The 72,089-nt window shown below is 39.8% G+C and overlaps 2 protein-coding genes across 3 annotated transcripts; one reads left to right on the top strand and one right to left on the bottom strand.

The window, feature by feature from the left end:
* Nucleotides 1–32,220: 32,220 nt before the first annotated feature.
* Nucleotides 32,221–33,225, bottom strand: LOC128785350 (bcl-2-binding component 3, isoforms 3/4-like). Of its 2 annotated transcripts, none has more exons than XR_008429852.1 (2): nt 33,146–33,225; nt 32,221–32,431 (listed from the first exon to the last, which is right to left on the bottom strand). XR_008429852.1 is itself a non-coding variant. In XM_053937796.1 (2 exons), the coding sequence occupies exons 1-2, from the start codon at nt 32,770–32,772 to the stop codon at nt 32,336–32,338; spliced, it is 348 nt and encodes a 115-aa protein (XP_053793771.1). In that variant the 5' UTR covers nt 32,773–33,070; the 3' UTR covers nt 32,221–32,335. The 2 variants fall into 2 exon arrangements, 1 of the variants encoding a protein (XP_053793771.1); XM_053937796.1 differs by lacking the exon at nt 33,146–33,225 and adding an exon at nt 32,521–33,070.
* KCNK5 (potassium two pore domain channel subfamily K member 5) lies at nt 33,089–68,018 on the top strand. Its single transcript, XM_053937795.1, has 5 exons — nt 33,089–33,305; nt 59,075–59,186; nt 60,611–60,777; nt 61,880–62,048; nt 62,872–68,018. The coding sequence occupies exons 1-5, from the start codon at nt 33,120–33,122 to the stop codon at nt 63,684–63,686; spliced, it is 1,449 nt and encodes a 482-aa protein (XP_053793770.1). The 5' UTR covers nt 33,089–33,119; the 3' UTR covers nt 63,687–68,018.
* Nucleotides 68,019–72,089: the final 4,071 nt, after the last annotated feature.

Below are 72,089 nucleotides of genomic sequence, written 5' to 3'. Positions count from 1 at the left end.
TTGTCTTAAATTGTTCTTCATGTGGTTAAATGCTGTTATGGATTGCACTGTCAGGTGCTGTAATTAAGAAATTAATTTAGTGAGAGTTAGAAAATCTGGTTTCTATTTTTTGTTTTGTCACGGATTTCCAGCATGACCTTGGCAATCAAATCAATTCAGGTCAAGTAACAGTGAACTCATTTTTTTAGGCATTGGCTAATACAAGAAACTGGAATGTATCTGCACCTAATTTGTGGAGTCCAGCATTTATCCATTCCTTATACAATCAATCACATAACTTTACTTATTTTCTTGTATTTTGTGAACATGCTGACTGAACAGGCTGGTTTATCCAGGAGTTAAATTGAGATTATGATATATCTGTACATTATAGGTAGTGAAATAATGTTTGCAAAGCAGTCTGAAACTCTCGTGTGCATCAAATTGTGTATAGATGCATATACTCAATGCCCTTACCTTAGTTAATAATTTTTAATCTTCTGAAGCTTCACAAAATATGTCAATCTTTGGTATGGATGCTACCTTAGGCAAGAAGTTTACAATACTATGTCAATCTGTTTCTGAATCTGTTCCAGGAGGATCTAGGGCAACCATAAATGTTTTGGTTATGGTAATGTCTTAATCTAACCTCTGTGACAAGACAGACTCATAGACAGTGACACAACTTAAGACATAGTAATGTATCAACAATGTAATTAATAATTAATGCACTATTTATATTATGGTTTATGTTTACAAACGCAGTCAGCAAGACCCAAGTCTGCTGTACAAATACACACAAACATGCTTTCTGCCCCAAAGAGCTTAAAATCTAAATCATGGGGGGGAAAGCCATTTTCAGGCTCTGGAAAAAGGAAAAATATCAAACCAGTGGCAATAAAAGACTCTGCAAAGCAGCTCATCTACACTGTAACAGGGAACTCATGGTTTCTCTGCAAGGGAAAGCTACTCTAATGTAACTTGAAGAGATTTTAAACAGTGTAAGAGGTTATGTAGATACTCCTATTTCAGAATATTAGCAGCTAATTTAAGTGTAGATAATGATTTGCCTAAGTGTTTTTCTATACGGCATATATTACTATCATAATGTAATTAGCTAATGAAAAAATAGGTGCCATTTCCTTATCTAGGCATCCAGAGGGAATGCAGAGGTTGGCAGTTATGCATGTGATGCAGGGAAGGAATATTGGCACACTCAGTTATTCTCTGGAGACTTGCTAACACAGTATAGCACTTAACATGGATACCTACCTTTTAGGAATTCTGTGGGCTATAGAATCCCATACTTCCATGTCTTTCCAGATGTGTTCTCTCCTTCTGCTCAGAGATTGTGTCCAGGTGCCCAGTAGCCCAGTTATTACAGTAGTACAGCCCTGCCTGGACTGTCTGACAAGAAAGCCCAAAGAAACTTCCAGCAGTTTTGTGCAGATCAAAGTTACAGAGTTTGTGCAGTTTGTCCTGTGAGCTTCACTGTACTGGATGTTCATGCACTTCATGAATAATATACGTCTCTTAGGGAACTTATACAAAGAAGAAAGGGAGCCCTCCCCAGACAAGAAAACCAGAATATATACTGCTCATACTACTTTTTTTTTAATAGTAGAAAAGTGTCTCTTCAGTTTACAGTGTTGAATTATTAAAGTCACACAAAGTTAACTGGAGAGAAAAAATTATACATGAAGTATCTGAATGGTGATTATATTCCTCTTCAGATAGGGAAGGAGGGGGATTAAATAAATCCCCATCACAGTTTTCTTCTTATTGGACAAGTCAATTGAGAGCAAAGGGAATAATTTGAGCTGTAGTCTTGAACTACAGCAGTGATTTTTCCTGGTGCTTCATCTGTCAAAGCTGCAATGGCAATGTCCACATCAGTTGAATCATACTGAAATAAATTCACTTCTCAAGTTAAATTAAAATTAGTTTTTCAGGCTATAATTATGCTGTCACATAAAACCCATTGCTATTTAGCAGATGAAACTGGGGGAATCTCATAGTGCATATGATTCACCTAGGTCTTTTCAAACTGACACAAATTGATGTGGCCTCAGCTCACCCTCAAATGAAGATTGCAAATCCAGATGGATCAAGAGGATGGGAAGACCAGAGTACTGGCAACTGTTGAGATAGGATATCACATCAGAGCCCAGAGCCAAGGGCAGCTCCAGCACAGCAGTAACTGCCCCAACATTGGCATGCCACTAAATGCTTCGGATTCCTTGTAGGTAAGCAGCCTGTACCCTGGACATTCCTGAGTGCAGAAGGGCTGCAGACAAATAAAAAACATGTGCTGGCAATAGAACAGAAGGGATTAAACTTTGCCTCAGGTGTCTGCATTTAAGACCACTGTTCTTAGTGCAGTTACCCTGGGTTGGTGTCTGTGTCACAGGGCAGGGAGGAGTAGGAGCTGTTGTTGCTTGGGGCCATTGCTTGAGGGCATTTAGCCAAGACACATCTGGACACATGCATAGAGGGAATTATTCCTGCTTTGACTGTGTTTTCCCCAGGACGCACTTCTGAGCCCCTAGCAACCTCTTCCACCATGTCACCCCACATCTCTGATATGCCCATGGTTTCTCCCCTTCTACAGTCAGGCTCCATCTCCTCCACATTCCCACCTTCACCCCCCAGCCCAGACCCCTGGCCTGCCAGCCTGGCTTTGTCCTGCCTTGTTCCTGCATCTGCAGTGAGATGTTGGGAATGGCTACCTTGCTCTGCACATTGCTTAGCAGTGTGGGATAGCTGACTTGTGGCATCTTGCTTCATCCAGGTCTGGGCCCAGGTCTCAGGGATGTCATTTACAAACATGTAATTGTTCACAAGGAATCTCGGATGCACTCTAGACCAGGAGATTAAATTCCAAATGGTTGCAATTAGATTTATGGAGTGGCAGAGTTTACCAGTCTGTATGTTATTCACCTATATTGCTTGTGGACCTCAACAAGTGTCTTGAACATTTACTCTCCACACAGAGTTGTCTGGAGATGCTAAATGAGGAATCTCTGTACTGCTTCACTGTACACGTGCCCTAGGATAAGTGAAATTAAAATTTGTGTTGCAGAACCAAAAGCCCAAACACAGTCATTCTGAGGAGACAAACATATTTATAGGTGTCTGAGAATGTCTTTGTTCAGTTTTACTGTATACTTTGGCTAGAAGAAATCCAGTCTTTATGAAGTGCAAAGCACCAAGGAATGAAAAAACAGGGAGCAGAAAATCTGGAGGTATTCTGCACAGTTCCAGATTTGTGTAAAGGTTGTTTATAGTTTGAGCTCCTGATTGCATGTTAGAAATGGCAGGGTCCTGACCAGTACTGTCTATACTGCTTAAGTCCATGAAAAGCCCTGCAACCTTGCCTTGCAAGACAGAAACAATATATATCTTGTCCCCACCACCCACTGGACAGCTAGGGACCTTCAGCCAACACACTGAATTAATGCTTCAATGGCCTTCCACAAAAAGAACTCAAACATCAAGCCTGAAGCCCTCTCTGTGAGGTAACAAAATACTTTTGCTATATGCATAACCCAGGGTCATGATTAACTAACACAGTTAACTGACTGCTACTTGCCCCTTTGGACATTAAGAATGGTGAGGCTGGAGTAGCATTAACTAATTACACACCCTCATTGCCAGCTGCACTGAGTATTCTATCCTGGAGTTCATCTTCCAAAATGCATTTATACTTTTCTTGGCTTTTAAGCCCGTTTCAGACTGATAGCACAGAAGGACTACATCTGTACTTGTAACAGGGTTGAAATCAGGCATATATATTGTCTTTGTCAGTGTCTGGAAATATTTCCATGTTATGACTATGAACTTCAAACATACTTTTAGGGGAGATACTTCACAATTTTAAATCAAAAGCACCTGATGTACTCATTAATAAGAATGAGCCAGATAATGACTATTTAGGAAATATTTTCCTTAAAGATAAACAGTGATAAGGAAAGGTAGAAAATCATAAAGTACTCCATAAAGTGAAGCACCAGGAGAAAAATACATTCTTATTTTTCCCCTGTTGCTTTCCTCTGCCCAGGAACTGTGTCATTAGTGTATGTGATGCTCTGCAAGGCAGAAAGAGATGGCTCTGTGCCTGTTAAGCTGATGCTGACCTGCCTTCCTGACCTCACTGTTCCAAAGATGGGCTATTTTACCTGCCTGAGGTCTGCTACATACACAGGTGCTGTCTGTTGAGAGACATTGCTGAGGGAGAATTGCCTTTCAGAAAGCTCCCCCTGGCAAAGGGTAATTGAGGCATCCTAGGCTTTGAGTAAATTAGAGACACTGATTTGGACTTGCTTTGACTCCAGGTTTTGTCTTGCTTTAGGTTTGCTTGAGAGCTTGTGGCAGTGTAAACAGGAAGAAAACAGGGATCAGTGGCAGATTAGGAAATTAAAAGACTGAAGGACAGGCTTTGAGACCTGTAATCTAAATCCCAGTTAGAAATTCTTCATGCAGTGTAATGTGGTAGCCAGCCTGAGTCTGGCTCCATGGAAAAACTGTATCATGACTGCTGGTTATTGCCTCCCTTGGGAGAGCTGTGCTGGGAGGCTTTCACCCTGCCTTGTCCCCGGAGATGGTTTGGGCCTGGTTGTGGCAAAGGTTAAATGACTGCTTTTATGAGCTAGAGAGGAGAGGAATGGGGAAACAAGTCTCCAATAGCTGTGGAAAAGAACTGAGGACAAAACTGAGAGCAATGGGGAGTGTCTGTGGCCAGAGCAATGGTTATAGTTTGAAAATCTGCAGAATGAACTGAGGGGTCTAGGGTAGCCTAAAGCAGAACTCTGTCTTGGAAACAGACTAAAAAATAGAGTGATGGTGGTGGTCACTTGCTGTAAAAACATGAAGAACAAGGCAGGAAGAGTCACGATCAGAGAAAATGTTAGGATCAGAGTGATTTCCAAAAAGCAAAAGGACAAGGAATCAGTGGCCATATACAATTTCACTCTTACCCAGTACAACTAATAAACAGTAGTACAGCTAGAGAGCAAGTATTTATAGATGGAAGTCAAGCACCTAACTGCAGACAACTTGCTTTCTTTGTCCTAGAAGCTTTGAATTAGTGAATTTGGCCTGAACAGCTCTCAGGGTGGACTTTGTGTGCAGCCACACATGTATGGCACATCAGTGCACCCACCAATCGCAACACCTGAATCTCACACATTAAGAATTACAATCAATTGGGGTATCTACTGACAATTTTTCCATCAGGGATAACATCAGAAAAAACAGATGGATTTTTACAAGAAATACAGTGTAATTTTAATGTCAAAAAGTTTATTCAGATAGGAAAGTAAAGAAACTGTTAATATAAAAAAGCAGTTTCTGTAGAATAAGACCTTCAAGCAGGAGTGAATTGTCTTCATAGTGTATTTTAATACCGGTAGGGCTTTTTCTCTCCCTCAGATCTCAGTAAAGAGCTACAGCTGATGAGAGTGGACTCATTCTGCAGGTAGTGTCCACATGGTTTGAAGTTATGGCAGAACAGATTATTAGCTTGGCAAGTAGGAAAAACAGTTAAAAAAAAAAAAAAGTAAGCCGCTAAATAGTGGCAATCAGACAGTTTTGCTAGTATTGTCATGGGTTTTCCCATGACAACCTCTGTGGTGATGTCTACAAGAGCACAAGAACACTCCACGTGTAGTAAGATGGTCTTTTTATTCACAGTATCTTGGTTTAAGGTAGGAAGTTTTAAATCCTTGCGCTTTTTTCTTTTTTAAACCAGACACAGTTGTGGTTCTAGAGAAAGCCAGTAGGAGTTTTGAGAACTGTTCCTTAGGTGTGACTTTAAGAAACAACAGGAGCTGAAAAGCAATAGCAATCTGCCCAAAGGAGCTACACACTGGGGGCTGGATCTGAAATTTTATTCAAGTCAGTGGATTCATGTAGGTAATGTCTCCCTGTGTGCAAGGAGGAGCAAAACAAGGCAGACTCCAACATTAACACTGTCAAACATGTTCTGAAAGAAAGGACAGTGCTCAGAACCACAGAATTACTGAAGGGGCAGGTAGGGAGATATGTTCAAGGTTATACCCACTTTTGTTTATCTCCACTGAAATGCTCGTTTGCACGTGTGCCTCGCGTGAAGGAATACATCAAGATCACTGTAACAAGTGAAGTCTTTGGTGCATGTAGAATTTGAGTGTCACAAAAGATCAGTTATGTTCCTACCTCTTTTCAAACAGAAGTGCTTGGTGTGACTGGCCTAGACATGATATAAGAATATCAGGTGGTGTAAATTGGAAATGAGATAGTGGCATTGGGCAGGGAGAAAAAGGTGAGTGCTGCAGGATGCTCTGTTGATATTCTGTTTCTACCTGTTAATATTGGGCTCCTATGTTCAAACCCACATAATGTCAGGTCTAATTCATGCATATATTTTGGAAACTTTGACAAATATTTAGTAATAAAACCAGCCTTCCTTAAAATGGTATGTCAAATAAACATATAGATACCAGTGAAGCAAAAGCAGTTTATTTTTCTTTTCACAATACCTTTTTCTTTTCTATGATACTTTCACATTCAGCCACTAAGAAGTGCCTATTAAGAAAAGGGATTTTTTTTTTTTTTTAAATGCACGGATACAACTAGAGCCCTTAATTCTTATTTAGTTACTAAGTTTCTGAAACTAGTGAAATCTCATACCTGAAGATGTCCTGGACATTTTTTGTACTTGGTGTCTAGCTGTGAACCCATGAGTTTAGGCATCCATTTTAAAAAGCAGGTGAAGGTTTCCTTTGTATTTGTGTCCAGTTTGAATGTCTATGGCACAGTAAGCAGGTGAAAAGGCAATGATAGTGAGGTGAAGGCACTGTCTCAGGTAGCAGGATATCTGGATATCTGGATTCTGTGCTTGGGTCTGCCAAGCCTTCTTTAAATAAGTTGCATCATTTTTGAGCTTCATTCTTTCCTATCTACTGAACAAGGAAAACAAATCCCAATTTACATTGGCATTGCTTGCATTGCAAGCATTAATTCATTGCTGTCTGTAAAGGAGATCAATCTCTGATAAAAGGTGCTAGAAGAATGCAAAATATGTCTATAATATAAATATGAAAATGGGGATACTGTCAAGGTTTGCCTTGGCTAAATTAAAGGTTCCAATACCAGCTGCAGTCCCTCTGATAGCTGAAACTGTCTGGTCTTTGGATATGTGGCAGGATATGTGAATTCTGATGAGGGCAGGAATAATGTTTAGCACTAGTGAAGATTTTCTTTAAAGGTAAAGTTGCTGTTTCTTAGTAACACAGAGCGTTTTACTGTCCAGCTTGTCATGGTTGTGTGATTTGTGTTGCAAAGAATGTGCTTCATCTCTTCTCTGTATTCCTGCTGGCTTCTGTCAGCGAGGGTACATCCAGGTACTCAAGGACCTGTAAGTGGTCCATTAGAGTTCAATGGCCCCTTTTATTTCTTACTATCAAGTCCCATAAGGTTCTAGTGACAGCCATTAAGTCTTTCTGAAATGTTATGGAAGCAACATAAATGGAACATTTAGGAAGAGACTGAATGAAGCAACCAAATGAGAAGAGAAAATTTCTATTCAAACTTCACCTCAAATGAGGGTCAACGTAGGACATACAAGTGCACAAGCCAAATGTAAGTAATAATAAAGGGACTGTTTTACAGAAATAGAACATCCAGCTTCTGAACAGTGGCTGGAGTCAGCTATACCTCAGACATACGTGATTCTTGGTGTGTTAAACTAACCTACTAAACATACGCTGTACGGGTTTGTAAATATTAGCAAACGCTCTTCTTAACTGCCAGAATGCAAATTTAGAGGCAAAGTTTCTCAAATGGTCTGGTCCCATGGGTGAAATAACTAGTAATGAGAATATGAAGAACAGTAGTTCCTTATTCAGTGGAGTGCTGTTAGCAGGGGCAGGATAAGCATTCTGAGCATGGTCTTGGCTAGACTTTTGAGGCCTTCTACTGTTAACCTCACCACTTAGTCCTTCATCATCACTCACCGTATTTCCAGTGTGTACCTCCCTTTTGGCATCAGCAATACTTTGTAATGATTCCAGACCTCAGGCAATGGAGACTGTTTAAGCACCACAAACAGAATTGCTTCTTAACTTGGTTAAACTTTTTCCACCAAAACACATTTTCCAGAAAATAACACTTTTTCACTGGCAACTCTATAACTACTCTTTTTTTATTATTTAGCCTCTGGAGACACACTGGTACTTTGAAAGCTCTTGGCAGAAATCTGTCAAGTTGGCTGCCTGGCTAAAGGTGTGACTGCCTGACAGACTCAGAATCTGGCTGAGCTTCTTGCAGAATCAGCCAAGTCCCTTGGCTTCCCTGCTTATAGATGAGTAGGTCAGGTATTTTGGCTGGCCAGTGGACCGAGTTGTTTCCATTTACTGGAAATTTGGCTGCTGGCATTTTGTCATAAGTATAATGTTAGCATAAGTACAATGTAGCAATGTTCTACACAAAGCAGAAGCTGGTGTGGTTGGGTTTTTCCTTCCTGCCACTACTAGTCAACGGTGGTGAATATACAGCACTAAGTGATGCCCTTTTATAAGCTATTGCATCCAAGTAGAAAGGTCTTGATATCACTTCTGATCCAAGTTTGTGTTTCAGCCCCTGCCTAGCATTGGTGGCAAAAGACTGCAGTGATTTCTGGTGTGGTCTAAAATATTACTTGTTTTCATTAGTGGATTCATTTTTTCCAAGACTAGCAAAGAAGATAAAAGCTGTTGTGTGCCCTCCTTTTTTCTACTCATCTTGTGATGTCAACATGTTTCAAAACGTCTCATGACTTAGATCCTTGACCTAAAGAAAGTATTAGAATTTTTTCCTCATTCCTGCTACATGTGAGTGCATGTGATGGTCTTGTCTATTTTTGTTTATGTAATGAAACATCAGTGCCCCAAAGGCACTGGTCATTCATCTACTTATGCCAGCATTCTTGGCACCGTCTTGGCTTTTTCCAGGCAGTTGTTTTGTGCATCAGCATCAACACATGAGACAGCATGCCTTCTTACATCTTTTTCAAGGGACCTCTTAAAAGCTTTCCTTATTTGTCTTCTCTACACTTTTTTTTTTAATCTGAATGTAGCTAACAGACGACTAATCTGATAAAGAATACAGATGTCATGTTTTTAGAGGCTAGAATCGCTATGTTTTCAATGGATTTGTATGAATATTTTTTCAGGAGCTGTAACTTTGTATGTATAAAGTGTAAAAATGTTTAATGGCAGTCAGTTTAATACATATTTTACATTCAATTTGTCTCATCCAGCCCAGGAAAGTCTTTGATATCTCATTAATGTAACTTTCATATATTCATGCAGACTACTGCATACTGCACATATTCAGTGCAATTGCAATGAAACCTTTGGACCATAATCCATCTTCTCGGATCTTCTGAGTTTTCCCGTGTCACACAAACTATATAAAACAGGCACTTCTTTCTCAAGAGTTTACAAAGAAATTATTGGAGCTAGACAAATTTTGAGCAAAGTATGTTTTGATTATTTGCCCCAGTGCTATTTATAAATCCAGTTTGAATTCAGTAGATACCTTTGTCTAGATCCTGGTCTTTCTTTTCTTTTACCACAAAGATAGAGGATGTGAGATACTGGATTTATGTGACAGTCTGAGAGTCAGGTGCTTTCTTGGGCTCTGAGAAAGCTTGGGTTAGCACCACAACTCTATGGTATTACAAAAGAAAGACCACAGAAAAGTGTCCAGGAATGAGGCTCCACCTGTTGTGTGAGAAACTCCCTGCAAGGTTGAGGCTACAAATGTTTGTCCAAAGTGAAAGTGCATCAGCAAATAACTGGAGAGTGGCTCTTTGACCACACATGCTGATTATGTCAATTTTCTGAAAGGTGAGCAATGGAGATAGAGAGAATAGAGAATAGAGTTGAGTGTGGATAGTTCATGTCCTTTGCAAGGGCCAGAGCTCTTGAGGTACTGAATAAAGGGGCAACTGTCTCCCCCAGAGCAGTCCTGAGAACTACTACTGCTCTACATGTTTATATTTATGTTCTGTGAAATTACTTGAAATTAAATATTTTGTATTAGCCAGAATATGACATGTCAAACTAAATAAATTTTTAATAATTTGTTTGGGAAGAAGATTCAGATTCTGAATTTCCACTTTTTATTTGGCTTCCAAGGTACAAAATCAATTATTTGACAGCCATCTGGTATATGTGTCTGATGAAATTGCTCAGAACAAATTTTACTGAATATTTTCTGTGTTTACATAAACATAATTTTCTATGTTTACGATAACCTCATTGCTAAGCAAATACTTTAACCATTTACCTTCCCTTTGGCTCTCCCATTTCTGTAAGGTTTTCAAGAACAACCAAAACATCCAAACACAGCTTGTTCTTTTCTGTGAGGATTTTCATGCTCAATATGTGGTACCCTTGAAAGACCTGTGAGGAGAACAATCCATGTTTTTATGTATGTTTTCTAAAAATGTATGTATTTTCTTTTTGTGTTGCACACTGAGGAGCAAGATATGTGCTATCCCTTTCTTTTATAAGTACAGAAAATGAGACACAGGTAGGCTGGTTGTTGGCTTGACTTTACCCTGGCAAGGCACCCAGAAGGGTTTCGAGTCAGAGGCTCTCTTATCTTTAATGAATTGAAGGAGTTAGCAGATAAGGTACAGTAACTGATCACAGTCATGGTCACAGCACTGTAAACTAAGGAGAAAGGTCTAAATGTTCAAGGTGTCTAAAGCTGTCCACACTCAAATAATTGTACTTACCCAGCTGAATGGGCAGCAGCTGCTGTTTGTAGGGTGGTAGTTGGAAACTGAGCAGTGAAACTATTGTACAAATGCATGCACCCTAATGTTAGGTCTCAGATTCTATACTGTACGAACAGCAGGAATTAATATGGGCACCTTACCAGGAGCACTGGCTGGGAACTGATGCAACAGCTTTATCAATGCAACAACTGCAAGAAAAGTGGGTAATTCAAGCTTCTATTGGAATGATATTTGCTTCCTCAAACCTATGGTGCTCCACCCACATTGTAAAGCTGACCATCTGTCCAATGTCCTTGTTTGAAAGACTGACCTCAGGAATTGTTTCAGATAGTTACACAGATTAGCTGAGCAGATGGTTTCAAGTAAACATCCACCCAAGTGGTTAACATGTGCTTATCACCCCAGCAGAGCTAACAGTCATGTGCCTGCATTCAGAGTGATCAGAAGTCGGTTCCTCTGAGTGGTGCAACTCCTGCAGTGCCAAAAAAAGGTACCAACATAAACTCTGATTCCGCGAAGTATATAAACCTCTGTTTAAATAGCACTGCAGCAATCAGACTTGAACCTTGAATTAAGAATCTTGTTCAATTGGAGGAATACAGGAGTTTACATGAGAAATCAGACGGAACATCCAGCTAGTCCAAGCCCAGCTGAGATTGTGACCAGACAGATGGAAAAATCTGTCCATCAAAAATGGAAATCTCCATTCTTGATTCCCACTGGTAAGCAGAGGGGTCAGGAAGAGACATGGAATTTCTCAGCTCCTTTTTGTCACTGCATGTCATCTTGTGGCTACAAGCTTTGAACCTGAAAACTGTTTCTAGTTAAATATGTAATGGGTTTTTGAGTAAAGTGTGCATGGATCACTAATTTGAGTAAAGTGCACATTGAAGGGTGCTGGGACCCAGGGAAATGAATGAGGTTTGACTGATACAGTTACTGGAATTGCAGATAAATCAGCTCAACAAGCATGTACAATTTCAGTTCATTTTCCATTGATCTCAAAGCATATACATATGTCTTGAAAGGCATATGCTGAAATTCTAGGTAGGGTTCCCAGTACCTTGAGCTGATTTAAATTTGGGCAGTCTTAATCTTAACTTCTCCTTTTTCTCCTTCCCAGCCTCATATTCCTTCCTTCTTCCTTGTGCTAAATCTAATATTTATATGTCTGCAATATGATCTGATTTGTGAGATCACAGAATGGTTTGGGTTGGTAGGGACCTTTAAAGGGCATCTAGTCCAAAACCCCTGCCATTGCAATGGGTTTGCAATGGCAGGGGTTTTGGACTAGATGGGACATTTTCAGTGAGATCAGGTTGCTCAGAGCTCCAGCTCTTGAATGTTTCCAGGAATGGGGTATCTGCCACATTTCCAGGCAACCTGTTCCAATATTTCATCACCATCATTGTAAATAACTTCTTCCACATATCTAATCTAAATTGACCGTCCTTCAGTTTGAAACCAAGACCCCTTTTCCTATTACGACTGGCCCTGGTAGAATGTTTGTTCCCATCTGTCTTACAGGCTCCCTTCAAGATGATCTGGTTTATAAAGGATGACTTTTTGAAGGTTTTGGGGGGTTTTTAATTGCCAAGGCCACTTGCAAGCCTGTGGACCATTTATACCCTTTCCCCCTGATAAATGGAATGTAAAAGCTTCATAGACTTTGAATTCACCAGCCACAGACAGACACGTGCCTCTCATCTCTTTCACTCAGCTGTGGGAAGATTTAACCTTCTAAAATTCCCTTAGTGGTATATCTAATTAATTTTCTCTTATGGTTTGGAGCTGCACTGCATATGGGAGCACTGTATCTGCAGAGCCAACTCTTATAGCCAGGATCAGACCATACTTCTGGCGAGAGGCCACCAGAGCAGGAGAAGCAGCAAACTTATTTATAATAGGCATTTTGTCCATCAGAAGAATGTCAACAGCCAAATTACTATAACCTGCCTGAACCAGCTCAGCCCTCCTGCAAATGAAAGCCCAGATTGTATTGGGAATGTTTGTTTTGCCATTTTTCAAATACATGAAGAAATCAATGGCGTATTCATGGCAGTCAGTAGAGCAAGTAGTTATTTTAGATGGACAGTCCCCAAACCCTTACTGCTGGCACTAAGGGACTGTACTTCTGGCTGGTATCAGCATTAATCCTATCTGGGTAAACCCAGATTTGCCTGAGTCACAAATTTAAGCTGTATCAGCTGCCATGCTTTCATCTATTAGTTTCAGGAATGTGGTTTCTGCACCAGATCCATCTGGAAATTACCCCCTCAAGACAGATTGCATGTCAGTATCTCCTTAGGGCTTGTCTTCAGTGCTGAACTCTGCTTTTTCTTTTTTTTTTTTTTTTTTTTTAACCTTGGGGTAGCTGATGTACATCAACTTTCAGAAGATAAAAGGAAAGGTAAAGAATACCTGCAACCACAAGAACAGTTGCAGTGGGACAGGAGACAGATGCTGGCTGTGCGTTAGAACCTTAGTACAGTAGGAGTTCATAATCTTAGGTTCTTAGGTACACCTAGGAGTTGTCTACCCTGTCATCTCATTCCTGCTGGCAGATCTGCTGGACAAGTGAGTTTGGTGATAAGACTGTGCAGTCTGCACAAGAAACACTGATTTTTTATTTTTTTTTTTAATAATGATTTTGGAGGCCCAGCTGTTCCATTTTGATTTATTAAAAAATTCAGTTCTCTGCTTTTCACACCGTTTCACGCATGGGTTGGTCTTTGTTTTCAACTACATTAAGATCCTTCTGTACCTTCACCTTGATCATTTTATTGCATCATAGCACTTTTTTATTGACAGGGATGTAGCTTGTTGTTGTTAATATTTTCAAGGTGGTGCACTGGAGAGGAATATTGACTGGAGAAGCATCGTACAGCTGTCCCAGAACCTGGAACAGAGTCCCAAAATTTCACAGGCAGGTATATAGGGCTGGTGTGGTCAGGCCTCTAGGTCCATCTGCAAGCCCTGAAACATTTGGCTGATTCCACTAACAAGACACAGAACGAGGCTATTCTATGAGATTCGTATGTCAATATTTAGATGTTTTTCTGTTCAAATCATCTTCCCTCCTCATGGAAAATACTTGCCTCTTGAAAGCTAGGATTAATGCTAAACCTTTTGTTATTCACATTACAAGGCGAGGTCTGCAAGTTTAGCCAAGAATATGTGATGATGATGATATACCTTTGTGTCTCAGAATTGGAAATGATGCCACCGTGTCCAATGGAGGTAGAAGATTAAAGTATTCCATCTCCTTGGTTATATTAAATTATCAGATGGATGAAAGAGGCAGGGAAGGAAAATTAAGATCATCAAGCTGTCTTAAGCCATGCTAACATTTTGCTTACTCGGTGTATTGACACTGCCAGAAGCTACATCCTCATTCCTAACTTTTTATGAGTCCACATATTATAGGATAGTTTAACAGCTGGGGTTTTCAGCCTGCATGTTTGCAGTTCTCTCTCTGACTTCAGTTTCACTTTGCATGCCGTCTTTCTCCCTTCCACGCCCTGCTCTTTCCCCTCAGTAAGAGATGCAAATACCAGATAACCGACAGTTCAAGAGCTTGTGATCACCACTGGCTTTCGTGATTGGAGATCATTATTAAATGAGACATGTGAAATCCTCAGGCATGGAAAATCGTAGCTAGTTTAGAGTTCAGGGTTCTCCAGAGAACTTAGGCCTGGAGACCTGAGATGGCTTAAATGCTGAAGTTCCTGTAATTTCTAAGTGTGAAGGTGACCTCAAAGTGATCATGGCTCCTAACCTGCAGCTGGGCAAGTTTAAACAGTCCTGGTCAGAAGTGTGAGTTCTCTCTTTCATCTCTCTGAACTGTTAATTGTTTATCTTCAATTAAATATTTACTTTGGACTTGTTTTCTAATCTAGGGCTATATGCTGCATGATGCAGGTGGAGACTCTTGCCATTTTAAGATCACTGATATAATTTTCAAGATAAGCTTAAGTTTTAGTGTCTTTCAAAAAGTCTGGGGTTCCTGAACATGCAAGTAATTTCTAAAAGGAGTCTTGTAAGTCACTTTACAGAAAAGAAAACTATGATTAGACAGAATGCACCCTGATATATAGGAAGTTATGAGTAGATTTAAGGATTTAGCTTAAGTCAGTAGGCAATTAACTAAAGCTAAATCAACATAGAAAATGCTATGGCTACTCACATTATATCAGGTTAACATCAGTTTCTATACAAATATAAGACTTCCTTTCCTAATACCTTTATAGCTGTGTGAATGCAGCTTTACACAAGCAACTGCTCTGAGAAGCATGAACGTGTCTTTCAGTGACCTCATAGCTATAATGCCATACTGCACCCTAAATTAAATAATTATTTGGTGTCATGCATTTAGATGAGAATACTGATGTGGTACAAGATAATCACCCATCACTTCTGGGTATCCTGAAGTTTTTCCCAGCAGAGAGTCCTCATCACACGCAGATTGCCACATTCCCAGCAATGGCACTCACAAGGAAACATTTGGACCACTGGTTTGGAAACAACCCACATGGCAAGGCAGGGCTGATAGCAGAGGATCTGGGTGCCTTGGAGGATAAATGTGAGACACTAAGTCAGCAGTGTGGCACTGACACAGAACTATGGACGTGGAAGTTCAAGCTCTTGGCTATGTTCCAGCCCTAATGGCTGGACTCAGAACAAGCTGCACATCTGCAGTGGATCCAGCCTGCATTTCAACAGAAGCGCACTGAAAATATTCTGGTGGAACATTTTCGGGTTTATGAGTATATATTTTTTAATAAAACTCTTTTACATTTCAAGTTTCTCACTACTCTCAACTGCTCAATTTTTACAATCACCTTTTGTTATATTCATATAGTTTTTCCCAACATATTTGATTCATTTGATTCTGACAATGTTTGGAGACCATCTAAAAATTCATTTGCAAGGAAAAATGGTAAGAAAAAAAATAGAAGTAACCTTCACAAATATTCTTCTTTTGAGGCCTGAGTAGATAAAATGATGTATGTTAATGACACTCTTTGCTTCAGCATCACATCACCTCACAATGATTTTATGATTAAAATATACTACTTCTCTCCTCATATTTCTTGTTTGCTTTCTGTCTTTAGACAATTGCTTTTCCAGAACAAGCATACTCTTTTTATTAATTCTGTTGATGTAGCATATGGGGGGGGAGACACTGTAATAATAGCATAATATATTATTAATATAGTAAGCATTTTAAAACAGCTTCTATTTTATATTTGTGTGGTAACATTTAACATATCTTCTGGTAAAAAAAAAAAACTTAGTATAATAATCATTGTACTGAAATATCAGTTGTTCTTGAGCTTGAGAATGTGTAATCTAAATAAAAGATTTCTTAAAACCTTGTACCTATTCATTTACTCACTGGGTTCTGATTCAGCACTTACCTAAATTCTTGTGCAGTAAAGCATTTAATCTTAGATTAACTTAATGTTTAAATACTTTTTTTTTCTACAAAAACACTTAAATTAAATGTATCCCATATCAAACTGAATTATAACTCCACATTAATCAGGACAGCCAACAGGGTTTAAAAAGAACCATGAAAGTCCTTTGGGCCATGTCTCCACCTAGAAATTGTACTGTTCCAACTCTGTTCTAAATTGAAGATGAAGATATATTGACAGTGAAGTGTTTATAGGAGACCAGTTCATTACCTTAAGAGAAGCAGAACACTGTACCTGCTCTTTTCAGCTGCATTTTCCCTACAGGTTTTAGCTATATAGTAATGCTAACAAAAGTCATACCTCAGACCAAAATGCTAAACAGTCCACACTGAAAATGACAAAGAAATTAAAACCTTATCTGTCAAAGACATCTTGAGTTTGTGAAGATAAGAGTTGGATGGAAAAATACTTGCTGTGCCTGAAAAAGTGATCCTACTACTTAGTTAACCAAAGGGTTCCCAATTGATTAGGCTTTTTTGGGAGGTAAAGACAAATCCAGCATATCACTGTAACAAGATAAAATACATATGATGATAGTAAAGTCTGAAGTAGGACACTAAAAGAGGTTACAGATTTATAACTTAATCTATATTGTCAATTTCTTTCATGCCTTGGTTTCTGTTTTCATTCACATATTGCAAATGGCATGAACAGTAGACAGTAATTAAAGAAATGAGCCAGAAATACACTGGCAGGAAGCAGCACTGCAACACAGCAGCCTCATATGATAAAGCTGTATTCCAGCAGCAGGTAAAAACAAAGGCATCAGCTAAAACCCAGCAAAGCACAGAGAATGCCTCTAACAGCACGTCTGCTGCAAAAGTTAGTGGACTGGATTATTATTATTCTTGAGAATTTCTTTTTTAGGGTTGAAATTTTCAAGTAACATACCCTAATGTTAAAGTGATTTTCAAAGAGAAAGTAATAATTTTTCTAATACTTATGAGGCTCTGGAACTGAGAGGAATTCTCAGTGCTATTTTTTAGCAGCAGTTTACTTAAAGGACTCTCTGGATGTTTTATAGTAAACTTTATATTTCTATTTGAATTACTGTAATCAGTGGCTGATTAAATAATATGAGAGAATAGGAAAGAAGGAAACATGAAGTCTTTAGCAAAGAATTTTTTCACCTAGTAAGTCTTTATGGAGCATTAGAATTGTAAATTTGCATAGTAGGAACTGAGTTTTAAGTAGGCAGAAAAGAGTCCCCATCACTTCAGATGATCAGCTTCATTTTTCTAATTTGTTTATGTCCTATACCAGTGTCTGCTTACAGGTACGATACTTTTTTGTATATTTTTTATAATTCTTAAATTTCTATTAGTATTTTATTCCTAAAAATTAAACCAACAAGGTAGAGAATCCAGGTATTCAGAGGTATCCTTTTGCTCTTTTTTTTCCAAGAGGAAGAAGTGCTGAAATATTTTTGTGTTTTGGCTTAAGAAGAATATTGCAGGTTTTGGTTTGTTTGTTTGCTTTTTTTTTTTCTTGGCTTCCCCAGATTTCCTGGGAATCTTTGAAATTAAGACTTTAAATGTGTTATGGAATAGAATTTAAGGTAAACATGTTTCATTTAATCCAAAAGCAGATCAGTATGATGGAGATGTGCCCAGAGGATTAGTCAAGAGATTTATCAGTTCCTAACTGATTAATGTTCTTTTATCTGACAGGGAATATTCAAATATATAAACCTATAATACTATAACATAAATCTATGCCTACAGGCATATAGACAAAGTCAAATTCATGGCTCTTAGTAGCTCTGTGGTTCCTATGAGGAATTTGATAAGTCTAAATGTGCCATTTCTGTTATCCAAACTTTAATCTAATCCCTAAAGGTGAAGTGTAGGATAACTTTTAAAATGACCTATCTTGGAATTCTCACCCATTTAGAAAAGAAAAAAAATCATATTGGGAAACAGTTTTGTAAATATGTGAGTGAGAGATGTTGTATTTTTAACATATGAATATCTGAAAGATGTTTCTGTTTTCCTTAGAAACTGATGAAAATTGAATTCTCTAAAGTTAGGTGAAGTATTGATCATTTCAACCCCTCAATTCTTCCCTGGACTGATCATGCAAAAATACTTTCATTTTGTATTATACTACAGAAACTGATAATACAGACAGTCTTAAACCTTAAGCCACCTTATTTTTCTACATTCATTTGCGTAGGTCAGAACTGTGTTTGTCTGTCTCTAAAGAAAAAAAAGATATTAAAAAAGGTCAGTGCCAGAAACTGAGCACTCATACAACGCTTTGCTAGCAACTTGGTGCCAGCAAGTAGCCAGTGGGACTGGTGACACACTTCCGTTCTGAGTACTGACAATAAAGAACGTGAATAGTACATTGCATAATCTGAAGATTTGCATTCCAAAAAACAGAGCAAGAGTTGAAATGATAAACTGAAATCCAAACACCCAGAGCACATTAAATCAGCTGTTCTCAGAGACCACTACAGTTTGAAAAAAATTCCAAGTCTTGCAGTCCTGCTCACTTTCCCAAAATGTGACAAGCAAAGACAGCTTTGTATGGAGCTCTACCATCACATTCTCAATTGGCTAAGCACTGTTACAGAAGTGAGCACAGGCAGAGAAGTTCTGTGCATCTTTATATATAAATCTATCTCAACATAAGATTTATAATTTGATGTGATAAAATCCCATTAGGGGAAATAAATACTATAGAAAAGTTTTCAGATTCCACTCTTAACTATCCATAATACATATAGGAATCCATCTGTGAATTTACATTCACTTATATATGCAAATTGCATAACTGGTTGAACAGTTACCAGACTTATGTGCTCAGGTGGGGGATTATTTTAACATCTACCTCAAATTGTGTGGATGCAGTGTAGGCATTCTGCTGAGTTTATGACTAATATCCCTCAGGGGAGACCTACGAAAGAGGGAACATAATCTGTCAAGAATATACTTAATTTGATTAGTTTGAGCTTAAACATTTGAGCAGCCTTTGAACCTGAGCCGAGATGGTTCCAGGAAGCTTCTTTAAGAAAAGCACCTCTGACTGCAGGTTCAGGATTGCAACCACTTCCTTACTAAAGGAACATATCGTACATAAAAGGATTTTATGCTGGATCTGGAAAATATTTTGCAGGTTTACACTAAGACTGTATTTAGGTACTTAAATACAACATGCACTACTTTCAGACAGTATTGTGTGTTTAGGGCATGACCCTGATTCAGGAGGTTACATATGGCAGGGTTTGTTTGGTTTTCAGTTTCATTGCATTTTGTGTTTTTGCTCACCACTGTCTTATCTAATTGTTCCTCTTGCTTTACACATCCACTGATTGTGGGCTTCTTCTAAGGGAGTGTAGACAGTCCATCTCTGTGCAAAGAAGTACTAGTTGGTTTATTGGGTTTTCAGGGTTTTTTGCTTCTCCCCATATGTTCCTTCTTTCTGTTTTAAAGTTGTTTCTCCCCATATGCTGGACCTTGAGATAGGAACATACCTTTGGAAGTAACCAGTGCCCTTCAAATTCTTATCTAAAGGAATCCTACAGGAAACCTTGGAGCTCTTACAAAAATTTGGACTGTCTGTTATTTATCAGATTTACAAGGACACTATTCTTTGACTATCAAGCCCTCCTGAAGAAGAACTTCTCTTCCCTTCTCCTTGCTTTTAACAATAGAGGTAAATATTGACTTAAGTTTGCTTTGTGCCATTTATCTGTAATAAAAAGGTTAACTATAAATGCTGACAAGATCTTAGCTCAGTATTAGTCCTGAAGCCCTGACATCAGTGCCAGTTATGTCAAGTTACAGGCTCTCTAGCAACTGACAACAAACATTTAGACCCAGCCTTTACTGGGTAGGGAAACTGCAAAAGCATCTTTCTCACAGTAACCAGTGATCTGCCATCATTTCCCTGGTTTGTTAGTCAGAGACTTTAATGGGTGCACATCTCCCAACATCTTCTTAGTTACAAAGTTCCTAGTATTAATTTTCTCTCATGTGAAAAGGCCCATACATTTCCTATATGGCTGGTTCAAGCCAGAAACTGAAGCAACCTTGCTTGAGTAACAACACAGAGACATATTATAAAGCTATCTTTTTAAGTGTATTTCAATTGTGTCATTGCAATTACATGCACATAAAGCACTGGACAAATATCCAATGCTTGGGAAAATTAAAAGGGATGGCCTGACAGATACAGCCCATTCTAATGTTTGAGGAGCAGCTGGGTTTAGAAACTGTTCCGGGAGTGTAATAATACAGTTTGGGCTTCTCTGAGGGTAGACTTTATTATCCCTCTCTGAGGAAACCTGGTAAGTGGTCAAAAAGGAAGTAAATAAAAAAATGTCAAAAATAACATTGCATAGAATCATGACAGTGCATAACTTGACGTCTTGTAGGTCAGATAAATTAGTGACAATAATTGTGACAGAGAATATTGTCCAGCAAGAATAGGAGCAAAACTTCCAGTCCAATCTGGATTGATTCCCTGGCCCTCTTCTTGCTTCCCTGTCCCTGCCTCCCTTTACTTACTCTTTGTTTTTTGTTGTTTTTAAATTTTGTGAATCAGGGTAAATCACATGATCATATCACAGCTGCCTGTGAAAACACATTCCTACAACTGAGACCTGTAGCTAGTGCTAAATAATACTTAAAAATTATTTGGAGACTATTAGATAAAAGAAATAAAAGCACCATATTCTATTATTACATTAATTCAAAGAGTTTCTGATCGTGTATTTTTGAGTCAAATCCGCTCTGCACCTCAGAATGGGGCAAAAGCCTTTTCAGACCATGATTAGTTTGTACTTCTTCCAACTTCCTGAAATATATTCTGTCCACAGCTGAAGAGTTCCTGATGAATCCAGCTAGTTTGAATCTAAGAGTGCTTGAGTTTATGATGTGGTTATCTGTACAAATGTGCAGACCTACAAGGTTTAAGCAGTATATCTTCACACATACTTGTCTTCAGCTTTCTTAAGCATATTATTTAAGGAATTTTAAACAAAAAATATTACAACCACTGCACTCGGAACTAATTTTTCTACATTTTCAGCTAGAGTGATAAATTGTGCACACTATTTTGTGATAAACAATCCACAACAACAGAGAATAAGTGAGTTGACAACAGAGATGAGTCTGCTCCAAAACTCCAGTTCTGAATGTATCTGAACTTCAGCAAGTTCAAATAGAAGTGAGTGCAATGAAACTCAGCCCATTTTAAAATGTTTTTTCCCTGATTCCACGGGTTCCATTCATTTTCTGCGATACAAATTAGTTCTCACCTGGGGCATTTGCATTTACTTCTCTGACAGATAATTTTAAATTAAAGCAGGGGCTGGGAGGAGCATCCTGCTAGCACAGAAAAGAGACCTGGTGGATTAGTGACAGAGCTGGTGGTTCCTCTTTTCTTTGCTGGTTGAAGCAAAGAAAAGAGCACTCTTCATGCCACTGCTCCTCCTTCCTTCAGCTGGCGCCATGAGACTTCCTCTCCTCTTCTACACTTCTGCAATTGCTGACACCCTTCTGAGAGTACAGAGAGCCACAGTTTCTGTCCTTGAACAGAAGTGCTTTTCAGAACTTCGACTGCAAAACACAGGAACCCAAAGAACTTTTATATTCTCTGACCTTCTTGTTATAATTATTTTTTTTAGTTCCTCAACATATGCCAATCCCTTGATAATTTCAATGTTTTTCTAGAGGAAAGGACACATTTGCTGTGTGAGGAAACTACAAGGAGCTTAGTAACCTCTATGTAACAGATTCTCCTAACAGAACCTCTCTAATCAAGCATGCACAAACCAATCTTTCAGCAATAAGATACAAGACACAGCACTTTCAGGCCCTGGGCTGATCTGGTAGGAAGAAACTGAAGGCTGACAGGTTACAACCATTTGGCAAGCCAAATAACACTCAAGAAATACACAGTTCACTGGATGAAATTTCTGTTTCTAAATGGAAAAGTCAGCCTTGGTCAGTATTTCTGCAGTTATAAAGGCAATGGCATGATCCTTTGGTAATGCCAAGAGAAGTCTTGCTGAGCCTAAAGCAGTTTGAGTGAGATTCCCTCTGCTGCCACTCTTCCAGTAGCATCCTCCTGCGTCCATCCCTGCAGTAGCACCATTCTCCTGCATCCATCCCTGCAGTAGCACCATCCCTCCTGTGCCCATCCCTGCAGCAGCTCCATTCTCCTGTGCCCATCCCTGCAGAAGCACCATTCTTCTGTGCCCATCCCTGCCAGTAGCAATCCCCAAGGTAGGAGCTGTTGCCAGCACTGCGGCTGTGGAGAGGAAGCTCTTCAGCCCGGGGCTGGAGCAGGTGGAGAAGAACCTGCAGGGGCCAGCATTCAAAGCAACTTTGTTAGACAGCACACACCTGCCAGCAGTGGCATGCCCTGTGCATCTCTTCCATGCGTGATCCAACATGCCCAGTGTCAGACCAGGATTAGGAGTTGATATGTGGGCATGCATTCTCAAGCGATGATTCCCTCTGACCTCCTCCCCTCTCACGTGATGCAATCGCTCCAGAGTCTCGCTGTTCCAGGCTTTTGACAGTTCAGAGTGTTGAGCCAGACTTGTTTTGTATTGCAGCTGAAATATATCTGGGACAATGGTTAAAAGGAGACCTGTCTGTCTGCAAGAGTTGGAGGATTTTAGAGGTATGGAGGGCTTCTATCAATCTCCTACATAAATGGAATGTCTGAAAGAATAATTGGGCTGTCTGTTTTCCAATCAGAGGCTTGTTGCTTTTTACTTGTCTTATTCCAAGACACTATTTTTTAAGCAACGTATTTGGTTCAGCAAGTCCACTTGGGAGCCTTCACCCATGTCCTCACAGCCCCTGTGCTCAGCCTTCATAGCACAGCAATGCCCTGTGCCAGGCACCATCTATGACACAACACTCTATTAACTATCACTGCATGAGGTAGATGCTCAAACAGGAATATTTCTCAATAGAAACTGCACTGTCCAAACATGAACAACATATGGACATGGACCACTCAAACAGGACAGAGTGGTGGTGTAAAACCTTTCCCTTTTCCCCATATTAGTTGCAGCCTTTGTTCTTTATCTTTATAGTTCAGTAGGCAGAAGGGCTTTGGTGGTCCTTTCCAGAATGAGAAGAAGAAAAAAATACCCCCACTCTTCTCAAATAAGGGAATATTGTCTTTAATAAAAATTTGCCTATGTGCAGAAGTGTAACAAGAGTTATTTCCCACTTAGAGCCAACCTGAGCATTAAGTAGAAGTCAGGTGTTGTAGAAACCATGTGCTGGCTCTGTACACAGGGTTGAAATTCACTTAGTATTGTGCTGTGCACAGTCCTTCAGGGAGAAAGTCAGTACAAGGAATAAAGAATATTCCTATTCTAGTAATTCTATACTGTTATTATAGTAACAGTATTACTATTGTTATCCTATGTATGTATCTGATTCCACTGTCTTCCCTGTTGGTCCTGGTAGTGTTGGTATTACAGCAGAGGCAGCTTATTCAGCTGGAAAACAAGCTGGCTGCAGGACTAGCCATAGAGAAGATACCATGAGAAGAACCAGGGTATGAGACCAGAGCTCAATGGGAATAAGTTATGTGCCTAAAACTGGCCCCACAAGAACAATAAATCTTTCTAGTTTAGAGGACTTCATAGCTCAGCTTTGTGAATGTGACTGTTTCAGCTGAGGGCTTTGCATGTCACAGGTGGCCCATGTTGGTTTCAGTGTTTTTTTACAGGTGTCTAAAAGAGGATTTGTGAGTTCTGATATATTGTCTCTCATATGTGAGACAATACTCAGTGTTACAGAAATATACGACTTTTTGTGTTGTGCATTCCAGTTCATGTGTAACCTCCTACAATCAGTTTTACCTACCTTACCAACATGTAATTTGCATAGTTTTAAGAAATAAAAATGTACTGGGAGCTATGGCTGTGCAATATCTGCCTTTCTGCGGAGCTGAGTTTAAAAGTCGGATCAGGTGTGCTGGAATCTCTTCTTCTACCCAGTCTGTTTAAAAGCAGGCATAAATGGTGTAAAGAGACTGACCAAAAAAGGCAGAGAACTGGATATGCAGCTTTGAAATTAGTTCAGGAGAATATCAGAGTCATTCTTTCCATTGTTATTTGAACACACTCATTACTGCACAGTACAGTGTATTCTTTGGAAAATGAGTGCATATGGGGGAACAGATTGGACAGTGTTACAGTCTGAAGTTATTTGCTATTCACTCTGCAAGGCACAAGTAAAAACATAATTCACTGCAGGGACTAACAGAAAGGTGCGTAGTGCTTGTGTGTGCATTGGCAAGCTGTCAAGGTGCTGCTGTGAGCTCTTCCCTACCCCTGCTCCCTGGTCCTGAAGGGTACTCAATTGTCTGAAAAGCCTATGCTGAACTGCAAAAGTCACATATGAAAAGACCACAAGATTGTTTTTAGCAGTGCTAGATCCCATATTTTATATTATTCAAGGCGTTTTTACTTTTTCCTTTCTTTCTCTCTCTGCACCACTGTTTGACGATATTCAGTCCTTTTATCCACATAGGACCAAATTCAAGCTTTATGTCTAAACCGCAATCAGTATAAACTACATTAGATTTCTAACATGGAAAACTGCCAGACTCAGAGGAATTCTCCACACAGTGGGGACCATAAGGAAAAGTTCAGATTTGAATTGCGTCTTAAAACTTGTTATTTCTGTTCAAAAACAGATGAGTTTGCATCAAGGTTAAATGGAGAAAAACACTTTAGTTTAGTCACCCCAGACAGGAAAGCCAACTTTTTTCTGGAAAATAAAAATGATAGCTGGAGTATGTGTTGCTGGAGTATCAGTGTGGCCCTGCTGCCCACAATACGGCCAGCAAAGGCCTCCCATGGCAGCCAGCCTGCACAACGCTTCCTGTAGGCTCCATCCCACCCTTTCTTCCAGTGTCCAGCTTATGGCAGGAGCAGCCTCCCCACTGTGTCTTGCCAGTGAGGCACCACAGCAGCTTCTCCCACTGTTCTGTGCTAATGGCAGATATCAAAATCCCCTCTCTTCTTCACCTATGAACCCCAGCAATGTCCTTACCACACTGCTCTGCTAACAGCTGTCAGATTTCCACAATATTATCATGATAATAGATATTCAAATTGTAATCTTCCCATGTTTTCCAAGCAGCATGCCCTACAAGCAGCCCAGGTATAGAGAGGGGCAAAGGAATTTAATGTCTCTAAATGTCATGCAAGTCATTTGTACACTCTGATAGCTGCAAAAAAACTCACTTCCCACTGCTGAGAATAGATATGTGTTAGTTAAGGTATAATTGTGTAACTAGGTCTTTTCTCAACATTAGAAGGAAATTTGGGAAGCATGTCTTCAGTTGATACATGCAGGATTAATGATCTTGTCCAAAGTGCTTGTAAAAGACTAGTGTTGAGACAAGCCCAGAACTAAATGAGGCCTCCTTTATTAAGCAAGGCTGCTGTATGTGCACTAGGCAGCACAGCAGAAGAAAGACTTCTCCAACAGCTCATTTATTTATCTGGCTTAGACATTACTTATTTGTCATGTTTTAATAGCTCTGTGTTGATTATCAGTTCCTTTAGTCAAAATGGAAGTTGCATTGTCATTTGTTTATAATAGACACATTGAAATAACATACAACACAGTTAATGTCAACTGGCCACTTCTCTCTAGTAAAAGCAGCAGTTTTTTCAACCCAGCTATGGAAAATGATGTTTTTGGTAGGGCAGAGGCAGATCTGTGATCCGTTGTAGACCTAGTGCAATAATTTCAGCAAGGCAGCCCAAGCTTGTCCATGTGTATGTGACACAGCAGCAGTAATGCAAGACTGTAAGCTTCAGACTACTTTTAGACTTATCTTGGAAAAGGGGGAGTGAAGGGGTGGGGGAGTATAGTTTCTGCAGGACACATTTCTGCACTCAGATATGGGCTGCGGTAATCAAATCTCTCTTAGGAAAATTAAGGGCTTCAGGCTTCTTGGTATATTGCCAGGGCAACCTTTACTTGGACAAAATGCTGCTGCTCCTCCTTCCCCTGTGAAAATTTCATCACAGAAGATGATGATGCAAATTGCTTTATAGGATCACAGACACACCTTTATTAACTCTGATTGCCACTGCATTGCAAAAGATTGGGGGTGAGAGTAGAGAATAGTGAAGCAAGGGTAGAATATGAAGCAGGCTCCCCAGCCTGGAGTCTTTATTGTTACAAGTACACACAGTCAGTGAGAGTTCATGGCTGCTGAGCTGAATGAGCATTTGCAGATTGGTCTCATTATTTGCATACACTTCCTTGTTCCAAAGGAATCTTGCAAAAAAACACATGCAGGGAAAGCAGTGAATTTTCTGTCTTGACTGAAGCAATGCCATCTGCAGAGTTCACCCATCTGCTTCTTGACTTGATCTTATAAAATAAATGAACTATCCCATTTAGTTTTTATTTCCTCCTCCTCCTCCCCCTTTTCTCCTCTCTTTGACAAAAGAAATAACTAATATTCAAAGGAAATGAGTTGTGAAACCTCTATCAGGCTGCTAACCATTAGTTTCTATAACCCATGTTGGCAATGCAGTATTCTCTGCGGATGTTCAGCCTCAGATGGTCCTCTTGAATGAACAAAAAAGTTTGGGATGTTCACCTCTGTTTGGATGCCCTTAGAGAGCATCACAACCCTTTATCTTGATGGGGTCAGTGTTCCCTCCCCCATATTCTCTCTCTCTCTCCCAAGTGCTTCAGGGATTTTTGCAGATACAGGTATAGTTAGGAGTTGTCTATTCTTATACTCTGTGCCTTCCCTCAACTCTGCTTCTTGCCAGGCCTCCCCCAAACCTCATTGTTGGAACAATTGTGAGTCTGACCTGAGTTACCAGGACTTCCCCATGAGCGGGAGCAAAGAGAAAGGAGAGCAGCAACATGGGCAATTTGAGTCTGCTTCCATTCACTCACTGCTTCTTCAGCTTCCCTGGACTGTGTTCCAGTTGTGAGACAGAATGATGAACAGAGTACTGCTGAGGTGCTACACAACAGGAGGAAAACATCCAGCATCCAACTTGCTTTTCCATCTCAATCGTGGGTTATCTTGCAATTGACTGTGACCATGCATATACACATCCCTAAAAAGTCACTGAGAGCCAAGAGCATGGTGTTCACCATGAAACCTGGAAGTTAGGACTTGAAGGGAACTTCTATGCTTAGAGCAATGACAACAGTCCTGCTGTTGACAGAAGCAGCAGACCAGGTGGACTTTTTTCTGATGCTCTAACCCAGTCACTTTTGCGCCAAGCTACCTCCCAAGAGTCATATCTGTGAGTCACCTGGATTTACTCGCTACTTTTACACTGAATTTTTGGCATATGGGAGGCACCACTTGAAGGCATTAACACTGAAATCCAAGTTTTTCCAAACTCTCTTAACACCTCTCCTGATGATGGTCTAGGAGAGTACAAAGCTTAAGTTAAAAGCCACTAACAGCTTTGCAAGCCCTTCACTTGCAGGACAGCTGTGGGAGTTAGTGCTCCGTCTTTGCTGTCTTCTTTCCCAATACCACATGTGATGGAGGAGGGATCACAAAGAACCCTGTGACAGGCTAAGGGGCTGTGGAGATTGACTATGCCAGGAACACTTGTCTTCTTCCAAAACCCCGTTAAACACGTAAGGCAGAGGCACATGCAGGAACAACAGAGACTGCATGGGCCATGACCCTTCTTTCATTCCAGGACACCAAGCACAAAAGCAACTCGTGTCCATAGAAAACAAAAATCTTAAAAATCCATACTCCTTTAACTGCATGTAGCCAACTCTTTCACTTACTTACTCAATCTTTTCTTTCCCTAGATAAGACCCAATCTAACCTCACAAGCTGTTGCTGCAGGGTTTGGAACTGGAGAACAGATGATAAAAATATGATCCTTTTCAATGTTTTTTTGGTGTATAGCTGTCTTCATTTGTTATCCACGAGGCTCTATTCACCCAAGAGGCAAAAAAAAAAACCATCAACCTTCCCTCTGCTTTCCTGCTGCCAAAATTAATGAGCAGACTTTTTTTCTATAAAGGGAAGAGTTAGGTGGGAACAGCTCTTCCAGCATGTTGACTAACAAAACATGAGTGCTACACACCGTGTGCGGAAGGGAGCCCAGTTTGGATTTGGGAGCTGCTCAGTCACATACAAGGCCCTTCATTGCACAACCTGGCACACAAACACACAGCTCTACAACCCAGCTGGGAGATGGGGGCTAACAGCTCCTTGAATTCCCCCCTGTAATCCAGCACTGCCACATTCAGGCAATAACACTGGGGAAGGTATGCACTGCATGACACCAGATTGATAAAAGTTAAATTAAGCTGGTTTGGGAAACAAGTCTCAGGACGATGGGCAAACATCCATCCATATTACTATACATAAATAAAATTTAATTCCTTCTTAATGACCCAAAAATAAGACTTGACAGTGATGTTTTATCTAACAAAATAACAGATTGTTGCATATTCACTGACTCTGTTACCATGGTGCTCAGCTATCCTTGAGCATATTATCTAGAAGAGTAATGTCCTCCGGGTATCATGGTGGTAAAAGCCAGTCCAGGACTGACATTGTACAAGTCGGTCTTTTTTTGTAGAGCTGTATTCTGAAATGCTTAGATCACTGACATGAATGTCAGCATGAAGGACTGCCATAAAGCTTCTGGCACTACCAGTGAGGTCATGGTGGAACAGAAAGAGAAGGCCAGAGTATTTATTTTAAAAATATTTTGAAGGAAAAATGTTTAATCATCCAGTGACTGCTATGGATGGCTGAGGAACAAGGCAGTCAAGGAAACAGATGCAGAAAAACTGTTGGAATACCTAGGCTTCTTCCTGATACCTAGGCTTCTTCCTGATGAAGACATTTCTCTAGAGCACTGCAGGTACCTCAGTGAAAAACAAATGATCCAAATGCATATTTTTCCTTGAACATATTACAGCCATTCCACACAGGTATTGTACTCATCACCAGTTATTCATTAAGCAGCATGACTAACAAATGTCATGTGGTGTTTGTTCACTCATTATCTGTCCATGGGTAAAGAAGTCTGTTGCAGTGGTATGCAGGTTGTTTTGGTAAAGGTTTTATTATTTTTATTATGATTTATTATGTGTTACTGTACATTCAGAGCATAAAATATGCTTTTGTAAATACTTAAGCCAAAAGGTATGAACAATCCCATGGAGAATTTTTGAACTTTACACAAATGCTTCATATAAAATTCTGCATCATCTGCAGACCACCCTTACCCTTTCTGTGTGCACTGGACTGCATCAAAGAAGCAAAACTGCTCATGATAGTCACAACAGGGCATCCTTCAACTTAGTTAAACCATCCATGGCTGGATGCATAACACTTGAAGGCAACGCTGGAGGTGTGTAAATTTCAACAGTTAAAAAATAAATGAAAGATGCAGAGTTGACAGGCATTGAGAACAGTCATCAACAAGCCAAAAATAGGCTTCTAAGTGAAAAATGGCAGAGGCTTGAAGAGAGGCCCATAGTTCATACTCGGTATAACATGCAGTCTTTGCTACTACATGACAGGTTTCTTTGGCCCAAATAATGTCTTTTACTTGCTCCATCTCAAACATTTTCTGACATTTATTCATTCATTCCAGGCTGTCCTAGGAAACATCTGTACAGCAAATGTGTCTTAGACATACAGCTTGGATGAGAGAGATTTCCTTTTGGGCTGGACAGCCTGAAATAATGTCCTATGCAAATAATACAAATGATTGATACTTGTGGTATTGCTCACCACAGTGCCTTCTGCTGTTTCTCCCTTGATTTTTAATGAGATTTAAAAGCCTGTGAGTGAATAACCCCAGCCTTTTGATTAACTTAGCTACCATGAAAAGCTGTGGGGCCTATGTGGCAGGTGCTGTGGGTTGACAATAGGGGTACTGTTTAATCCAAGGGAAACAAAGAGGAGAAAAGGGCCATGAATAAAAGGATATAGGATCTTTTCTGAGGTCAGGAGAAGCATTTTAGATCAGGAGGTGCAAAGAGAAGCCAGCTACACAAAACATTCCTTCTTGCCACACTACTTGGCCAGCAATGTGAAAGTATAGCTTGTAATTTGTTCTGCAAAAGACAATGGAATCAAAGTGAAATATCTAAGTGCCTGAAGATTGTTGATACTCAGTGGATCACCTCTACTTGCAGGAGTAGTGGTTATGGTTCCTTGGGGAATAAACTATTCTTCTGGATGTTGCTCCTTACCAGGCTCACCTCTTTTAAACCCAGAGAAACACAAGGAGACAGTCTAACAAGTGCAATAGCATTTCAACACAGGGAAAAATGGTATGTGATTTACAGGCTTGTTTGTTTTTAAATATGGACTGACTCAGTTACTGAGAGTACTAATTATGCAATCAGTGATTGGGAGTTTTGACTGGAAAGTAGAAGTGTTGAATCAAAATCATAAACTTTTTGTAAAATGCCTGAAAGTGTTTTTGCTCTTGTCTGGGCTCTGTAACTGCAGTGGGTTCAGGGTCATTCGTGTCATTCCTTGTGCCTTTAAGATACTGTTTCAATAAATAAATGGGCCTTTAGAGACTTAAAGAAATGTGGAGAAGAGTACCGTTTCAAAGTTTAATCAAATACCTTCCAGTTACAAAGCGCAGACGTTCGGGGTCAGGAACACATAAGTGCAGCATTGCTGTAATGTGTCAGGCTACTGCTGCTGCTGTTGGAATAACCTAACCACTTGCAGGTGACTCAGAAGAAGGTGCAAGAGCAGCAAAAGGAAAATTATATCATAATTTGCCTACTGAAAGGTCTTCAATTCTTTCAGTCACTTGCCAGAAGTACTTACATACAATTTTTAACTTTACTTTTAAATCAGCGAGACAATGACAGATGCTCACATTATTAATTTGTGGGCAATGGCTTTTCAAGTTTCACAAAGGTCTTGGGCCAACTGATAACACCTGGGAATAATTTTCATGTGGTAATTGTGCATCGTGAAATTCTTATTTTCCTTTTAATTAAAAGGAAATGACAGCCTTTCAACTTCATTAAGCATCCCCCATTTTTCCCTTAATAAAAAAATTAGCATAGTTTATGACACTTTAAAAAATGCTTATTATGATGCTTTTTTCTTCTAGTATATATATATTTCCTCTAGTATATATATATATATTTTTAAACTACTATAGTTTGAAAATATTTATTTCTTTTTAATGCTTCCTTTAAATAACTGGAAAATCCCATGCAAAGATTGATCGCTTATTGTGCTTGTGGATTTTGTGGTTTCTTCAGTCTTGCTTTTAGGCTGCTAGGAACCTCTTGCAGATGTATTTTTATTGAGTACCATATCCATTAGTAGGAAGGACTGCTTAAGGACCATGTGATTTCCTGGGGGAAATCACAAGAGCATCCATTCGGCCTGATTCAGTTTTATATAGGTATCTCCATATACCTTCTAACCAATGCATGTTTCTCTGCCCTATATGTGTTCTCCTTTTTGTTTTCTCATACTCTCTTGCATATTTTCTGCCTCTCTCCTTTGTCTTTCCCATTCTCCTCCATTCCCTCTCTTCTCTCATTTCAACTAGGTCTGCATAGGCTTATCTCAGCCTTTAGTTTGTGTACTCCAACTGAGTACCTATACACCCCAAATCTCTTAGTGTTGATGCAGTTGATATGAACTACTCTACTTTTTGAGTATTTACTTCCTGTTGTGGGGGCTGAAAGAGAAAGAAAACAAGTTACCCTTACAAAAACAATGCTTGTAAGATGAACCGTGTCCACACTAGAAGCACTTTGCCAGTGTGCATAACACACCACTGTATCTCTCCCTGACCCATTTAACCCCATTTCCAGCCCCATTCCAACACGGAGGGACAAGGGCTTGTGCGTGGCTGTAAGCGGCTCCTGGGGAAGGCTTCACAAACAGGATGAGCTTCAAGGGAGCTTCAGCCTGGAAGATGTTTTGAGCATCTTATGGAAAATCACTACCCGGTGTTTCCCCCTCCCTCCCAAATACACAGACAGGGACACAGCAATATTTATTGAGAGCACCAAAGGCATGAAAGAAATGGAGATCTGTAATGCCCACGTGTGGACGTGTCAGGGAAGGGGTGAAATCTGCACACGGACATCTTTTCTCCTCAAAGCTCCTGCTCAGCTTCCCCCCACGCTTCCACGAAAGCCACAGACCTCGTTTCACAGCCTCCCGGCGTCGAAAACGAGGAATTCCGCTGAACCTGCCGGCACGAGGGAACAAGTAAAATAAAACTGAGCGACGTTACCCCTTTTAACCCTGACTCTGGGGAAAACACGGAGAGGAACGCACGGATGGCTGCGGGCGCAGGGACCAACCGCGCTCAGGGGGAAGAGGCCAGGGCCGGGCTGCCTCTCGGCCCCACACCGGCACCCGGCAGGGCGGGAAGAATGGAAGTCGCGGCCTCGCTCCCCTTCCCCCAGGCGGCCCCTCGGGGGCTGGCGATGGCCGGACCCCTCCGCCGCCCTCCCGGGCCGCGGGGACCGACCGCCCCTGGTCGGGCCGCGGGCCGGGTCCCGGCGCTCCCCGGCGGCACCGCCGCATGCGCGGGCGGGGGGTAAGAGAGGAAGCGGGAGAGCACCAGATTCAAATCGGTGCTCTGGAGGGAGGGGAGAAAACTAGGGGAAGGAGACAGCCCGGGGGGAGTGGAGCGGTTCGGAGGAGGGAGGAGGAGAGAGTGGGAGGGGAGTGTGGAAGACGAGTGTGGAAGACGTTGAGGGAACGCGGCAGAAGCCGGGAGAGGAGGCACGGCGTACGGCCAGGGTAGGCAGAGGTGTCAGGGGAACGACTGGGCGGCTTTGGGCACCCACGGCCGCAGCGCGGGGCAACCGCCCCGGCTCGCCCACCCGCCGCGCTCCGCCCGCCCGCCCTCCTTGCCTACCGCCAACACCATGGTGGACAGGGGCCCCTTGCTGACTTCGGCCATCATCTTCTACCTGTCCATTGGAGCGGCGATCTTCGAGGTGCTGGAGGAGCCCCACTGGCGCTCGGCTACCGACAACTATAAGCGGCAGAAGACGGAGCTGCTCAAGCAGTTCCCTTGCCTGGGCCAAGAGGGTCTGGACAGGATCCTGCAGGTACAGCGAGCGCCGCCGGGGCGGGGACAGGGGCTGGGGCCGGGGGGTGCCGGCGGCAGCAGCGGCTGCAGCAGGTGCTGCCGGGCGCCTTGGAGCGAAAAACCCCGCGCCCGTGGGCGAGCGGGCTGAGGAACCAGCCCGGACACGGCACAGCCCGACCGTGTCTGTGCCTTCACAAAGCCCAGTCCCGAAAAACTGTCCCTCGAGCGGGAGCGTAGGGAAACCTCTTAATCTTTCCTAACTACTTAATGACAGAGCCTTTAAATGGGTCCGCGTTGCCTTCTCTTTCCCTCTGAGTCCTAAAGAAGCTGGGGGTTGATTTTCAGCTGGGCGGCCCAGAGGTGCCGCCCGGAGTGTGCTCACGCCCGCTGCTCAGCCCTGCGCCCGTGAATGCGCCTCTTGTTTTAGCACCCAGGGTGGTTTCTTCTGCCTCAATGGATGTTGTGTTATGAGGAAGGGAAATTGAAGCCAAGTGTCTCGATCCTCTTGGTCTGATTTTCTTCCCTTTCTCTTTTTTTATTTCTTCCCTTACTAAATACTGGAGAGATGCCTGGGGGTCCCGCAGTACCCAGGTCAGTCGGGGTAACTGGGGGAAAGGGTGCACGGCTCGCACGGAGGGATGCTCGCAACTCTGGTGCTGTTATACTCCAGGAGACGGACTTTTTTCCAAGCCATAGAGTTGGTAATAGTCCTGTCTCGCTCATCTGGCAGAATGCTCTTCAAACCTAATTCTTAATCGATAGCGTGTATTAAATCCGACAGCAATATAAATTTAGTGCCTTCTTGTGGATGTGGAATCTGTTAAAATGTCGTGGTAAGCAGTAGTGAACTATGAAACAAGCTGCCCAGATATGTGGGGCTCCAGTGGTGAGAGTAAGCCATTTGGGACTTTTATTTCAGAAATGTTTATACCGAGTAGATTTTCTGTTTATTATGTTGGGTTTTTAAAAAAAATATTTTATTTTAAAATTCACTAAAAGTCTATTAAAATGCTCAAATACAGAAGAATGTGGCAAAGTAGCTCATTAATTTTCTTGGTGTAATCGATACTGTGCAAACTTGGAAGAGTATAGATTCTTTATCCTAAAAGTTTGTGGTTAAAGTTCCCTTTCTTCTGTTGGTGGCTTTCTTTGTCTGCTTCAGATAGCATAGCTTTCTGGTAGCAGTGTCCTTATTGTTCCTGTCTTAGTGCTTTGTTAAGTGCCTGTGGTTTTTAGTGGAACAGGTGGGTAGAGGCTTGAAATTATAAAGAGATGTTGGAAAATGAAAGACATGCTATGTGTTTGACGTATGTTTTTGCTGTTCTGGAGTCTTAATGAAATCTTACTCTAGATTATATCCCAAACCTGTTTTAATGACCTCAAGGAAAAAAACTTGTTTGGATTGGGATGTGCCTGGCACACTTAACTTACTGCAGACATAATGTAGAATCTACATTCTGCCTTAATTTATTATGAAATGTATGTTGATATGAGGGAATCATTACGGGGCTTTATGTTTGGTTGTTTTTTCCCATGATGCATATCACAATGAATCCTGAAGTGGCAGAAAGTTGGGTTTTTTTTGGCTTTGGGTTTTTATTTTTTCTTAAAATACAAGATGATAATGAAAAAATATGGAGGGCCTTTCCTCTTCAATGCATTAGCCCCTGCTGATAGTATCATATGTGGTTTGAGGTTTCCCTCGGCACTTCTTCCAATCCTATCCTATGTTCCATGTCCAGTCTTGCTAGACTGATGATCCCACATAGATACTCTGTTGTCATCCTAAACTCAGGTTAGCTTAAATGTAAATGCCTTTATTTCACTCTTATTGGTAACTGCAAACTTTACCGCCTGCTCTCTTTTAGACTTGTGGTTTTGTGCCTGTTCATATTCGACTTCTATGTAAGAAGTGATGGGAAAGAGGGGGAGTGTGTCATATCTGACAGAGGACAATGGCAGGGTGAAATCTAACCTAGCTGAAGGTAACTGATGGTGGGAGGAATCATGTAAGGACATCAGGATTGTGTCCTGAGTAAGCTGCAAAGTATATCAGAAATAGTCTTTGTAGTTGTCCTTTCTCAGCCACTCAGTGCTGCTTCTATTGGGTTCTGCTGAATCTTTAAAGCATTGTTAGCATCTCTTTCACAAATCCTGATCATCCTCTTCTCCTGTTAAACCTCCAAATTTATTCTCTATTCTCAACCAGAAAGTCGTTGATTTGAAAAATGGGCTTTTAATACCTCCCCACCCATCCTCATCCCAACTTCTATCTTGTTCCTCTGAGCCTCTTCCTCTAGTTTCTTCCAAGGACTCCCTAAACTTGTTCTTGTGATTTTGTGTGGTTTAACTCATTTTTCTGCTGTTATCTCTTTTTTTAATAGGTGATTTCATCTTGAAGCCTTTTCTTTCACTCTGTTTTTGGTCTCCACTGATACTCATGTGACTTTACAGAGCCATGTTGAACATTGCTGTTACTTCTCTGATGTTCTATTTAAGACCTCCATTTAAAACATACTGGATAAAATTCTTCAGCAAATATCACCAACTGTAGAATTTTAAATGGGTGTTGGTAAAATGAAAGGATGCCAAGAAATGTTCAAATTGAACTAACAATACCAATTTTGTTTCCAGAAGCAGCCTGAAAGGTGACAAGGACTGACTTATTCAGAGACCGGTCTCTCTGCTGCCCTTGTTCCCCACCCAGGTTAGCTCGTGCGTTCCTTTGAGCCTAATGCTAGCTGTAAGTGCAATGGAAACTGTGTGGCATGACTACAAAGCTAGATCTGTAGTGTTTATCTTGAGCACTTAAAGAGACAAGTAGGTTATCAGCACAGATTCTCAGCTCACGTACAGACCAGCATCTCTGTACCAACAGTTTGACTGATATTAAGTGGGCTGTATTTGGTCAAATACTGTCTAAAGTTTATATTCTGTAATAAAAATTTCACAATGTATTACAGTAGAAATACACCACAGTAAATGTTTATTGAAATGTGTTTAACACACTTGCAGAAATTTACAAGCTGAGTATTGTAGGATATGCTAAAAAGAAAGCCTTTCCCCTCCATCCTGAGAAATGCCTAAAAATAAACTTGCTTAAAAGCAACTTTTAGGACTCTCTTGTGTGAAGAATCCATTTGCTTTTGATTGTTGGGTGTACCATACTATTTATCATAACTGTAAGTGGTAAAGTACTTAAACACTTCTCAGAGTAATGTTATGTAGACCCTGATTTTAAAGGTGACTCGCCCTGAGCAGTGTATAGGCTGGTTTCTGCCTGTCCATGTTCTTCTGGGTAGAGCTGATTGCTCCGATATAAATGTGTCTGAGATGCCACATTATTCACATTATTTAAGCCTCCAAAGACTCTCAGCCACAACTGTGTATTGACACAAGAAGCTGTGTAATCTCCCATCTCTATGTACAATTACTTTGGAAGAGAAATGTCTCATAACTCTTTGGAATGTGTGCAGAAATTAACATTGTTAGTATTAATGTCACTATATCGTATTTACCATCATTGTAGGATCTTAATGTAGTGTAACAGCTTTGTCTGTTGATACAATTCTATGGCTTGTCATTGCCACTTGTTTCAGTGGCCCTAAGTCCTGGGATTCTTTAGGAAGGGCAGCAAAGCAGGGATCCAGTGATGACACCTTTATCTACCCTGCTGTAGGAGGGAGTTTGGAAGACTGAACCAAATATAAGGTGATTCAGTCACTTCCCTCTTCTACAGTTCCGTACTTTTACTCTTTATTGCTCCATCCTGGTTGTGAAACATGAACTTTAATGATAAAGGAGCTATTCATGCAAGGAGGTGCCCTCTTGACCCTTATGTCTATTCAACATGAGCAAAGGTTTGCCTACCCTGGGCCATGTCTTATTTACCAGGAAATCTTCTACTTGCCCACCAGAGTCATTGAAAAATGATATGCTTCCCATTGATAAACATCAAGACTGGTGAAAAGAATCATTTGCAGATGAGTGAAAATGATTACTTTCAAAACAGCAATAAAATGAAAAGAGAAACTGCTGCCTGTGTTTAGGGGAAGCAGACAAACATACTGAGTATGAGAACAAATAGTTGGCGTCTTATTTGAAAAGCGTACAAGACTCTAAACAGGCCTGAGATATAACTTTAGAAACCTAAATGTTTAGACTTAAAGCCCAGTACTGTGAACAAACATTTTAGAAGACTTGTAAGGATGGCTGCTGGAATATACATGGCACATGGTTTATGCTAAAGAAAATAACAGTTAAGTAGATTAATAGTAGTTTCTCCCCTGGTTTTTAAAGTGTCTTCACTTTTCACAAGTATCTGCAGGTACATTTCCAGGATTTTGGTTTGTGTTTGAAGATGGTGAAGCTTGCTTGAATATTCTTGGAATTTATCTTAAATTGAGAAAATTTAAGATTATTCTCTGATTCTGAACATTGTTTGCCATGTTGCTTTAATTTCAAGCTGCTACTTCGAGGTTTAATCTATGTGCAATACTTTTGAGAGAGTCTGAAAACTAGAAAAACTAAAGTTTTCTTTAAAACTTGAACTAGGTTTTCAATGCTTTGTTCAACATATAACAGAGATTTTGGCTTTTGCTTAGGCTTTGTAGAGTGATTTGTTTTTCAGTGTAGAGTTAATAGGGGCATCTTTTTCATAATATTTTCCCTTTTTTGTGCTCTTCAGGAGACGAATAAATGAGATTCTAGACTTAGTTGGGTTTGTTTGTTTGCTCTTTACCATCCTGATCCCTTCCATTGAAGATATTGAAGATGGGGTGGATAAATATGGGGCTGAATTAATTATCTGGAATGCCAGTTGACTTGTCTCTTTCAAGGCGAAGCCTTTTTCAAAGGCTGAACAAAGTGAAGATGAGCACCTTTCAAACAAGGACAAGTGACTGCCAATGAAGCAAAGTTGTTGACTAATTCTAATATCTTTCTTATAAAAACTTCACAGTGTAAATTAAGGCTTATGGTTGTGAAATAGGTATTCCTAAATTTTTCAAATCTATATCTTTAGTTATGCATCGTCTGAATTCAGCAGCGATGAACTGAGATGAAAATGTAGGACCACTGTCCACGGCCGACTAAGATGCCTCAGAGTGTGACTTACGGGTACTGCTACTGCAACATTAGAAAATAATTGAGGACAGGCAGCACAGAATCATTAGGGTTGGAGAAGACCTCTGAGATCATAGAGTCCAACCTTTGACCGAACACCAACTTGTCAAGTGGACCCTGGCACTGAGTGCCATGTCCAATTGTTTCTTGAATGCCTCTAGTGATGGTGACTCCACCACCTTCCTGAGTAATCCATTCCAATGCTGAACAGCCCTTTCTGTGAAGAAATTCCTCCTGCTGTCCAGCTCTGTTACCCCACAGCTTTTCTCTGTGTTTCTACACAGGAAACCTGATGTAAGCAGGCATGCTTTTCTGTTGTGTTTTCTTTTTTTTTTTTTTTTTTTCTTTTTCCCTGTTTAACCATTAAATTGTTTGAACTTTCTTGGAACATAGTTAAACAAAGCTGATAGTGCATACACGGCAACTCTGCTGATGGAGCAATAGCAATCGATCAGAAGCCATAATTTTTCTGCTATGGGCTTTTCCTTTTTCCTGTTAGGAATTTAATCTTTAAGTGTTCCTAGTATGCTGTCCTTCTGTTACCTTAGAACTGAATGTTTGTGTTACCTTACATGTTACCTTCTGCTACTAGGTGTGTTTTTGGCAAGCTCTGCTCTAGAGACCATGGCATGCAAGTAGTTTTACAAGTTATCAACAGTTTGTTCTATGCTTTGGTTCCTACTGTATATATGGTTTTTGCAAGATACCTTCTGTAGCCAGTGAAGATACAGTGTAAGGATGAGTTTGTACAGATTTCCTTTTTAAAAACAAATAGTTGTTTTTGCTATGTATTAATAATTAAACGTAATGAATTGTTTTGCTTTTCTCTGAATGCTGTTGACTTTCAGAACAGTTGTTTTCCTTGCTGGTAGTGCAATTAGATGTCAACATAATAATACACAACCCAGAAACAAGCTGGAGTACAAGTGAGAGTAAATAATCTGATCAGCTGGGGAGCAAAGGAGAATGCTTTTGCACTTTGGTGCTGTAGATCTGCTGATCACAATACCTGTGATTTGTAGAGGTTTTATTTTGTCCTGGCACTTGTTTGATTCTATGGATTGAATGCATAGGAACATGTAGTTAAATTTCTTCCTGGAGTAGGCTGGAATAGTAATAGATCTTTGGGCTTTGTTTAGTCCAAACTGAGCTCATCATAAACTGAGTCTGCTCTGTAGTATGTAACAGAATGCAGTAAAAGGACAAGTGGAAGAGTTGCACTCTTCAGTTAAATTAAAATCCTGAACCACCACCTGTGGTGCTAGAGACATTCTCAGGAGAGCCACACTTTGAGGTCGATTGAACTTTTAAAATAAGCATGCAATATGTACTCTGCATTTTTGCTAGCTCTGTCTGCTGAAGGGATGCCTTGGGCTTGAAGGAGCTTTTTCTTTCTTTTTTTTCTGTCTTGATTCTGTGAGGTCCCTCATCAGCACTGCTGGTTCTAGCTTTACTATATCTTTTCTTTAAAACACCAGGTTCTTTAGCAGGGAACTTCAGGCTGACTGTTTGTTTTCTGTGTCCTTCCATTTGATATTACCATGTCTTTATATTGGAGTTTTTAGATTTTATTTTGTTAGTTATGTACTTACCAACACTTGAACTGTAGGCAAGAGAGCTTGTTCCTAGGCATGTATTGCCCTAGTAGCTCTATTTACAGTCAAATCAGTAAGGAAGTTTGGTGGGGGTTTTTTTTGTTTGTTTGTTTGTTTTTGTTTTTGTTTTTTTCTCTGCATTGTGTTGTGTGAACTCAAGTGGATCAAATACACTCTTGGGTGCAAAATAGCTTCTGAAATGTTTTAAAATCAAACCTCATACACAGATTTTCTTAAGAGAAAGACATATGAGTGATAAAAAGGAAGTAGGAAACAAATGATAGGTTGTGTTTCCTTTTCTAACCGTATGTGTATCTGTAGTATTTCTTACGATGGGCCAATTGTTTTTAACATCTGTTGTGGGGTCAATTGGTACAGATAACCCAGTCTGTAGGACTATATTTCTGCCTTAATGAAAAGGTAGACACAGATTGTGATTGAGCAAACTGGCAAATACTAAATAGACTTTGTTCCATGTCAGCATCTTGCAAATACTGTTTAAGCAGTTTCCAACTGCTGAGAAACAAAACCCAGACCTGTGTGTCTCTTTGAGGTTGCAAGAGGTGCAAAAATGTCCCAGTTGGACCTATCACAGGTCTCTGTATTCTGATACTTCCTAACAACAGTGATAGTTAACATTCATTTGGACTGCGAAGTAAGTCACAAGATTGTCAGATAATGGCAACGAGTGAGTAATAGCTGATGGAACTTGAAAATAATTCAGCAAAGGATTGTGAAGGTCCCGAGGTAGAAAGCAAAGCCAGATATACTACAGTATTTTTGATTGCCTGGCTAAAATATCAGATTATCAGTGATGACTTCTCTGTGTGACCTCCTAATGCTCATATTGCTGCTCTTCTTTGCTACTCCCAGCCTACTCCAAATGAGTAAAAAAGCTTTGGAGGAAAGTTGCTCAAGAATCATGTTTGGTCCCTCGCTAGAGAAACAGTGGTTTGTAAGTAGATTGGTTCTGGTTTGTAATGGAAGTAAGGTTGATGATGTTCCTCCAGGCACCAAAGAAACGGGGGAGGTATTTGAAGCCAAGCAGCTGAACAAAGAGAAGAGTTGATCAAGCTCACTGTGATACTGACTTCTCCCTTAGCCTGCCTGTCTTGCATTAGTCTGGCTGGAGCCTACCACATGCTCAGCTCTTATAGTTGCTGTTAACCAGCTACAGACTGTAATGCAAATATGTTAAAATCAAGTTAAATAGTTGATCTATGATAACCTGCCAGTTAAGGCTTCAGGACTAAGTGGTGTGTATGTGATTGCAGGATGGCAGAGGGCAATCAACGCTTGCCTTGTTGGCACAAGGGTTTTTGAAGGGCACTGGAGTTTATGCTTCACTCTTTCTTATTTTTATCAGTGCACTCTGAAAATTTTTCACCTATGTCACTATGAATTGCCCTTTTAAAATACCACATGCCCACTTCCAACTTTTTTCATGGCTTTTCAGGTAGAAGGCAAGGAGAGGGAGAGAGCAAAAAATTTTGAAGTTGCTTCTGTTTAGCAGCAAACCCAGTAGTCATCTTTATTGTGTCTTTACGTTATTTGTTACAGTAATACTAGATTTTCTAGTAGTGTCTTAACTGGATTGTGACTATAGGATAACAGTGCTTTTTCATGAAGTTGTTACATAGTCTCTGCAAGGTCCTAAAGCTTTCAACTTGATTAATGAAATGAGACTAGATGTCTTTATCTTATATTTAGGGGAAGTAAAATATAGTTCAGACTTGAGAGTTCCTTGGCTTTATTTGCATGTTTTAATAATGCTTGTTCAGCTCTGCTACAATTAGTAACCAATTAGTACAATTGGTTACTTGGACAGATGTCCTCACAGCTGGCTACTTCTTGTCTCCTAGTGGAGAAACTCTTGTCATAAAGTAGTTTCACACTAGATACTGAGTAGGTGTTTTCAGCTGAATTCTGTGCGTCTTGGAAAAACCGTCTCACTTATTTGAGGTAACTGCAGCTTTTCTGTGGTTTTGTTGACTTCCTTAGCATCTTGTATGTGAGCAGCTTTTAAGCTTGAGGGTTCTCTACTTAGAAATCTATGAGTGCTTCCTCTGTCTCAGCTTCAGAGAAGGTACTAGATGCTGCTGAACAGTCACAGATGTCAGTTGCAGGAAATCCGGGCTAGGAAGGAAAAGAGTAGCAGAAGGCAACAATTATGGTACTTCTGTCAGTTGAACCCTCTTGCCTTTAATACACTAGCAAGAAGATGACAAAGTGGTTTGGCTTTCGTGCATCCTCAGGGATGGGACAGTTGAGAAGTGATGGAGCACAGAGTCTGTTAATTACCTGCCACGCATCCGTGCTCTACATTACTCTTTGCCTGCAATTTGTCTTGTGTTAGCTGTTCAGGGGAAACCTGCAAATGTACGGGAAATTTCATGAATCTGAAAGTGTGCATGGTAGTTTTAAAGTGGAAAAATTTTTCAGTTGACTAAGCTTGCTTTTTCACTTACTTAAAGTCCTTTCTAGAAGGATGCAATTTCTAGTTTACCTGTGGGGTTTGACCAGGAACTAGATGTGGTACAGGACTGAAGAAATTATTGGAGAATGATTGAAGCAGTATCTGTTCTGCTTTCTGTCAGTTAGTGGTTGGAAGCTCCCTTGGTAAGAAAGCCCCTTCTGTGTACTTGTTAGTGTAGTGCCAAATGTATTAAAATAGCAGAAGATTGTGTTCCAGTGCATATGTTGTATGTATGGTTTTTAATGTTATACAATTACTGGAAAAAAAAAAGGGGTTTGTATATATGCTGACACAACTGTGTTTAAGAAGTACTCTAATGCATGGCTAGCTTTTAGCAGCAAACTGATGTTATTGCCAGTATAATACACTCACCCAGCAGAAGAAATAAACTAGGCAAAACAAGCTGTTACCAGTCTGAAGAGTGTCTAGGTCAGACTGTTTCTGGTCTGTTACCTCAGTTACTGATCACACTTCTTTCTGTGCTGGCAGATCTCTGTATTTGAAAATGTTTGTTCAGAGCAGCCTCCACTCCTTCCCCAGTCCTCCTCAAAGATCAGTCTTCAGTTAATCTAGTGTTGAAGAGATTTATAGTAAGTAACATAAAAACATTTTATTTCAGGCTAAGCCCTGGATAAAGCTAAATACATAATAGCAGAAGTCTCAAAGCTAAGAGCCTTTCTGTGGCATTTTTTTGCCCTTGTTAGACCCCTTAAGATAAACCCATCACCTTGCAAGTCATACAAAGCATCCTGTCCCTGTTGACATTGGAAGCATGCCTTGCCTTGCCTCCTCCTCCTCCTCCTTCTGCCTGATACAGGAATGATATAGGGAGATAGACTGATGTGGTTGAAGTTAGGAAAAGTTTTTGGTTGACCCTGGAAACCTGGTTGGTTGTTTGGCTTAACAAGGTGGCTTAAGTGAAGATACTACCCCTAAAGAGTTAATAGCCAACAGTGTGTCTTTCTCTTATTCCTGTTCTGTAGCTCAAAAGTCTACCTGATTAAAAATGTTGTTACAAGTAGTACTCTGCTCCACCCAAGTCTGATCACTTTCAGTTTTTTTATTTGATGCTGTTGGGACAGGCAAGATTTTTATTCTAGCATGTGTAAGCTCACTGAATTGTCAGACAGTTAAGTTGTTAGGATAGGTTGTTAAATAGGAAATGAGGTGTGTGATGCTACTAGCATGCTTCAGCAGCAGCTTCTAGCATGTCTTCAGAGAAACAAGACCTTCAAAGTTGTATTGAAATTTGGAAATGAGATACAGAAGTGCTTGTGAAACCAAAAGTCTTTGGCATTTTTCTCCTAGTGCCTAAGAAACTGAACAGTTTTTAGAGTGTTCTAAACAAGTAGCTTTCTGTAAATTTCATAAACTGAAGCATATTTTAATGCATGGCTATAAAGGGGAGAGAATATAGTATGCAGTGTTACTTTATGCTTCAATTCACTCGCTGAGTTGAAAAGCTTATTGCCTCTGTAAGCAAAGCTGTCAAGCTTGGATCACTTGTGTTTTGACTTGTCCTCATTAACTGTTCTTATACACTGAGAGCATGGTGGGTTGGGGTGGGGGGTGGCGGGAAGCTTTATTTTAAACTCAGTTTCCTCTTCTCCTGTGTAATATCAACATTTTCTGTCCAACCCCTCTGCATCTAATAAATTCATCTCAATAAACTGTGTTTTTATTGACAATAGGACTGTTTTGGTTTCATTTAAATCTACTTAAATCAATTGCAACTGAACTGAAACGTATTATTTTGGAAACAGACTGCTCCATGGGTTACCATCTGCTTACGCAATCGGTACCAGCTCTGTTGCAAGAGTCTCATGCAAACACTGTCTGGTTCTAACCCTGCCTAACATAGGTCGCCAGCTGGTGTGAGGGCTTGATTAAACTCTTGACTCTTCTGCTTCCACTTTCTTATCTCTGAAATGGGGACAACAGCACTTTTCAAAGCCCTTCTAAAGGGGAGTTGGCTACATTAGTCACCATGTATGTATTCAGATAGGAAGGAAGCCTAATCTGGTATTACAGATTATTCCAGTGTCTTAATTTCAGTTGATGCAACATAAAAATTATTGAAATACTGTTTTTTTGTTTTTCCCCATCCAAGGCAAAGTGTGTTATAAGCATATTGGACAGAAGTCCACCAAATCAAGCTATACTAATGAAAGCTGTGACATAGTCTGATAGGTTTTATTTCTGAATGAGAATGTTGGTGAGCCAATGAAAAGTAGGGGCACTCAGCATCTGCAGAACAGCTGCAGTTCTCATGCAGCAATAACCTTTAGCTAATTTGTCTTCAAAACATGTCTATGTGGAACTTGGGAAAGTGAAAAGGAAACATTTCTATTACTGCATTAATCAAAAGAGCAAGGGAATGGTGGTAAAGCACTGAATATGCTTTTCATCAAAATAGTTTATTAAGTAGTTCATAAAACTGGAATCTAGTCCTGAAATTAATAGGGGAAAAATACATATAAACTGCTAAATTCTGTAGTTGTGATCTGTCAAAAAAGCCAGATGCCTCTTCAAAACAGTTGCTATTTACATCCATTGCAAGGAAATTGAAAGGGGAAATAAAATTAAGCAATATTAGTTTGCTGAAGCATAGGATCTGCAAGTATCACAAATAGGGAAACTTCAGTATTCAATTCTGCAATGACAAAATAGTTCCAGTTAACTTATTTGCTGAATTAAGAGTTTCACTTATTATTTAACTCTGCAGAAAATCACAAAAAGGAAATAACCTTGTTGATCTCTTTCCATTAATATCCCTCACATTGTTTGTCCTATGAATTATGACTTATGGGAAAATTAACTATCCATGCTATACATCATAGACAAGCAAGTCTTAAACAGTGTATGCTGTAAAAATATTGACATGCCTCCAAGAGGTTAATTTCCCTACAGATTAGACCTTTTTTTCCAAAGGAAACAGTAACACCTATTTGAACTGCATAATAGAAGTAGAACTCCAGTTGTTGAAATTGTTTTTTTATGGACTCTTACCACCCAAATCTCAATGACTTCATGTTTCACTCTAAAAGAGAAATTACTCCAAAACTTGGGGCATCATTGCAGAATTAATTAATTCTCTCATCACAGTAATTTACCGCTAGTCTTCTGTTTTACACATCTGGGCCAGGAGGCCTCTAATCAAGCATGTTGTTAGCTATTTCTTATGTCAAAGAGAAATTAGCAGCAGGATTGCAGTAGTTGGTAGTGAGGGAAAGCTTTATTCATTCAGCTGTAATGGTTCAATTTGCCAAAACCCCTCAAAATTCAACATGTAGCATCTTAAAACTGCTTGGTTTCTGATCACTGGTGTTAAGTTCACTTTCTCTTCAAGGCTTGATTGTGTGCTTGATTTCATGGTATAGAAAGAGCAACAAATATTTCCAAAGACCTGACTACTCTGTTTTTCTGTCAATTCACGTGAACAATGCTGGCTTGGCCTCGGTTTGCCTTAGTGAGGAAATGTGCTTAGGTCCAACCCTGTTTGGGCTGAACATCCTTCTGTGATTTTATTCTTGAATTTTACTGCATGAAAAATGAAGCCTCAGATTTAGGACATTCCTTTCAGTAAAGGTAGTGTGGGAAAGCAAAACTAAATTTCCATGAGGATGAAGAAAGGCAAAACATAGAACTCGTTGCAGACCATGAAATCAATAAGCATCATCCAAATCATGTCTGGGCAGACTACAACAGGTTTCCACAAACACTTATGTACACCATGTGAGGACTTTTTAGAAAACACATATGTGTGTTTTGACTGAAAATGTCTTATACTGCCTATTTTTAAAACACTGTTTTGTAAAATAGATGCTTATGATGGAAAGCTGCAAAGACAAATGTAACTCTTGCATTGCTTCTTACAAAGCAAAAGAACAAAATTATAGAATGGTTTGTGTTGGAAGGAGCCTTAAAGATAATCCGGTTCCAACTCCCTTGCCATAGGCAGGCATACCTTTCACTAGACCATGTTGCTCCTATTCGTGTTCTGTTTCCATTGTCAGATGGAATTTTCATGCAAAATTTGCTTAATCCAAAGAGGACAGCTCTTGTGTTATGTCTCTAGCTCTAGACGTAACAGCCATCTGTAAACCTTCAGTAGAATAGCACTTGGTACAAATGAGGAGTGCAAATTATCATTACAAAATCAGTCATCTTGACTTGTACTTCTTTTCAATGTGGCCTTAAGATAAGGCTTCACAAAGTTAGTAGGGAAATGCATCTACTTTGTAGAACTGCTAGTATATTCAGTAAAGGAAATTATATGTATCCTGTATGACTCAAACCTTACTTAAAGACCTTCTTGTTAGAAGTCTATCAGGAGAAAAAATAAATCAAGCTTGTGCTGCAAAAGTATTGGTCTTCTATTTATCAGTAGAGTTGTTTCTTTACAAGTAATTTGTTTTGCTCTTCACCATTTATCTCTTGGGCACTCAGCATTGTGTCCATCCTTGAAGAAGAGCTCCTGCACGCTTTTAAATGAAGCCATGGAAAATAGTAAAAGAGTAAACACTTTCTCCCAACGTCTCTCTTCTTCTCTCTTACTTTAAGAGAGAAGAGTCTTACTTCTCTCTTACTTAAAGAGGATTTTGTTAGAGGGTAAAAATATGCTCCACTGTGCACTATTGTAGTGCACAGTAGTAGTGCATTATTGTATAGTAGTGCACTATTGTAGTGCACAGTAGTAAGGATTCCAGATCTGAAATCTTACCTCTAACACCACAGTGCAGAAATATTTACATTAGCTAAACTAATCACTGTTAATCTGGATCTTGGTTTAGGCAGGGAGGTTCTTATACCATGCTGAATGCTTTGATTAGCAGCTATTGCCTGGTTGTGAGCCTGTTTTAATTTGCAGCTTAGTTTCATTCAGGCTTATTTTTTTGTTGTTGTTTATTCCTATACCAAACTGGCTTTTTGTTTAAATGGCTTTTGTTTGTGGTCTTGCATTTTAGTTTCTTATACAGTAAAAAGAAAGCAACGCTATCTCCTGTTACCCTTTATTTATGCAGTACAACTTGCTTATCTTCTGTAAATAAAATTGATGACAAAACCTATGTTATTCTCAAGGGCAGTGAGGTCCAGTTTCAAGATACAGAAGTTTTGGAACTCTCCTCTTACTGCAGGCTAATTCAAGGAGAATTTATGTTTACAGCATAGACTGAAGTAGGAAATTAAAGAGACTAAATGAGTTTTAAACTGTGTTTTGCTAGTCTGTTCTCCCTATAATTGAACTAAGTCAGATGTTTTTTCTGTGGTTCTCTTCTACAGGCAGTAGTTCTCTTCTAGAGGCAGTAACTTTCTGTTACTAAATCGAGAGCCTTTCCTGGAACTACTGTTTTTCTGTTAATTTTCAGATATTGCAGAAGTTGGGGAGCTACGAGGGTTAAGTTTGAGCTCCACCCATTTGTTTGTCCCACAGGAGATAATTCTCTCATCATTTCAGTGGGGATTGTTTACCAGGATATTTTCCACTAACTTTAAAACTCTCAGTCTTTGTTCTCCATGCCAAGTGACACACACAAAAAATGTGCACTTGCATCTTGGGAAGCATCATATCCTCAGGAAAGCTGTCTTGATTAGGTTTATTACTCAGCTGTAATTAATTACTCAGCTCCAAAACTCAAGCATATCAATACACTTCATGATGTTTGTGTCCACCTTGGAGGGAAGGAAAAGGTGGTAGTGCTAGTTACCAGCACTGATTGAGCAGCTAACCTTGGAGAACATTACGCAATACTAAGACTGTTTCTCCAGGTAGAAGCAACGCTATGGGCCTTTTGTAGATAGAGTAGACTTCATTGCAGTGATCAGCATTTACACCTATACGAATTACTAAAATGGCCAACACGGGAATGTCTGGTTTTAACTGGGTGGTAGGAGGTGGTGGATTGAGTGTGTGCAGGGGAAAGTAGGAAGAAAAATATCCAATATAGCAAAAGTTGGCACTATAGAGTGGTATAAAAATTTTATTGTCAAATCTTATGTATCCTGTTTCATGCTGCTCATGCTTTGTCTAATTTTGATCATCTATTCAAGCAGGGAATAGCTGGCAGAATTATTTACCTTTTCTGTTTCCAAACAATGATGTGAAATTAATTTATCTGTAAACTCACAACTTGTTTCCACTGGACTGTTTCCTGAAGTTTCCAGACTCATAAATACTGTAGTTAAGCCACAATTGGAGTTTTATGTGTTCAGGTTCAGGCATGTAAAGAGATGGTTCTTTACATCTCCTCTAAATTCATGATTCATGGCCTTCAGATAACAAGCTAAAACCAGAGTAGAGCATATATCTTCTAAATTTGTATGTAGAATCTTTCCCCCCTTCTTGTCACTGACTAATGAGAGCTATTTCTGGATAATAAATTGAGATTGTACTTGAAGAGCATGATTCCTGCTGTCTAATATGGGTTAATTAACAGATTGCCTTTCTAAAGGATCACTTAGTCTTATTAAATTTTAATTGAAAAACAAGAAAACACATGAGCACTTGAAAGACTGAAATAAGGAGTGTTTCTCTCTGTGACAAATGTGCATTCCCTACCCTCATTCATTTTGCCTAGGAAGCAAACTAGGAAGCATGTAGAGTAAGAGGACATAGAGACAAAGGGAGGTGCTTGTTGTCTTTAATGAGACTGACTGCCCTTTGCATGTTAAATCAATTATTTCCTCTCTTCACTGCGTTGGCACTGCCAGCAGTTATGGATTAATAAAGCCAAGTGCTTGGTCTCTGTTACAAATTCATCATTTTAGCATTATTCCCACAGCCACTCTGCTCTTGCAAAAACATAAAACCCAGGAGAAACAACCCTGAAATGCCCAGATTGAAATTTGTCACTCTGTTCCTTTTAAGACTCAGTCCACTGAAGAACCTTTTGCATTGTTTAACTCGTGTGTAATTGTTGCTGTGTTAAAATAATGGTGCTAAAGAGTAAGGATGGAAAAATACTATCTATCATCAGTGCCTGGAAGAAGGTGTGGGAAAACTCTTCCATTTGGCAGAATAGCTAGAAAGCAGGTATATTCTGCCACTGCTCAGGACTGATTCTTAAGCCACTAGCCTTAATAAAGAAAGGTAGGGAGGTGTGACAGTATTATCTCTTACGTTTTATTTATAATGGCATTGTATCTAAACACAAATTCTTTTGAAAAACTTCACTCACACACATTTTTGGAAGGTCCTGCAATAGTAAAATGTGGTGGGTTGACACTGGCTGGATGCCAGGCACTCACCAAAGTCTCTCCATCACTCCCCTCCGCAACTGGACAGGAGAGAGAAAATACAGTGAAAGGTTTGTGAGTTAAGGACAGGAAGAGCTCACTCACCAATTACCATCACAGGCAAAACAGTTTCAACTTGGGGATATTAATTGAATTTATTACTAACAGAGTAGGATGATGAAAAGTAAAATAAATCTTAAAAACATCTTCCCCTTACCCCTCCCTCCTTCACAGGCTCTATCTCCTCCCACTCAGTGGCTCAGGGAGGCAGGGAATGGGGGCGTTATGGTCTGCTTATCACACTCCTGCCACTGCTCAGGGAGAGGGGCTGTTCCCCTGCTCTGCCATGGGGTCCCTCCCACAGGAGACAGTTCTCCATGAACTTCCCCAGCACGAGTCTGTCTCATGGAGAGCAGTTCTCTCTGAGCTGCTGCAGTGTGGGTCACTCTTCCATGGGGTTCAGTCCTTCAGGCACAGCCTGCTCCCATGGGGTCACAGGTCCTACCAGGGAACCTCCTCCAGATTGAGCTCTTTTCATGGGTCTGTATGTTCCTGCCAGGACCCTGCTCCAGCACAGGCCTCCCACGGGGTCACAGCCTCCTCTCAGGCATCCACCTGCTCTGGTGTGGGGCTCCTCCACAGGCTGCAGGATCTCTGCATCCCCAGGGACCTCCCTGGGCTGCAGGGGCACAGCTGCCTCACCATGGTCTGCACCAGGAGCTGCAGGGGAATCTCAGCTCCAGAGCCTGGAGCATCTCTGCCCCCCCCCCCCCCCCCCCCCCCCCCCCCCCCATCTGACCTTGGTGTCTGCAGAGCTGTTCCTCTCACATTCTCACTCCTCTCTCCTCTGGCTGCAGTTACATCAGAGCAATAACATTTTTTTCTTTTTTAACTACATTATCATAGAGGTGTTACCATCATTTCTGATAGACCCAGTCTTGGCCAGTGGTACATTCATCTTGGAAGTGGCTGGCAGTGGCTCTGCTGGACATGGAGGAAGCTTCAAGCAGACTCTCACAGAAGCCACCCCTGTAGTCCCCCCAGCTACCAAAGTGTGGCCACACAAACACAATGGATTCACTAACCCATAGCAAGGATGCTGTTGTTTAAATACTCTTTGCATTTACAGGTTATTCTGGAATTTTAAGAACAGCTAATGTGATAGAATTTCAGATGCAAATAGGAGTTCACTGGCATATCCAATAAACTCTTTTGCAGAGAGATTTTGGAGCTCATGTTGAGCAGTTCCAGTTTGCTTTGGGGTATGTCAGTGTTCTTCTTCAGTTCTGAGCACGTAAATAAAACTTACAGAAGCTTCCTCAGAATTATACTAAATAGTGAATATTCTCAAGTGTAAAGGTATGTGTGTAGGATTAAGATGTCAATGTTTTCTAATCCCTCTTCAAACTCAGTTATGCCCTTTGAAGGACATACATAGGGCTTCTTTACAGCATATAGATGCAGTTATTTAGTCAAGAGTATTTTCTCTCTGGTAAAGACCATTTCTGTGTTTCTCTGTGTTTGATAGTATCTTGTTTGGTAGTTTCTTGTCTTTGGTCTTCTTACTGGACAGCCTGTTCTGTGCTGGTTAATCAGTAAATTAAAAGGGATGTTGAGGTTTAATCCACAGTTTTCTTCATAGCATGTACTCAATTACTGTCACTGGAATCTGCTTTCAAAGTCCAGTAAAGGACAAGGTATCCCACTCTGTGCCTTCTCCATCTAAATGGAGATAATAAAATATTGCAATAAAACTAGAAAGACTGCTTTAAAAGAAAAGAAGTGTCAGCCGTGTTGAAGTCTCGTAATAGGAGTTTTCCCACTTAAAAATAAATCAATAACGAATTGTGACAAAATTACTTAAATAAGAAATCAAGAACAAGACACGTAAAGAAACCTTCTGGGTATTCTGTGTTCTAAACTAGCAGCCAAAAATGATACCTAGTTTACTGTCTGTTGTATCACAGAACTATGCAGAGTGAAAACCAGGCATGTATTTACATGCATTCTTTAACTATCAGGCTTAGATATAGGGACAGCTTTTTATGAAGTGGCATGTGCTGGAGGCTCAATTAGGTAAGAAAAATTCTGCTTAGGTGAAGGCACAAGTTCCTGACAGACCAAAGTAAAGCATAATGAAGGGAAAGCAGTAAGTGTCTTGGTTCTGTAATTAATTCATGCATTGAGAAGCACTGTTGCATGAACAGAATGAAACATTGAGAAGTTGGCTGGGTAAATGAAGACTCAACAAGAATAGCCAAACTTTTTCTTCAGAGCAAGTTCAATTTTGTTATATAACCTTTTGGATAAAGTGTGTTATATAGAATGCATTCAAACTCTACATATACCTTTCTACTTTGTATGCTGTAAGATACTGGTGGATCATTTGAAGTCATTTGTAGCAAATCTGAATAACTTTTATAATTGCCTTATTAAAAGCACAGAAATAAACAAAAACCACTGACATGTTGAAGCAGTTAAAAAAAGGCAACAAAACTTCTTTTAGTTCTTCTTTCTCCGAAGACTGTGGAAAAGTGAGAAGATAATATTCTATCTGCTGTATTGATAGAAGTGTGAAAATATAATCTCATTCTGGATTAAATCCTGCTATTGTTGGAAAAAACTCCTCCCTTGAAGTATGTTAATCCATATTTTGCCAAGACTTTTTTCCCCTACTGGGAATTTTCAAAACTTTGTCCTCTGATAAGAGAACTATATTTAAAGACTAAACTGTTGATTGAAAAATGCAAAGTATGTATGTACTTGCAATAGCACTTGCACTGCATTTATAAAGTAATTGCTTATGACAGCAAGGGGAAAACTTTTCCCCTGCTATTTGTAGTTGATCTACGTAGGAATGTAAACCTGGGGAATAACACTTGTTTTCCAGGGTTTGTTTTTATTTTTTTCTTCTATTTCAATTCATAAATAAGAAGGAATCCTGTATAGTCCTAGTGATCTCTCTATTATTTTGCATAATCTTCATGTACTCTTTGGTTATGTGTGTTATTTACATCTGTCAACATAAGCATGAAGCTTGTAAAGTTTCTATTCTTCTAGAAGTGAAAGTTAACATTATTCCCTCAATGACTGCTTCCTATTTTTTTGCTTCAGTTTCAAGCAAAAAAATCTTGACCTTGTGGTTGGCAGCTACCATACAGATCCCCATTGTCCTGTTAGAAACAAGCTGTTTCTGCCTTGGATTTTGTTTGTTACAACAGACTATACAAGCTCTAGGATTATCAAGAGTCTTGCAGAACCTAGTTTAATATAGCTGGGTATTCACTCCTTTATGCTGAGCTGATCCAGAACCAGACTTGTGTAGTCAACTGATGTCCTCTTCACTTAATGTGGAATTTATTAATTCCCACCATCCTTCTATAATGCAGGTGCTGCTGACTCATATCCTGCACCTCTTGCCCCAACCTCTTGCTTCCAGCTCAACTCTCTGCATAGGTCAGTAAAGGACAGTAAAACTTTCACAGGTTAGCAAGACACAAGGGTGTTGCCTGTCAGACTGAGACAATGTGGTTCATTTGTCTTATTTTTCTTTCTCAAAAAAGGTCGCCAACCATTCCCCACAGAAGAGAAGTAGGAAATCCAGGACTCAGCTAAAAGACTTCTTTTTACATCTGGCATGGTTCTTGCCCTGACAAACATGAAATTCATACTGCAAACATAGATAATGCTGAGAGGGAAATGAGAGGTCAGCTATCCTAAGTCCTGCTGGTTCATGTAATCCTGCAGAGACTGTCAAGTGGCGAAGGCAGCCTCAAAGGCTTGTCCACTTGGCTGTGTCCACTCCCTGTGCTGGCCCTGCTCATATTGCCAGGGCCAGTGTGATTCAGCTTGAGTCCAAGTGAGCAGTTAGGGTAAGTCTGTCATTGCACTAGAGATGGAAGTGAAAAAAGATGGCAGGAACCACAATTGTGTGCCTTTCTGGTGGCTTTGAGCTGCTCAGAAGGGGAGGATGGTTACTACCATGCTTTCCTGAGGACTGTTGCCTTGGGCAGATCACATATTAAAGGTGCCAAGTGGCAGAAACGTGTGTCCAGATAGGGTGCTGCTGTTTTGTATTCTAGGCTGTGTGGGTTTTTTGTATGCTAATCCTTAAAGAATTTTATTTCCTTTCCAAGAAGTGATGAGCTTCCATTTCTGTGCATGACACATGTATAGGAGCCGTTGTAAAGATGACATGGGAATAGCTGATCTTTCTACTGCCTCAAAGAAATCATTTCACCGTATGTGAATTCTCTCAGCTTTCCGCAGCTCTGCCACGTTGTGTCTCTGGCTACCAAAGTAAGCAGCGTGGCACAGCAAGATTTTCTTAGCAGTACTGCATCTGTCTTTGAGGTTAGGAAGAAAGGTGAAAGAATATATAGTTCAATATGAATTCTTTTAAGAACCCAAACAGGAATTTTTAATAAAACATTACTTGTGTACACCTCATATATCTAGACATGAAAAGTAATTGGGGAGAAAGAGTTTTTTATTCATTGGTAAAATCATTAGTTGCATAGTTGGCTTCACTTTCTTCTTCCCTACCCAAAACCCAAGCTGCCAAGGTATTCCAGAGAGGAAAATATTTTCTCTGATGGACAGTATCTTACATTCAGTTGGGGCACATTGGGGGTGCAGAGTGAAAGCCAATCACCTTCAATATCTACCTTGTTTGTTTGTTGTTTTCTCTTTCTCCAGTGACTATAAATCAGAACAATAAATTACGGTGTTTAATATTACATTAGATGTAATATTAATGTAACAACTAAACACGGAAACTTACTCAGTAGTTGAGCTGTGACAGCTGCAAGCCAGGATTAATATATTCTAGTTTGACTGTGAGTGTACAACTTGATCTAGCTATAAAGTACTTAAAAAATTCAGACTGTGCCTCTGAAATAGGTTCTGCTGCTTTTAATGTGTAAGCAGACATCAAAGTGCAATATGCCAACAGGACAGGAAACTTCTGGCCATGGCCACTGTGCTGCCTGTCTACATAATGAGTCTGAGGACGCTGTCCTGTCAGTCTAGCTGTGACCACCCACAGGCATTTTTCCTTCAAAAGGGTTACAGGCTGAGGGGGTTTCTTTTCTCTTTATATACATGTAGTCAATCCTGAGACAATATTATTCAAGTCAGCAGAACTTTGTAATGTATATGTGACTTGGGAGTCTTAACATATGACTCAGGTTTTTTATTATTGGAAAGATATCCATTAACAATTAAATATGTTTTTATTGCATTTAAAAATAGGATTATTATAAACAGCTGACTGCTACTGTAACTTTATAGCTAGAGCCAGAAAACCTAAATCACTGTAAAACCCATATAGGACGAGTAAAAGGGTATGCAATTTGCATGGCATGGATTTTAACTGTTTATGTAGTTTTAAAGTCACTACGAATTCCTTTAGGCTTTTTGTTCATACAATTTCTTTTACCACTTCACCTATCTCTTTAGCCCTGCTGCTACTGGATTTGGTTAAAAACTGAAATCTGGTTAAAGATTAACAGGAGTATACTGTTCATCTGATAGTTTAAATTTAAAATTTATTACCCTGGACAATTGTATTGTGATTGGCTAAGTTGTCAGTATTACACATACCTATGATTAGATAACTACTGCACTTGTATAAAAGATTTAGATGTCAATGTGAAAAAAGATTGCTGTTAAACTTTTTTTTATTCCTTGTAGGAAAGTCTCTAAAGTACTTGGTAGATTCTAAATTCAGTGTTTTTCATTGCGCTAAATCTTTACATCCTTGATAAAAGAACTTGAGAAAGAAGCAAAATTACTCCTATGTTCTTTTGGAGTCAGAAGTGAGAAGCCTAGGAGTCCTCAAAGGATGCTTCAGTTCTTGCTTTAATGGATTCTGCTTTCGAAGCTGTGATTGTCCATCACACTGTAATACTGTTGAGAGTAGAATGAAAGCCATTGGGTCTAATTTCAGGCTTAATAGTTCAATTACATCTCCTTTCTTGTGGAAAAACAGCATTTCAAAAGACAATTGTTCATACCACTAGGAGAACCTTAAAGCTGACCTTAGATCTATATGTCATATCGGGGGAATGCTTTGAATAACATGGGAGGCTTTAGTCTCTTCTAAAGAGATCTGAGTCTGAGCAATATCTGGCTGTTCTTCCTGTATGTAATAGGGCGCCTGTGGGGCAGAATCTGTTGCTCTAGTTTATATATAGCCAGTTTATCGTCTTCTGTCTTCAGTCTGGTTTATCTGTCTATCTGGCCACGAGTACCCCAGAAGTCCTTTTTTCTTCCTATTGCTTATTGTCATCAGACCTAACTGTTCCTTACTAGAGTATCTTAAGATTTTCTTGCATTCCTTAACTCTTAGAATAAAATCAGTCAGTGTGACCTGTATGGGCCAAGACTTCTCCTTGCTATTTTTAAGTTTGTTTTGAGAATTTTCCACCCCTACTCTTACTCATATGGGGGGGATTCAGATGGCAGGTGTCTAAAACAGTCCTGCCTTTATCAGTATAAACTTTCTTGAGGTGAGACCTAAGGCAATATATGAGTTAGTTATTTTCAGCTTTTGCATTTAGTCATACTTGAAAAGGTGTTTTAAAATTACATCTTTCAAGATATTTACACTTGCACCATCTACCCTCTTCTTCCTTGCCTCGTATTTTACAATCCAAAGACTTTTTGGTGGAAGTTTTCTGTAGTTTAGGAAATCAAGCACATTCAGCTTGGGGCATTCTGTATCCTAGCATATGAAAATAAAGGTATCTCTGACATTAGACCCTAATAGATTTGCCAAGCAAAAAAACACAACCATGTTTGCTGTTCAGTTGTATAGTGCCCACTCACTTTTTTTTTTTGAGGTTTTTTGTTGTTATTGTTGTTGTTTTGGGGATTTTTGGGGTTTTTTTTTAAGCCAAAAGTTTAATTATTTCAGTATGTGCAAAAGTTAAGCTGCTTGGAAAGCAGCTACATATTTCCCACAGCACCAAAGCTATATAAGCATGTTTTGTGACTGTCTTTGTTCCTGCAGCTGGAATGCATATAGTGCATTCAGACTTATTGCAGGCATAAAGTAACTTAGAAGACTGGACTGTAGATCTTAGATAACTGTGTGCTAATGGCCAATAGCTGTGTGCAAATAGGGACAGGAAGAGGATGTCAGCTGTGTCTGGAAAATTATCTGTGGTTCACTATACCCAGGGTTCATATAACTTGTAGAGCTGGCCATCTCCCCCATGTTGTTAGCTGCCTGGCTGTGAAGGGCAGCTGTGTGCCACTCGGTCCAGCAGGTTCTTCCCCTCAGATCTGGAGCCTCTTTAGACCTCCAGACCTCAAATCCTGGCAGGTCTTGACATAACTGTATGTTCTGGGAAACTGAGCTCATAAGGTCAGGCCAAGGTGGATTAATGCAATGAGATGACAGCCCGTGACAATGGGAGTGGATAGTTCACTGGGTCTCTCGGAGATCACTTGCTCTGTGAGGAAACAACAACTAAAAAAAAATCCAAGTCTGATTATGGAATGGAAAATGACTGGAAAACTGGCGCTTAGTGTAACATTTAGGCAATGGAAGAAGCCAAGGCATCTTTTCAAGAATAATAGATAACAGATTGTGTTTTCCAGGTGATTTGGATGTCCTTTGGGACTTCCAGGAAGTTCCTCTGCAGACCATGGCAGAAATGAATGACTGTACTTTGATTGGTTTCTTCTCAGATGAGCTCTTCTGATCCTTTTTTTTTTTGGAAGAGGGTTTGTGTGTTTTACTTGCATGCTCTCAACCTGCCTGTTTTAGGATGGCTTCTCATTTGTACACCACTTTCTCATGATAAATGAGTGCCTTGGTGAGAACTCTGCCCCTTTTCTATCCAGAGCCTGTAGGCTATGGAAAGACACTGCATCCACTTCTACACACACTTTGAGTTTACCAGGAGAAAAAAAAAATCTAGTTCTTTACCTTCATTGACTTTCAATGCTTCTCCTTTTATCTGCTGGAACAGCCTGTGTGTTGAAAGTGCATTTTTAATTTAATTGTGTGCATCTTGTATATGTACAATACATTCACTTTGAGGGCATTTTTATTACAGTAGGAGGGTGGTGATATGTAATAAGTCTCAAGAATAATTAAAACCTGTGTTAACTTGTGTATGTTTTCAGTAGTGATTGAACTTTGTGTTGAGTCTCTGCTGGGTCCAAGATCAGATCTTAATCAAGTAGAAAGGAAGGAAGGGGTGATGGGGGAAGGAAGAGTTGGTTGTTGCCTTTAAAAGTTCTTGCCAGTTTAAGATAATCATCACTTGTCATGTTTATTTCTAAAAAAAAATTTTTTATAGTATATTGCTTCCAGTTTTTAAAATATTTAGCTGCTGATAGTTTCTATGTTCAACACTTACTGACAGAGAAATGCAGACAGTGGGTAACATTATAAAACAATATTTGGAAATATCTTCACTTTTTCTGTCTGTTGATGTAGCCTTAGAGTTTTGTTCAGTGTTTACACTGAAGGGAAAAAAGCAGAGTAACATGGTAAGGCTTTAACTGCATCATGATGTTACAGGGCAAACATTTAAATAACTAGAGATTTCCCAGAGAGAATATAGTATATCTGTTTGGTTTTTTCCTTTTACTTTGGAGAGGTCAAAGTGCACTCCAGAATCAGCAAGATTCATGGTTTTGATCTGAAACTTGCACTTTCTGCACTAATAATAATTAGTGATTTGCATTTATCATGGCATACCAGATTCCAGCGTGGGAGAAGAAAAGTGCCTGATTCAAGGACAATGATTGGAATCCTGTTGCATGAAATGCTTTGAAAAAAAAAAAAAAGTTAATTTCTCTGTCTTTGAAAAGTACAGTTTTACTGTTTGCTTTTAGATGGTTTGAGTTCGGTAGAGACAGCAGGTGAATTAACATGAATCACATGAGCTGTGCCAAGGATTCTATGACATTCATATGCAAGTCAAGCTGAGGCATGTACCAGTGTTTTGAAATGCATAGTAGTTCTGAACATGTCCCTAATATTAAACCAAATTCAAAATCTGCACTGGAGGTTAAATGCTAGTTCAGTCTGCAGAGTGTTATTTGCTCTCTGGAAGAGATCCATTTGGTTTAAACTTGTAAGTCAAGTAAAAGTTTATCTAATTAAAACTCCCTATTGAAATGTCAGAGCACCTGCATTAATTTTTCTTATGTGAAGAAAGTTTTTAGTATTTCATAAAATTATTGTTAGTGAATATACTAGGCCAGCCTTCACAAAAAACTCAAGAGATTATTTTGAAAGTATGAGCTAAGGGGGAAAACCTGAGAGGGACAGGCACATTTCTTTTTTTAGGCTGCCAGGATTCTACAAGATTGATTGTTACTTTTTCCTTACAGATTGTGTCAGATGCTGCTGGACAGGGGGTTGCCATCACTGGGAACAATACTTTCAACAACTGGAATTGGCCTAACGCTGTGATCTTTGCTGCTACTGTGATCACGACAATCGGTAAATATTTACTATGTCAACCTTCCTAGCTGTAGTTTTCTGTAGGCTCTACTGTTTTTGTACTTTCCCATTTCTATGTCAAGGTAGCCACCGAATAAAGTCCCCGTGGCTGGAGCTGCCTAAAATATGTGTTCACCTGCAGATGCATGGAGGAAAAACCAAGGGTTTTGGCACCCTCTCCATGTGTGTACAGAAGAGAAAAGTGTGCCTTTCCAATAAGTAATGGATTAAAGGTGCTGTTGGGGTTGGCTGGTGTCATTCCAATTCCATTGATTTATGCATTTAAATTTCCAAATCGTAAAATTCCAAAACAAAAGTAACAAAACATTCAATTAAACTAATACCTAAGGCAAGTGCATATGAGGTTTTTGGATTGCTGTCTTGTTACACACATGCATTCTCTTGAGCTACTACTAAATTATCAGTGTTCCTGGCTTGCAGAACTAACTATACTTTTAATCCACCTCTTAAAAAAAAGGTGAATCAGAACAACTGCTGCTTTTTAAATATCACTACTGATTTGTACTTATAAGATCTTCTGCACTGGAAGACTTCTTTCTCCTGTGATATATAGGTTTTCAGAACTCAACATCATTTGCCTTCTGCTTTTACAGAAAAATCTTTGCTATATGGTGTTGTTACACACATGTTGCACAATTACAAAAGAAAAAAAAAAAAAAAAAGGAATGCAAAATAACCAGAGAGGACTGAATGTAGAAGTCTTACTGTTAAACCATTTGCAGTACTGTGGTTTTCTTTATTATTTAAAATTCACAATACTCAACTTATATTATAATTGATGAAAAATGTTGAAGTCAATAAGACTTCCAAAATAAGAAGACTCTGTCAGAAGCTGAGAAAATAGGCTACTGATTTTAGAACCTGAATCTGTAATGCCCTGTTGCATTCTGTGACCAGCAAAGAACTAAATTCATTTGAAATATCTTGCACTTACTTGCCTTGCACTTAACTCACAAGCTCTTACACTACAAAGGTACCAGGTCACAAGTTAAATGTGTATAGTGGATCTTTCACCTGGGAGCTAGCTTCAGGATGAATTTTGAGTTTCATTCTGTAAAATTAAATCAGTCAAGTTTTAACAATGCTGCTTAAGATTAGGCCATCATATTAGAAGTTTTGAGATGAGCTTTCTTTTCTATTTATCCCATCTTGTCCAGAAAAAGATGCACAAAATCTACGGAACACTTCAAGTGCAGTAATGGAATACGTGTTTGTTAGAGTAGAATTGGAACACATCCAGTTGCAGAAGATGAGCAGCTGGAGTAAACTAAATCCCTTTTAGATGGTGAAATAAGGAGTGCCCAACACAGTAGGAGCCCACACAGTGTTGTTTTGTGCACAGGTAGAATTACCTTGAATTCTCTTCAGCCAGAACAGATGGAGGACATACTTATCTCTTTCAGGTTATGGAAATGTTTCCCCAAAGACACATGCTGGGCGTCTCTTCTGCATATTTTATGGGCTTTTTGGAGTCCCTCTCTGCTTGACGTGGATCAGTGCTCTGGGGAAATTCTTCGGAGGACGTGCCAAGAGGCTGGGCCAGTTTCTGACGAAAAGAGGAGTAAGCCTGGTAAGCCCTTACTTGTTTACCCTTGAACTGTGTAGTTTTGGTGCATGAATTAAGCTTACATTTCATAACTTGCCTGCTTATCTTGTAGTAAATGAACACTTGCACAAATTTTCCTAAATGGTGTTGCATTGAAAGAACTAAAAGAGGGATATGTTAGTTCTGCAAGAAGTTCAGCAAAATGAGATCTCTTAAAAACCTTTGGTACTACTTACATTAAAAACCATTAGAACAATTAAAGACCATTAGAAATGTACACAAGGCTCCATTTCACAAATGTTTCATTCAAGGTCCTCAGGCACAGGAATGAAAATACACTGTCCTGCTTGGCTTCCACCTGCCTGCATGCTAGCACAATTATTTCCTGCTGTGCAGTGAACCTACTGCAAAACAGTCTTTTGTTCTGAGTTACTGGCTTTTGCTTTTTTGTTTGTGGCATTTTGTTGGTTTTTTGGTGATGATTTGTTTGGGTTTCTTTCTCCTCCCTTCCCCACTGCAAGTGAATTCTTAGTTCTATCTCTGCACAGAAATGGGAGGCAATGCAGGGTGATAGTGCCTGGAGTGCACTGGAACTGCTTTAGGTCCTGGTTTTAGAATCAGAGCAAGAAATTTCTTGGGTTTACACCTGAGAAGAAAGTACAGAAAATAATAGTGAAGTACATGTGTATGTGGAGGTTTGTACAGAGGTTGGCATGAGTGGCAAAGGGAAGGAAACAGAAATGGGAAAAAAACAACTTAAAACGCTTCTGATCTTCTGTATTCAAATGAGTAAAAGGAAAATTAGAGGTACTGATGGCTTTTTAGACTAGAGTGGTATGTCTATATCCCATGCTAATTTATAAAATACTAGGGACTTCTTAAACTCTTCCAAGAGTTTGAAAGGAAACTATGAGCAAATAATAAGAAACAACAAAAGAATAGGGAGTTATGCCTAAGAGAAAACAAAAAAGTGTGTTTACTTCAGTCACTTTTTAGGGACTTTTAATTATGGTAGCTAAATTGTTAGCACAAAACAAATATCTGGTACTGTCAGATGATTCTTGGTACCATGGGTGGGGAAAAAAAAATTGAGATCTTTCCCTGACTTTTTCTTTTTTCTTCGCAGAGGAAAGCCCAAATCACATGCACGGCTATATTCATTGTTTGGGGTGTGTTGGTCCATCTGGTTATTCCTCCCTTTGTCTTCATGATGACTGAAGGATGGAATTACATTGAAGGCCTCTATTTCTCATTCATCACTATCACCACCATAGGATTTGGAGATTTTGTTGCTGGTCAGTAATTGTATTTTATGTATTATTTCATTACATGCATAGTGAGGCAATTCTACTTCCAAACTCCTAATTTGAAAAGATATTTTCTAAGCTTTACCAGCACATTTTGCAAGATAGAACATTCTGTTAAAGCTGGGTACTGATCCAGTGGACTAGATCTGGCTCTTCAGTGTTGGTGTAGACACCTAAGGCCTTTATTGGATTAATTTTGCAGACAAGTTCTAGAGTCCATAAGTCCATCTGGTACCCAGGTCTGTATTTCAGGCAAGAAGCTACCTTGCCCACCATGTTAGTTGTGCACCTTTGAATGAGATCCAATATACTAAGCAGGATGTGTAGGCACAGGGCAATGTTTTCTACACCTGCCTAGAACTAGTCAGTGGGGAATGCTGAGCATATTCCTCTCTCCTCCTAAACCTCTTCTTTCTCTAAAAGCCACTGCTTTGTTCAGCACTTTGGTCCTCGTAACTGGAACTCCGAATCTTTTTCTCAAGGAAGGTACCTATATATGCATACTTCAGTGGCAGGAAGAAGACTTGTAATTTTTAAACAGGAAAATGTTCACTTTTATATCTTACAAGGAGAGGATAAATATGCTTCTTTTTTATTTTGTTAGTCCAGCGGTCAGAATATGTGTGACCAAGAACTGGAAGATGTGTGATCAAGTTTTTCTTTCATTTCCCCACTCGCTACCTCTCTGACCGGCGTTCAAATAAAAAGGCTCTTTTAGTGAGAAAGAGAGCAATTCTCAGGGTCATAACTTCAAAGGTTTATCAGCTGTGAGTCTTCTTACAGTAATGTTTTTGTTTTTAATTTCCTGTAGGTGTAAATCCAGATGCAAACTATCATGCGCTTTACAGATATTTTGTGGAGTTATGGATCTATCTGGGACTAGCTTGGCTCTCACTCTTTGTTAACTGGAAGGTCAGTATGTTTGTGGAAGTCCACAAAGCAATCAAGAAACGGAGGAAAAAAAGAAAAGAGTCATTTGAGAACCACCCTCGGCCTAAAAAAACCCTTCAGATGGGTACCTCAAAGGATGTCAACATCTTCAGCTTTCTTTCAAAGAAGGAAGAGACCTACAATGACCTCATAAAGCAAATTGGGAAGAAGGCCCTGAAGACAAGCAATGACAAAATGATAATAGTGGAAAATGCCAAACAAATGAATGCCAGTATCGATGTTCAGGTGACTTACACAAAGACAGAGTCCTTTGAGTATGATGAGGCTTCCCTGGACATTCAAAATGGTCATGTACTGAGACCCCTCCATGACAAACATACTGGAGACAGCCCTCTAGAAGGAACCATGTTTGTGAACCAGCTGGACAGGATTAGTGAAGAAGAAGGTGAAGTGTGGGATTCCAGAGACTATCGGCCCTTAATATTTGAGAATGCCAATATTACATTTGTAAATGAAGATGATGATGAAGAGGAAGATATCTCAGATGATGAGGAAACGTCAAAATCCTCTATGGATGATAATCTTGCAGAGGAATCTGAAACTGCAAAAAAATTGGTAAAATTCCCATCCTCTGATGAATCTACCTTTACCAATAATGAGCTAGAACTTTCTGTGCCTTATGAACAACTGATGAATGAATATAATACAGTAAGCAATGTGAAGGCTGCCACGTGAAGCATGCTGGACAATGGTTTTCTGAAAGTGGTCAGTACGTATTGAACATAGAGCAAGGAGAAAAGTATGTTTGCAGCTTCTCCTGTCTCTTTGAAAACAAAAGCAAGTCCCAGACGAAGAAACTTCAATTTCCTTTCCCATCCTAAGTTGGCTTCTGAGCCTGTTAGCTTTGCTTTTCTGAAAGACTTGTAAAATAACAGTTGAATTTGGAGTCCCACTCCTTCTTTAGATTTCATGGTTCTTGAACAAAATAGAAAAGACTAGTTAATACACTGGATCTGCTCTGAGTTCATGCATTTCATTGAGGAAATAGTTTGGGAGTGTAACTATACTGTTGCAAGACTGTTTTGGGCATCAAATATGTTCGGTTACTTCCTTAGCCTTTCACCTCTGAAAACCTGGATTTGAATCCGACATTTATCACAAATGAAATCAAGGGAGCTGCTCATTGTGAAGTTGTTACTGCCAAAAATATGGCACTGTACTTAAAGAGAAACTTGGGATGGGATGCCAGGATACTAAGAGCTTAGCTGAGCTGTGCTTGTAGACTGAGAAGGAAGCATCTCCGTAGAATATGTCAGTGCTTGTCAAATTATAGTGAATTCTAATTTCATAAATAAAATATTAAAATTAAGAGTTCCAAAGGAATGGATTGAGAAGGAGCCTTCTAACAAGGAAGAATCTGGGATGAAACTCACCAGTTGGGCTGCTAAGTGCACATCAGCCCCAGAACTGTCAAAGAATAAAGTGACTGGAAGACTTATTAATCAAAGCATGTATGGGCACAAGCAGGATGCAATGAACTTTTTTAGTGTTGAAAGTGTCCTTCCATTGTCCATTTCCTAAAGGAAATACTTGAATGAACCTTGTACAGTATCTGTGTACAGGTGAAGTTTTACTGTTCTTCTTAGGAAAAAAATCACCTTGGGAAGCACAGACATTCTCCAAATGCCCTAATGCCCGTCAGAAGAGACCTGTAGCACTGCTGCTGATTTGGGCAGTGTATTAGTCAGTATTGTTGTTTGATGTTCCTTTCTGCCTTGGTACTTCAGACATGACTTGAATGGGAGATGATTTTTGAAACAGTTGATTACACTTCATATATTGTTTTGTTTTGTTTTTAGAGTTTGACCAATGTGCGTATACAATGGTTATTCTATCTCACGTGATAGAAGGTTGGGCAATATCAAACCTTGGGCAAACTGAGATGGGATCAAGTGACTTCGGGCCATAAGGAACTTTTTTTTAGAAGGAACTTTGGCTCTGAGCTTCTAAAAGTATTATCTTTTGGCTTGGAGATGGGCTACTCACTAGAAGGAAGCATGTCTATTCATAGCATGTATGCCCAAATTGTTTGAGCTACAAAGAAATTTTACCATGGTTTTCTTTTTCTTTCTTTTTCTATGTCTATGCATTAACCCTGACAACTCTTTCAAATGAGGCTCTTGATTATATGCTGGCAAGAGGTATTGAATTCAGTTTTATCCAATACACTTGGAACAGAAAATAGCCAAGACCTTTAAACCCTAACATGTCAGGTTCTGCTGATCTGTTTGGTTTTGGAGTATTTAAGCCGTTCTGGTATGTCCGAAAGTTTCCAAAGTTCAGTGAACAGTTAAAAGATGTCTCAGTCTCATTTTCAGTGTAGTGCTGGCAGACACACTAGCTCTGTAAGAAGACCTTTTGGAACCTTGCAATGCTAATCTTATATTACTGGCTATTTCTGATAACTACAAATATTGGCTGCAGCTTCAGTTGATGGCTTGTTCCAAGGAAGAAGGAGGATATATGGGAAGCTAGCACTCCGGTTGAATAGCCTTTAGTTGGGAAGTTTTGAAGTTATCCACTGTGAAACAAGGGACTGTCTTTACTATTCTGTTTCTTTCCTCGAATTTTCCACACATATGACATTTTTTCAACTAGAATGTGAACACAATGGCCAAATTGTGCCCAACTCGTGTCCACCTGTCATACTAAACAACTGTGGAGTCAACATAATTTGATTTGTATTTAATCTGCAACTTATGGTAGTATTGTTGTAGAGAGATTCTCATTTGGAATCAAATTTTATTATATTTACACTATTTGGAGCAGGGGTGGCTGGATGAATTTGACTTGTATCTGACAGGAAAGAGGGAGAGGCCATATCAAGATGATTCTTACTTATTTCTAGTAAGATACCTTAATCCCCACTCTTCTAAAATTACTCCAAGCCCTTCAAGTTTTTGTATCTGAAGGGTTGTGGTTGACAGCTGTACTTAATAACTGTAAGAAATGTTAGGTAGGATTATGTGCATATGCGCAGGATGCTTGTGTAGTCAGTTTAGCCTTCTCTTTTTTTTTTTTTTAATATTATTTGTTTTAAAAAGTCCACACTAACTTAAAATGAGAAAGCGCTCCATATAGTTTTTGTAGTCCTCCAACTTGTCTTCCATTATTGATGCAAAGATCAAAGTTTTAGTAATAGTTAGAGAGCTACAGGACAATGAGGAGAGAAAAGACTTTCAGCAAGTGCATGAAATGGAAAAGCATAGTCCAATCTTCATTTAAAAAACAAGAAAAAAAGAAAGAAAAAATTCACTTTAATACTGAAATAATACAACCCAGACACTTGGCTGGGCTGCTTTGATTGGGAGGGGATGTTGCACACTGGAACCCAGACTCTGTTCTGTGTAGTGAAGTGCACTTGTATGCCAGAGCTGAGAATAGATGGGGTCTGTTTCATATTATCAAGCTAGATGTGGCTCTCTGGCCTTTCCCAGTGTAGTCAGCATAGACTATAAGTCTGCATAATAAGTATCATGGGATTTAAAGTAATAGTTTAAATTTATTAAAACCAAGTACAATATTCCCAGTTTTTCGGGGAAACATGATCACACCTCACAAAACTGTTCTCAAGATATCCCACTATGTGCCTTAATGTAATCTTAACACTGGGAAAAAATTCCTCTTTACACAGGGGCCAACGGAATTGGTCTCGTTAAGCCCTACATGTTTCAGAGTTTTGGAGGGGTTTAGTTGGTGCATAGCTTTCATAGTGGCTCTCTCCAAAAAGCTGAACCATTCCCAGAGTTCTTAAAATTATGGTGCCGTCTCAGAAGTGCTGAAGAGCTAAACAGGAGAGCTTTTTGCCTGCCTGTCTTCCACGTCTTGAGAAAAGAAGCTGCCTGGGGGATCTAAACTAATATCTTTCTGCCTTCAGATTTACATGTAATGACTTAGAGGGGTGTCCAGGCTGGATTTTGTTCTATTCAGCTCCAAAAGTGTCTCTGAGTGAATTCCCTAGTGCTACCTGGTTATGTCTTGTAGTTATTTCAATTATTTGGTCAATCTGGAAGCATTTTCTTTGGATAACTATTGATTTCATTTAGCTCACAGTTTTCTTAAAGCTGTGGAGTTGGTTTTCTAGGTGAGATAGATCTCTTCCTGGACAGAGAGGAAAGGGAAGAGATTTAAGGAAGAGATTTAAGGAAGAAAAAATGCTTAAAAGCATGGAAAAGGAAGGGATGGATGCTTCTTTCTAGCTATTGCCTACAAGTAGATTTTATTTCTAGTCACATCATGTGAAGGATGGATTCACTTATTAATTTTGCCAAGATGAGCCAGTACTTTCAATTTTACTCTTTTTTCAAAAATTAAATCCTGAAATGTGACCATGGAAGTCTGTTCCTACAAAAGGCCTTTTAAGTGCTATAAGACTCTGTGACCCTATTCTTCATGACATCGTTGTGATGCTTCTTGGGTTTGTATTGTGTTATTGAAGCCTGTTTTTACCAGAAGGGCATCACTTTCAGATACCTGTCTCACATCAGGCAGCCTGACACATCTGATACACTGGTACGAAGTCACTGAGGAAATACAAAATCAGAGTATTTAATTTTTCTGAACTAATGATTCGTGAATCTGTTGCTGGCAATGGATATCACAAAGCACGCAGAATTAAAACCAGACTGATAACAGATCCATGGTGACACAGCTGTATGTGCGAAGATTTTATTTTTCCTCCAGTTGATCTGGGAGAGTGTGTAGAGACTGATGAGGAGAGCAAAAGCAATATGTCTGTTGACTAAACAAAAGAACTTTGTGTCCATGTAGTTTTTGTGCCTCGTGGGATTCATTCCATTTGTGATGGATTTTACTTTTAAAAATTAGCTTGTCTTTCATATGGCTTTTGACATTTGGGCAGTTCTGACTCTTATCACTCCATAATATGCCTGTCTGTCTGTTCTTTGTTGCTGATTGTCACTGGAATCACACTGTATGTAAATATTTGCTAAGTCTTTGTAAAATGTAATTTATTTTAATATTTTACAATAAAAAATTTACAATTTATCCTCTCTGTCATGAGAGCAGTGGTAATCATTTCTTTCTACAACTACCTACACTTGTAATGCACCTTACAGATGAGACTGGTCCTGGCCCAAAGAGCTAGCTGGAAGGTAAAGAGCCAAAAAAGCAAGTTGTTTTATGCAAGCAGATGCCTTAACTTGTATGGGGTATTGATGGCTTCAGTTCAATGGCATCTGGTCTTCAATTAGATACAGCATAGCAAAGTATTATTCATTGTGGATTTTGGACAGCTGTTGAAAAATAAACTGAAGTTTATTTTAAGGGCTATGTTTTATCAGTGGGCTGCTTTTAAAGAAGATGCAGAGAGATAGGAAGTGTTAGAATTAATCAGTACTGTGATAAAATAAAATGGACATTTATGACTGGTATCTGAATCTCATGCCAGAGCTATTAAAATATCTGAGTAGCTGTTCACGAATTTTCACAATATTTCTAGTAGCAGTGCTCACCATTTTTCAGGCTAGAACTCTTTGCAGTCCTTCAGCTCCAGCAGTTTCCTTGGCAACATGCTGGAAAATAGCTAACTGCCTGCCTCAATGGGCAGCAAAGTGTGACTTGGTGGTACCCATGACAGAGGTGGAGCCATCTGAAGAAACTGGGACAACCTCAGCTTGAGGAGGAAGAGACTGAACCTTGGCTTTTCAATAACTGAGTGGAATTGCTAAGGTACAAGCTAGGAAAGTGGGGAGATGCATGGACATGGCAGCAAAGGGTGGATGCTGTAGGATTTGAGTGAGGGTAGCCAATCTCTGCTTTTCCTCCAGCCACACAACAGGAGCAGTGAAGGAAGAAGTGCCTGACTGGTGACTGATGCCAAAAAGAGACAAAGAGGGAGGTGGCAGCTCCTCATGGAGCTGAGGGCAGCACATAGCATGGAGTCTGGTAAGCACTCAGTAATATTTCTATCAGCTCCCAGCAGGCTGGAGACTATTGTTCACCTTCTGCCCTTGGAATTTTAGTAGTGTCATTAATTTATAGAGGGGAGGGTAGCAAGAAGTAGGAAAACAGGACAAACCTGTATCTGTTACACACGCCTGTTCCTATGGTCCATGCCTAGCTGCAGGTTCCCTGAACACAATAGCTTAACAGATAGATAAAATCACAGACCAGCTGACACTTAAAAAGCCTGAAATGTGTTCACTGAATGTATCGTAGGACTTTACCATGCCTGGTGCAACATTAAACCAGCAACCTGCAAGCTCATGGACACAGAGAACTCAAACCTTTATTTCTGAGAGATGAAGACAGTAAGAAATCAGGATGAGTTGCAGTTCAGGACCATTTTAAACAGGGAAATGCTGCTCCATTCAGGGCAATTTCCTGTAACTGGACCCAGGTCCCAAAGAACCCATAAAATACCTGTCTCAATTCTCACGCAAGGAGGTGGTGGAGCTCTGTTACCTATAGTTTAAAGAGGAAGGGTTTTCTTTTTAAATTCGTGTCTTGTACCTTGTGTCTGTCAGCAAGGGTGGGTTTTTGGGGGTTTTTTGGTTGGTTGATTTTTACTTTTTTTTTTTAAACATATTTTCACCCTCAACCTGCCTTTGGTAAGATAACTAATACTGTGATATAGAAGAATAAAAGGTTGTGCCGAGTACAACATTCCTTAGATTTTTACTTCTTTTTGTTTCTTGGAGAATTCCCTTGACCTGCACCCAGACTGGGCCTCCTCCACATACCCTGCCTGGCCTTATTGACTAATTCTGGGCTGTGGCTTCATCCCTGAGGAAAAGGGGGAAGTGATGGGTGAATGGTAGTAAACCCAGCCCTGACCAGAGTCACCTATCTCTCTGAGAGCAAAGCCATGGCATTGCCTCCTCCTGGCAGGCCCTTAGCTCTCCACTCAAATTTGTTCATCACCAGGTCTTGTGCAGCTTGGGGTACTTGAAGGGGTTTGTGAGGGGTATTCACTTTATTTTTGGCAAATACGTGCTTTTGCATGCAGCTGATGCAACTCCTGTTGACTTGTGGCATGAGGGCAAAGACTTAGGGAAAAAGGGGTGCAAAACTGCCCTTTACTGCCTTGATTTTATTCCCAGCTCCCAAGGAAACAGACTCATAAGGGGTTGGGGGTTTTGGGGGGCAAGGGGGGTTGATGTTTTGTGGTCAATAGGCGTCTAAGCAGGTCGTGTGAATCTTGGGTTGAACAAAGTAGCAGCCATTGGTTATCTCAGACTACACAGCCAGCCTAGCACAGGGAGTGGTACCACAACTGATAGGAGCAAAGAGGACCAAAACAGAGCACCCACAAATACTCATCTAACTGACCAAGGGAATTTGCTATTTCACACCAGCGTGGCTTCTCTGCAAAGGGAGAGTTAATGTAGACTGGGATGCTGGAAGCATTCTCCTGCACAGAGGCTCCCTGAAAGCCAGGTACCATGTTGTAGTTGGGAGGGCTTGCTCTGATAGCCAGGATTCCAAGCCAGAACTCCTTCTGGTTAATAAAAAAATGAGTAGATATATGGAAAATATATTAACATATGAGAAATCTTCTGATTATAATTTTTGATTTTACAAGTTAAACTGAAAAAACTGTGAATTCAAAGAGTTTTGGGTTTCTATTCTTAGAATATTTTTATGAGATGCCAGAATTTTCTCCCTCTTGTCACTCTTTGCTGCTCATAGGAAAGAGCAGAAGAGTGATAACTCTTCATATTTTTTGATGGTTATGTTGTTTCCTACATGGAGAAAGCTGTGGGAAATATACCCTGTCCCTTCTTTACTCCTTACAGGGGTGGGGCTATGAATGACAAAGCAGAAAAAAGAAATTGAAAATATGAATTCTGAAAAATTGAAAATCTCTGCAACTATGAATTTCTCCTCTGTGAGGAGGTTAAAACACAAAATACCTTAAGTACAAGTCAGGGTTTTTTCCTATAGACATTCTTTAAAATTTCCCATGCTAACTTTTAATAACATTGTTTTGGCTACTCTCCTAAATATGCTAAACAAAAGCACTCATGTTTTCAAATTAGTTCTATGTATTATTAACTCAGGTAAAATGTAAATACTTTGACACACTTTTAATCTTATTTGATATAAAAGTGTAGTATGGCACCATAATATGCCTATAATTGTAAGGAGAATTAATGCACTCACTATGAATGACTAAGCAAAAAATTCCTGGACTTTTGGCTTTGGACACTTGTTGATCACATTTCTGTTTATCTAGTTAGCTTTTGGGTGTATAAGGAAGTATAATTCCTAATGCCGCTAAGATCAGAGACAAAAATCCTCTTCTGTGCTGATTTGTGGGTTGGGTGCTATCCATACTGATCAAAATAAACTCTGCAGAGGAGCACTTGTTCCTACATACTCCTGGTTGCTGGGCAGAACTGCAAAATCTGTGCACACCAATGTGAAATAAATCTGTTCACATTGAAATAGAAGTCACAAGCTTCTGAAGCTAAAGTGTCAGTGTGTATTCATAAAGCTCTGTTGTCCTTCTCTGGCAACCTTCATATTTGTGGCTTATGGGTTGTTGGCAGCTAGCAAAAACTAAAGGAACAAATTAACACTTCAGATACAGACAGTCTCTATTGATATACTCTATCCCTCTCATCCTGGGGCTTTTGCCAACTCATCTCTGGCACAGCTGGAAAGGAAGGAAAAATAGTAAGCTAATTGGCCTGCTTTTTAATTGCTGATTAGAATGGGAAATTAATACAAAAGCAGGGGTAATCAACACACCTTGGACACCTGAGGGGGACACTGCACTCTTTGGCTGTTTTTGTGTCTGTTAGTTTTTAATAAATGATACAAAATGGGCAGCTTAAAATGAGAAAGGCTCGCAAGGATGGCTTTCCTTCATACAATGAAGAAGACTCAAATTTTAAGGTTTTTTTTTTCTGTGCTTCTTATCTTCAGAAAGTGAAATTCACTGATGTAAATTGTGAGACTAGAGTCTGAGATGTATGATAGAGATCAGGTGAAGGCAAGAAGGTAAAGCAAAGACCTGTTTTTAAAATTTAACCTTCAAGTTATCTGTAGTTTTGTGGTGTAAGTTCTCTATTCTTCACAGCTGCTCAGATTGAGAGAGCCTGACATTTA

Source organism: Vidua chalybeata, chromosome 3 (assembly GCF_026979565.1).
Source record: "Vidua chalybeata isolate OUT-0048 chromosome 3, bVidCha1 merged haplotype, whole genome shotgun sequence".
Taxonomy (NCBI): domain Eukaryota; kingdom Metazoa; phylum Chordata; class Aves; order Passeriformes; family Viduidae; genus Vidua; species Vidua chalybeata.
The sequence above is the reverse complement of the archived record's forward strand: the minus strand, read 5'-3'. Positions and strand labels throughout refer to the sequence as shown.

Excerpts from the sequence above, each read along its gene's own strand:
- LOC128785350 (XM_053937796.1), bottom strand. The coding sequence starts at position 32,772 with ATGCGGCGGTGCCGCCGGGGAGCGCCGGGACCCGGCCCGCGGCCCGAC. Across the intron at positions 32,432-32,520 it reads CCCTGCGCCCGCAGCCATCC|GTTCAGCGGAATTCCTCGTT; the intron begins GTGCGTTCCTCT and ends TCGTGCCGGCAG.
- KCNK5 (XM_053937795.1), top strand. The coding sequence starts at position 33,120 with ATGGTGGACAGGGGCCCCTTGCTGACTTCGGCCATCATCTTCTACCTG. Across the intron at positions 59,187-60,610 it reads TACTGTGATCACGACAATCG|GTTATGGAAATGTTTCCCCA; the intron begins GTAAATATTTAC and ends TATCTCTTTCAG. Across the intron at positions 60,778-61,879 it reads CGAAAAGAGGAGTAAGCCTG|AGGAAAGCCCAAATCACATG; the intron begins GTAAGCCCTTAC and ends TTTTCTTCGCAG.